At 40.0% G+C, this 72089-nt stretch overlaps 1 long non-coding RNA gene across 5 annotated transcripts; it reads left to right on the top strand.

Annotated features, from left to right (window-relative positions):
• The first annotated feature begins 1967 nt into the window (after nucleotides 1–1967).
• On the top strand, nucleotides 1968–22053 carry LOC102151138. Of its 5 annotated transcripts, none has more exons than XR_005384139.1 (9): nucleotides 1968–2439; nucleotides 6304–6428; nucleotides 7394–7493; nucleotides 7992–8136; nucleotides 9850–9945; nucleotides 10295–10475; nucleotides 12609–12741; nucleotides 17483–17656; nucleotides 20757–22053. It is a non-coding gene; the product is annotated as an uncharacterized LOC102151138 (long non-coding RNA). The 5 variants fall into 5 exon arrangements; XR_005384140.1 differs by lacking the exon at nucleotides 12609–12741 and adding an exon at nucleotides 10850–10995 and having other exon boundaries at nucleotides 10328–10475; XR_005384138.1 differs by having other exon boundaries at nucleotides 10328–10475.
• The last annotated feature ends 50036 nt before the right edge of the window (nucleotides 22054–72089 follow it).

Here is a 72089-nt window from a genome sequence, read left to right on the forward strand (position 1 = left end):
ATAATTCTATGAGGAAAGAACTATATAGGCCCCATCTGAAGAAGAGGGACCCGAGGCATTAAAAGACTAGGTATTTTCATAAGGTTACATAGCTAATAAATAGCAAAACTGGGATTTGAATCCAGATGATCCATTCTAAAGCCATGCTTTTCCCACTCTGAGAAGTCTGAAAAAATAATAATAATTACATAAGGTAATGAGGAACTGGCCCCTGTTCCTGCATAAAAATTATGATTCTATTTCCTCTTAACAGAGGTAGTGAAGTGTAGTGATTAAAAGTGCAAATTCTGGCAGTAGATTGCCCATGTCATAAATTCCAACCTGCTGCTTTCCATTCCGTGACCTGGTTATGATACACTCTGTGACGTGTAAGGTCTCAAATTGTTCTGTGCCTCAGTTTCCTCATTTGTGAAGTCAGGATAATGATGGTAATGGTTCCTACCTTATAGGGTCTATGTGAGACTCAAATAAGTAAATACACAAAAGCACGTAGAAGCGTGCCAGGCACAAAGTGAGTGCTGTATAAGCATATACTGTTGTCACTAAGAATCATAAAGAAGAAAGCATTCATCCAAAATGCTTCCAAAAACAATCACTGAATACATGGTGTATTCCCACATTTCTGAAAGTCACCACTAATACAGGTGCTACTCCAGATTGCTGTATCCCTCCTTCCAAAAAACCCATGTTCTTTCCAGGGTGATGGTAGAGGTCACAGGCATGGCTGGTGAGGAAGGGGTGAGTGAGGAGAGGGAGGACAGGCCCGGGGAGCAAGAGGCTGACCACCGCCATGGCAGAGGTGGTGTTGGGAATTGATTTCAAATCAGGTTCTTAAGAATAATGTTGAGGATAATTATAATCATTATTGTTATTGTCATTATACCTTGCAATTACCTTGGCTTAATTAATTCAAGCTTGTGAAGTGCTTTGAGATCCTCAGATGAAAGGTGCCAAGTAGAAGGGTCATTATTTTTCTACCGCTCCTTTCATCCAAGGTGATTATAGCTCTTCATAAGCATTAATTAATCCTCATAAGAGCCCCAGAAAGTAGATAAGTGGAGGAGTCATCCACACTGGGTCCGAGAGAGACATTTATCCAAGGGGTTTAGTGTTCGTCTGGCTGGTGGGAGGCCCCCAAATCACAGGGCTTTGTGACTTGAGCACCTGAAATTCATACCACTCTGTTTTCTGAAGGCTTGGACAAAACTTGAAGGCTTTGTTCAAATTTGTCACATCGAATTTGTAACAATTCAATGAGGAGCAATACGGACATGGCCCCATTTTTTAAAATTATTATGCAGGTTATTCCCACAAAGGTATCCTCACCGTCTTCAGTATGAGGTGAGGAATAGAGAGAAATTAAACCCTCCTCTATTATGTTTCAGTGACCTGGCAACTTGATAATCAGCAAAACATTGTCTGGCCCTCTGTAGTAAAGGATTTGCAAGGTCACAAAACGATGGAGCCTAAGCCTAAACTGGCAACTGGCCTTAGTTCAAAACCAAAGACTGAGTTTGATTTTTGTGAAGATCTATTAATTGTGGTCTTTTTTCCTACTGGGAATGTGCCCACCTCAGGATGGAGGGTACTTGTGAACAAAATCCTGCAAGACAGGAATTGTACAGACACAAGTTAACACCCTTTTAATAGAACTTTTGGGGAGATATCCCTGACATCAAATCCCATTTTGGCACAGATGGTCAATGAGCAAAGATTTGTTACAAGCAGGTAGTGTATCCTACTGACTCCCAAGGAAAAGAGAGCACTTGAGAAAGGATTTTGAGGGATGTTGAATACACTTGTTTTCTTCTATTATGGAAGCACTGGAGATTTTGTACCTTTTGTTTAGAAATATGCACAAATATATGAGATCCTAGATTATGTCAGGCTGGGTCTTAAGACTAAAGCAGGAAACGAGGTGGTCTGTGATGTCATAGAGGGTCTTCTACATAGTGCCTCTGTCTTCTTTTCAGGACGTGATGGCATCCTGGAAAAAGTACTGGTAGGGAAGGAGTAGATGAGCTGCCTGACTCATTTGGTGCTAGACCCCACTTACCTGGCACCACAAACACTATTATTGCACAGGCACAGATACTGAAGACTATTGTTTTCTTATTACTGCTATTACCATTGCTGTTATCATCAAATACAATAACCTTATAATTACTATTGGACATTCATCAAGAATTACAAAGCACTGCCTCTAAACAGGCTCCACCAAGGGTTGATGACTTCAAGAGGACAGAAAATAAAACTCCATCTAAGCCCCATGGTTTGAATGGCCAGAAGCTGTTTTGTCACCACAGACTGCTCTTCTAAGAATATACAGACTTCAACTCACTGAATGTGTCTGCAAGCCAAGGGTTTGCTTTCTCTGTTGTAGAAAGAAATCCTCTGAGACACTGTTATACTGTCTTTCCTGGAACTTTTTGGCATAGAGTAAGTGCTCGGTAAAAGTGTGTTGCTCAAACAGAACCCTATGAACATATGTGTTCTAGGTAGCATATTTTATTTAGGGTTAAATGTCACTAAGACATACACTCATTTATAAAATGTACTCCAACCGGGTGACTGGGTGACTGAGGGGGACACTTGATGGGATGAGCACTGGGTGTTATTCTATACATTGGCAAATTGAACACCAATAAAAAATAAATGTATTAAAAATAATAATAACAAATAAAAAAAAATGTACTCCAACCATTAAGTCCATGATCTCTGCTTCAGATTGAACTGGGCTCTTTCCAAGGGTGCTTCACAGATTGCCAGTTGTCCTAGAACTAAGTATCATGAATTGCCATAATCCCAGACTCACACATCATCTCACCAAAGAGCTGATATCCCATCAACCACTATGCTAATCACAACATGCGCAGACAATCTAAAAAGAGGGGACAGATGACCAGCCTCCTGTGGCAACTCAGCCCAGGACAAAGCTTCTTTTCCAATCTCATCAGTTCATTAAAGACAAACTATTCCTTCCATGGCAAAAATGAAATGCTCTCAAGAGACATGTTTAAGGCAAATCTTTGAGTATAAATCACTAAGGGTGACAGTTGGGGAGGACCCAGGTAACATTAAATAATGCTAAACTTACCAAGTAACAAGAAAAATTACTGCTGCTCACTTAATTTTCATCTCTAAAGGATTCTACCTCTTTACTTCATAATTTAAGAAATAGTCCGTCAAAGTTGCTTAGATCTAATTAGAATGAAATAACCAGGCCTGTCTATCTACTTTCTGATACTCTAAGCATAGTTTTCCCATTAAGAGTAACTTTAATTTGTTCGGTCAATTAGCCTAGGAATGTACTAGAGAGATTTACCTGCATCCAGCTCACTTTTCCCTAAGTAAGACCAAGTAAAAATATTATGGCCGTAATTCTCCATGTGCCCCACCATACTCATACTTCACCCCTCTTTGCCCTGTTCTATGCCCAAGGTGGCTCACCTCTGTAGATGATATCTATGACTTTCCTTGGCCTCTGGCTTCTGGGTGGGTTTGGTCAATGGGAGGGACCAGAGGAATCTTAGAAAGAGGAAGGAAAGAGAGATGGGTAGATGCAGGGTGTGGCCCCACTCCTTCCCTTAGGGTCACAACTTTGACAGTAGTGCCTCCACAGGCAGCCCCTTCCATGCCTCCTGTTCTCCTCATGTTCTGGTAATGCTGCCCTCTCTCCTCACCCCTTTAGTGCAGGTGTGGTAATGACTTTCTCTGGTGCTAGACTCTGGATGCTTAATCATTTCTTATAGGTTCTCTTAACTGCCCCACACTTCTCTAAACAGTCCCTTTATTATTTTTTTATTTATTTAAGATTTCATTTATTTATTTATTCATGAGAGACACAGAGAGAGAGGCAGAGACATAGAGGGAGAAGTAGGCTCCTTGCAAGGGAGCCTGATGAGGGACTTGATCCCAGGACCCTGGAATCACGCCCTGAACCAAAGGCAGATGCTCAACCACCCAGTTGCCCCTAAATAGTCCCTTTATTAAGTTCACTTCAGTTATTCCTTTGAGTGTTCCATCCATGTTTCCCACCAGTATTCCAACACAAACAAGTCTTCTTGAGTTCTTCACAGGACGGCCCCTTTTCCACACTACAGTTCTTGGATCTGGCATGATAGAATCCATTAGCTGCAATAATGAGTGAAGATGTATATACATAACAGGAACGTGCCATATGTTAATATAAATATCCACAGGGTTGTAACCAATCATGCACAGTCTGCCATTCTAACCCCAGGTAGCTATTCGCTGCATCATTAAACCATGGCCTAGGTTAATATTAATAGATGTCTTCTATCCTGGATATCAACTTGACTAGCCACTATTATCGCTGACTGAACAGGAAGGTTCTATACTCACACACACACACACACATACACACACACATACATACTTCCTAAATCAGAGGGTTTGATACAGTGGTTTTCTTCTCATCAAGCTTACTTGAAATATGCTCCTCCAGACCATATGTGAACTCTACTGTCACCCCCACACATTGCCCAGTCATGCTACAGTCCAGTAATGGGGTTCCCTTAGGAAGCTTCCCTAAGCCCATATCCTTCCTGTCTCCTGGACACCTATTCTAATGGACTTTGGCTCTTGCTTTTGGTTTCTATCCAAATTCATGATCCTGGGGTCCTGGGATCAAGTCCCACATCGGTCTTCTTGCTCAGTGGGGAGTCTGCTTCTCTTTCTGCCTGCCACTCCCACTGCTTGTACTCTCTCTCTCTCTCTCTCTCTCTGAGAGAGTGCTCCCTTCTAGGTGCTCCTTTGCCGTAGTCTACCCAGCCCTTCAGCTACCACATTACCACCTTTTGGCTGCCTGGTGTCATTTTCCTGACCCATGACTAGATGTGATACTTGGAGATAGAGCCGTAAGTGCTACCAACTTAATTTGTGTGTCATCCAGACCCTCCACATCCACAGGCTTCCTCCCATCCCCCTAAACAATGTTTGACCTATCTGAGTAGATGGGTTCCATGCCACTTTCCTAAACTGGACTTCTGTTGGACTTCTGTTCTCAAAGAGACTGTAGAACAAAGAGCAAATTTCCGGAAAGGTGTACTCGTTCAAAGCATCCTGCAAAGGCAGCCAGTTGCTGCTTTGATGTGACACAAAAGCTGGTTTGACACTACCCTGTGGAAACTCTTCACAAAACATTTTATCTCACTGGATCTAATTTTTTATGCAAAGGTGAAGGTTAAAAGCCAGACTCTGCCTAAACTAGTTCATTACAAATATGAGTGGACTATTATTTGGTGACTAGAAGTATATAAAGTGAAATGAATTACACAGAAGCTTATATAAAGAATGGATGATACATCTTGAAGGCAAGTCCCATTACCCCTTAAAGTTGCTACCAGATGAATCATTTGCCTGAATGTACTTGAGTGGCATAAGAAAGTTCACAAAATAAAGACTCTTAATCAAGAGTAATAAATACCCAATGTTGACTGTGTAATAATTCAATTGACCAAAGCAATATATAGAATATGTAACAATCTGTAGAATATGTCAAAATATGTAGAATTTGCAACAATTGCATAGCCCAGCACCCAATAAAGAAGAATATATTTCATACATGAGTAAATGTTGAATACAATTTTCATTTACACTTGGTGGAATGATCGTCAGGATGTCTGCCAACTGATCCCAAAGGATACCTCTGGCCTGTGGCCACCACTGGTCTACTTTTGGTCCTATGTAGCCCTACCCACCTTTGGCCAATGTTAAGTAGATGAAGAATAAGCACCTGACCCAGAGGGACCCAACCAGAGGCTGTACAAAACCCATTGTCCTGGGGCCTCATAATGAACTGGTATGATCCAATTCCCTCTTGAGGATTGAAAATAAGGGCATTGGGATATAGAGGTTGTCTGGGCCTACCAAGAGCCAAAATTATGAGAGAGCAGAAACTCTGGATGAGCAGACATGTGAAGCATAGCTGAGTCATTTTAATAACAGAGCACTTGAGTGATGAATCATAATGCCGTGCGACTCAGATCGAGAATCACTGTCTCACTTAAGTCCATGTAAGACTCAGCCATATTATAGCTCTGAATCTTAGAGTCCATGGCAACCATTTCCTTACACTGGCTCCTTCCTTACAAAGCTTCATGATCTGGCTTGAACGGGTCTCTGCTCTTCTTAAATAAAAGGTGATTTCAAGCCCTGATAAAAAAAAAAAAAAAAATATATATATATATATATATATATATATATATATATGTTTATGTGCTACTCTAAAGTTTTAAAAATCAAAGCAAATATTTTACTTCCTGCTGGTTTTTTCCTCAGAACAAAATGGAAAGGCCAGAACAGTCAATATAACTGTCATGTGCTCAGTACCACAAAAAATCTGCATAACACCAAATTTCAAGAGTGATGGAGTATGAACTGGTCCTTACATGTGGATTATACAGGTAACTGCCCAACCTGTGTGATGTTTGGGGGAAAATGAGGGTCTTCAGCCATGCACAAAAGATCTCTACCCTAAAGTTTAATACTTCAAAAGCCATAGTTTCATCTCTTGTATTTGATCATTTGATTCTTTGAATAAAAATAGTCCAAGGATGAGGTCCTGGGTGGCTCAGTTGGTTAAGTGTCTGCCTTCGGCTCAGGTCATGATCTCAGGGTCCTGGGAGAGAGCCCATCATTGGGATCCCTGCTCAGTGGCGAGTCTGCTTCTCCCTCTCCCTTTGTCCCTCCCTGCCCACCATTTGTGCTTGCTCTCTCTCTCTCTTAATAAATAATATAGAAATAAATAATAATAATTAATAATAAATTATTTATTAAATGAAATCTTTGAAAATATACATATTTACTTTTTTTTAAAAGGGTGAGAGAGATTTAATTCTTTAACTACTAGAAGTCATTTATACTTTAGTAAGATTAAAGAAGCATTTCTGCCTAGGGCAAAGGAAAGACAGCATGAGGGCTTCCCAAGAAAGGTAAAATGAAGATGGTACAAACTAAGAAAAAAAAGAAGACTAGCAAGCAGACCTCACACCTTGCTGTGTTTCCTAAAAGCACACCTTGCAGTTTCGGGGTAAAGACTATCCCCAGAAACCTTGACTTTGCTGCTACTTGTTAAGAGTAAACCCGTGGCTTGAATGGTCTTATAAATCAAGCTCACATTTAGTAGAAGTGCTTCCCCTTTCTCTCACCTTATTCTTCACCCCACAGGAGCTCATCTGTCACATTTGTTTCTGACGGTCTAGGGAGCCCCTTTTTTTCCTGAGTGTGAAAGACAGCAAGCCCCACAGGATGGTTATGACTCATACTTGGAAGCCAGGATGAGTGCCGTGTCTATTTTTAAAAGATAATTACGATACATACAGCACTAAAGTCAGTCATCCAGTATTTTATTTATTGTCTTTGTAACCAGATGGTCCTCAAAGTGTTTAAGCACATTTGAACATGCAAGATCCATTATTTATTGCAAGAGATGGCGATCAGAGGCGGAACTTCGCATGGGCCATTAGCAGGTACTGAAGGACGAGAACACCATAAGGCAGCTGGCTTCCACGAAGCCAGAGAGAAAGACGTCCTCTGGACACATTAGTTTCCTAGTCACAGCGCTGTTGGCCGAAAGCACACCTCCATCTCCACCAGAAGCACTTTATAGATTTCTCTGTGTGTGTGCAAGTGAATCTGTCTCTTTTTGTTTGGCTAGAATTCACTGGCAAATATGCAAGGTTTAAAAGGAAAAGAAATAAAGAAACAAAACAAACAAACAAAAAAAAAAAAACAGACAGACCTGGGGTCTGTTACCAAAAAACTCACTCTGATATAGAATGCAAAGAGATCCAGAGAGTGGAAAGCTATTAATTCGGAAGAGAAAAGAGAAAGAAAGGGAAGTTTCTTAAAAAACAAGCGAAGGCCCCCCCACTCCCACCCCTTCCCCCTCCCGGTCTCCTCTCCTTCTTTATTATTGATACCTCTCTGCTTTTTGATCTCTGCACTCCTTTGTTTTGGCTTCCCAGGTGCCAAGGGAACATGGCTAGCAGTGAGTTCTTTAGCATCCCGGCCTGCCTCCCTCGGCAGCCAGCCCCTCTGGCTGAGCCAGCTGGATCACACTGAATTAGTCAAGTACTTCATTATCAACCCTCTCTGCACATTTTGCTCCAGGTAATAAATGCCCAAACGAGAGAGCCAGTGCCTTCTGCTGCACTGTCTGTGAAGTTCCAGGGACTGGGCCAATTCTGCACCGCAGCTCCGGCCCGGGAGGGAGGGCACCACTTTTCATCCCCGCCTGCAGTGTCCCCAGCAGGTTCGCTACCGGCCTGAGCTGCTGCTAACCTGCGCAGCCTGGGAGCACCCAGGAACCCCCCCCATCCCCGCCCCCAGGTCTGGGATCTCAGCTGTGCTCAGCCCGGGAGCACCCAGAAACCCTCACGCCTGCCCCTAGGTCTGGGATCTCTGCAGGGCCCAGCCCTGGAGCACCTCCCTCTGCACCCCAACCTCCGCCCCCAGGTTTGGGATCTCTGCTGCGCCCAGCCTGGGAGCACCCAGGACCCCCCCAATCCCACCCCCAGGTCTGGGATCTCTGCTGTGCCCAACCGGGAGCACCCAGGAACCCCCACCCCTGCCCCTAGGTCTGGGATCTCTCCTGTGCCCAACCGGGAGCACCCCTGTCTGCACCCCCACCCTCGCCCCCCACGTCTGGGATCTCTGCTGCGCCCAGCCTGGGAGCACCCAGGACCCCCCCAACCCCACCCCCAGGTCTGGGATCTCTGCTGTGCCCAACCGGGAGCACCCCTGTCTGCACCCCCACCCTCGCCCCCAGGTCTGGGATATCTACTGCGCCCAGCCTGGGAGCACACAGTACCCCTTCTACCCCTGCCCCCAGGTCTGGGATCTCTACTGTGCCCAGCCCAAGAGCACCCCCCTCTGCACCCCCACCCCCACCCCCAGGTCTGGGATCTCTGCTGCGCCCAGCCCAGGAGCACCCCCCTCTGCACCCCCACTCCCGCCCCCAGGTCTGGGATCCCTGCTGCGCCAATGCACCCTGGCCGAGGGGCCGGGGGTGCAGAGCCCCCCAAGTTACCAGCGTTGGGATAGATGTCGCTCTGGCTCTGCGGAAGCTGCTCTTGTTAACAGGCAGTGGGGCCTGGGGACCCGAGGCAAGGCCGTTGTGACAATGGGATGACAAAAAGCAGATCCGAGGTTGGGTGCGTAAAGCCACAGGGTAAATTTTAAAAATAATAATAATAATAAAGTGGCCACCCTTCAAGACTGCTGTCAGAATTAATCAGGATGCTAATCTTATGGCCCCTTCCCCCTTTGTTAGCGCAGCTCCCGAAGTAAGAGGCGGTGTGACCTTCTGTGGGGTGTCACATCCGGGGGGGGGTTGGATCCAGGTTGACATCTCCAAATCCAAGCACATTTTCTCCGCAGAATTTTCCTGTGGCTGCATTTTGGTTTGGGTTTTTCTGGTTTTTTTTTTTCTTTTGTTTTTGTGTTTTCCAGGAAGACTTGCAGTTGAGTTTACTGCTGCAGGGAGGTGAAGCTTCCAGATCTTCTTTCTGGTTGGCAGTTGGCAGGAGCCTAAACCCTGGCCAGCAAGAGAATTGAGCTCTGTTCTGTGCCCACCCCCCCCCCACCCCATTCCTACCAACTCAGTCAAGAGCTTTTTAGGGTGACGAAGACGGCAGTGTCCTCGAATTTTGAAGGCATTTAAGAAAGTCATCTAAAGAGACTAACATCTCAAAGATAACACTGCCTTAATGTAAATTAGGTTTTGGGGTCAGGGGGAACCCCTGGGCAAGGGGAGGATTCAGGGTAGATTTGCAACTCCTTCTTAAAACAAGATTTTTTATTTTTATTTTTTTTACATTCCAGGTATAAGTACTACAGAAAGACCCACAGAGAGAGAGAGACAGAGGCCCAGACCAAATCCCAGTATTTACTATCAAAGAAGGGAGAAGGAGCTCTGAGGTAAAAAAGGGGGCCCCCTCCCCTCCTACCCGTGTACCCCCAAGTGGATAAGGACCAAACTGACAGAAGCGAGGTGCTGTGGCCACCAAGATCTACACGGCAGCATTTAGATAAAAACGTCACCAGCAAAATACTGCTAAATTAATCCAACTTCTTTTGATTATTGATGTCCTACTGTTTTGTGCCCGAAACAACATACAAGATGCATCAGTCATTTATAAATTATTCATTCAGTTATTTTGGCAGCAGTGTCTTTCCATTTATCAACTGATAAATGTACGGAAGATAAGAAGGGTAATTTCATAGCCCCTTGACATTTACCTTTGACATGATTTTCATATTTAATAAGGGAAAAACACTAATGAAATACGCTTGACAACAGCGAAGGCATCACAGATTAGCACCAGCAAAAATGCGCCACGGGCACCTGATCTCCCAGCCTCGGCCAGAACCTCCTACAGATCCACCAGGCCTCCTGCTTGACACTCTCCCCGTTGGTCATACCCACGTGATGGAAGTAGACAAAACTGGTATTTTTGCTTTTGTGTTGTGTTTTGTTTGTTGTTTGTTTGGGCTGAAGAGTTTTACTCTGTGGTCTACACAGCGGGGAGGCATGGTTTACATTTTTGGGTTTGGGCAGGGCGGGGGTCTAAACAGTTTTATTTCCTAAAATATTTCCGCCAGGCAAACTGAACAGGTCCATAGGGGAGGAGTTTGCCTTCTCGTCTGTGTACCAAGCCCTTGAGAATTGTATCTCCCTCTGATTCCTCATGAAGTTGCAGTGAATAATCCCTCCACTCTTTGCCTCCCCACTGTAACCACATCTAATTTTGGCTGGCTTCTTACCATCTCCTCACTTGCCTTTCCATTCTACTGCCCTCCTCTGACCAACACTCATATGTAGGGAGATCCAGAGAGAAGCAAACACTGGTTATCAGATGACCCTCAGGGAACCAATCTGGGATCTAGTTTTGGAGCAGGTCTTGCAGCCAAATGGAATGGGTTCCCGAGGTTGAACAACCGGCTCTGGCCAATCAGAGGCCAGAAGAGGTAACAACAGCAGCAATTTTCTTCATTCTTCCTAGCTAACTGGTTCATCTAAATGGTTCTCCTGGTTCCAGAAGCTTCATCCCCACAACTTTGTAAAATATATGCATATATTAAGAGAATAGTGTAAATGGTTTTCAGAAGGGAAGATGGGTAGACAGACCATTTTATTTGGCTATCCTTTTGATATAAAGCATCATCGAATCCTAGAGTAACTGGGATACCAGGCAGGAAACCAAAGCAGGAATTTAAGAATAATATCTCATAGGTGAGTTTATTAGGATCAGATTAGTAAAGTACATGACAGTGTTTATAAACAATAATATTATCCAACTATTAATTACCATTTCACTCACAAGACTGATTTCTTTGAGAAAAAGGAACCACATTACACTCATATTGGTATCCTCATAACCTAGCACAACCTCAGCCAATCAGTAAGTATTCAATAAATATATGTTTTACAAAGTTAGCATTTATTGAGGGCTTATCACCTGGTAGGTACTGTATTAAACACTTGGCATAATTATTTTATTTTGTCAGCCTCACATTGCTATCAAGGCTAGTTCTCAATACTATAAGGCATTTAGAGATTAGGGAAATGAGACGTAGAGAGGCTAATTTTCCTATAGTCATGTCATCGTAAGTGGCAGAACTAAGGTAAACTCACAGGCAATCTAATGCTGGAACCATGCAGACCACGTCTTGGGTTAAACATAGAAGATGAGAGAAGAGAAGGAAGATGCTAGGTCAAAGGAGAGCCAGCAAAGGGTGGCTTCTGTCCCTGGGCTGGGGTCCATTAAGTTCCTCACACATCGTACCATGGGTCTAAAGCAACAGCTTTCTGGAAGTATTTGGAAATGAAATGCACAATTCATGTACTTACATTTTTATAACGGGAAAAAAATCACCCAAAAGCAAGACATAGGATGAAAAGTATAAAGACCACAATTTTAAACTTTTTCTTTGATAAAATGTTACTGTAACGCTAAATAATTTATTTAAATAAATAATAAACAGCAACCTGCAATGTATACCAGAAGAGATGCCAAATGCCATGAAGGTCAAGCTATTAAGAGTGAATACTGACTGCAGATCTCAAGCAAAGTCGATAGGGCACACCTCTCTAAAGCAGATGGCACAGCTGAAAGGTTAAACCAACAATCCATGTGTATCAGTTAGCAATTACTGCGTAACATATTACCTCAAAACTTGGTGGCTTTAATGATCATCATTTACTGCCTCACAGTTTCTGTAGGTCAGAATTTGGGCATGGCTTCATGGATTTCTCTACTTCAAGACACCTCAGAAGCTGAAAGCAAAGTATTGGCCAGGCCTGCAGTCATCTGAAGTCTCAACTGTGGTCCACTTCCAAGTTCACTTATGTGGTTGAGGGTTTTAGGTTGAGGGCCTCAGTTATTTGCTGGATGTTAGCTGGAGGCCTCTCTCAGTTCCTTGCCATGTAGGCCTCTCCATAAGCAGCTCACAACATGGCAGCATGCTTCATCAACGCAAGCAAGCAAGAATAACTGGAGAAAGAGAAAGTGTGTGAGCAGGATGACAGACATAGTTTTTATAACCTGATCTTGGAATTGCATCCATTTATTTTTCCATAGATGCAAGCTGCTACACATCCAGCCCACACTCAGTGCACAGGTTTATACAAGAGTGTGAACACCAGGAGGTGAGAGTGAAGGGGGCCGTCTTTGAAGTCTGCCTGCCTCACTTTGTTTGAAACTACAGGAACAGGTACATGTACTGGCAGTGGGAAATTCATTGGATCAATTAACACAAAGTCATGAAAAGCAGGGAATATGGGGGATGAACAGAGAATTAAACAAATAAGCTATAATTTGCAGAAAGCATTCCTTTTTTTTTAATTTTTTTTTTTAAGTTTTATTTATTTATGATAGTCACAGAGAGAGAAAGAGAGGCAGAGACATAGGCAGAGGGAGAAGCAGGCTCCATGCACCAGGAGCCCGACGTGGGATTCGATCCCAGGTCTCCAGGATCACGCCCTGGGCCAAAGGCAGGCGCCAAACCGCTGCGCCACTCAGGGATCCCCAGAAAGCATTCTGTATTTGATAAATGTGATAAATTGTGTGAATGACTCCAGTTCTGCAGCCTTGTATCCACACTCATTTTCAAGTGACTTTTCAGTTCCTGTCACTAAGGAGACACAGTCTGTTTCCTCTGAATCTTGACTCAAGTATATTGATTTGTTTTGGCCAATAGGATAAGGTAAATCTGATGTGCCAATTCCAAGACAAGTTCTCAAGAATCCTGTGTATTTCCTCTTACACCTCTGCCACTGCTACAAGAAGGACAAATGCAGACTAGCATGCTGGTCTCAGAAGGTGGATAAAATAGAGAGAGAGCAAAGCCATCCCCAGCCTCACCTAAATTAGCCAACCAGCAACCAGTCACAGATTTATGAATGAGCGTAGGTCCAAAACACTCACGATAATAATAAATGATTATTTGAAGCTGCTAGCTTTGGAGTAGCCTATTATGCTGGAAGAAGGCTAGTCATACAGCATGAAAAATAAGGGAATATCTGTATGGGGAGTAGTCTTTTGCTAATAATCTCAGCTGGCCTGGGTGAAATAAACGAAAAAGTTCAAAGGAATAATCTACAAGAACAAGTAGAATTCCTGCAGGAGTGACACATGGTTTCTCTTCCCTATAGCTGATCCAAGAAAAATGTGCTTTATTTAAAAGAAGGAGGAGGAGGAATTGGAGGAAGGGGAGGAGGAGCTCTTTCTAAAAAATGAACTAGCACAAAATACCAAAAAAAAAAAAAAAGTGTAAGAAAAAGGAGAAGAAATGCCAACTAAAATAATATGCCCTCAAAAAATTGCCATAAAGTAAATGAAAACTATCAGAAAACACATTATCATAAATTTTGAAAATGTAATGAATGAATTGACCCTACAAGAGCTTAAATAAGATGCAAAGATCAAAGATGATACAAAGAACTAACATTAATCGACACATAAGCTTGAAGACCTAAGGGGAAAAAATAGGGCAAAAAAGCAGTAGAGAAATGAAGTTCAAATTGTAAGTAATATAAAAGGAAATAAACACTATAGAAAATATAAAAAAGAAAAGGTAAACAAATTAAGATGGAAATAGTTTCAAAATATTAGAGAGAAAATAGTTTCCAAGTAAAACATACTAGAAAACATCAGATTTGCATAAAGTTTGTCTCTGAGGAAAATAAGGAAAGTTAGTAACACAGAAAAAAAGAAAGCTAAAATTCAGGAAAAGTTTCCAAAAATATAAGACTTGAATCTGTACAATGTAAAAACATGCAATCCAAGGAAAAATTATGGCAATATTTACATATTCTCTTTGAAAATATCCCATAAAACTCCCTAAGCTTCAAAGATAGAGAAAGAATAATTTAGGGATCCAAGAAAATATCAAGTCATTTATGAAGAAGAAAAAATAAAGCCAGTCTCAGAGTACAGGAAGATCCAATACTAGAAGATAAGAGAACAGCACCCAAAACCCAAAAGATCCTTAAGGAAAGAAGGTACAACTAAAGAGTCTTGTACTCAGATAAACCAACTTTCAAGTATAAGGGCAACAAACACTTTTCCACGTACAAGAAACAGATTTTAGATCCCAAGAGCTCTCATTACAAAACCACTAAAGGGGCATCTGGGTGGCTCAGTCAGGTAAGCAAAGCATCTGACTCTCGATTTTGGCTCAGGTCATGATCTTGTGTTCATAAGATTGAGCCCCACCACAGGATTCCCCGCTGAGCAGGGGAATCTTCACTTCCTCTCCCTCTGCCCCTCCCTTGCTACTGTTCTCTCTCTCTTTTTCTCTCTTTCTCTCAATTTATCTCTCTCTCTAAAGTAAATAATCTTTTTTAAAAATAAAATAAATAAATAATAAATAAATAAATAAATAAATAAATAAATAAATAAATAAATAAATAAGATACTACTGGAGAACTAACTTCAGGTGACCAAGAGGTAAATGCAGTCATTCTACCTAAAGACTGATGAGGAACATTGAAACTACTGGTGTGTCTAGGATTTGAACAAATGTAAGAATTATGCATTAAAGAACACACTCTTATCATTTAAAATTCTAACAGTATGGAAATTACATGATTAACAAAAATTGAAATGGGAAGGGGAAAGTAAGAAATAACACAATTATGTTGATTTCTTCTTTAAAAAAAAAGTTAGTTTAGTAGCCTGGGGTCAAATGAGGCCATTTAAACCTGATCTATGAAATACAAAGAAATAAGGACATTTAGAGATATAATCATTAAAAATATCAATTAAAATTAGGTCAAGGGAGGAAGGGATACACACACATACACACACAGAACATTATTCAACCATGAGAAATAAGGAAATCCTTCCATTTGCAACATAGATGAAACTTGAGGACATTATGCTAAGTGAGATAAGCAGACACAGAAAGACAAATACTCACGTACTTATGGAATCTCAAAACAAAACAAAAGAAAAAAAAAAAAAACACCTCATAGAAGTAGAGTAGAATATTTATTACCAGGGCAGGGGAGGGGCAAATGGAGACATGTCGGTCAAAAGTACAAGCTGCAGTTATGTAAGATGAATAAGTTTACAGATCTCATGTACAGGAATGATTACTTAAGAACTCTAGAAATATGCTAAAAGGGTAGACTCACTCCTTATGCACTAAAAAAGGTAACTACGTAAGATATGTTAAATAGCTGGACTGTAGTCATCATTTCACTACGTATATGTATATCAAATCATCGTGTTATATACCTTAAATATATACCATTTTTACTTTACAGAAGTAATTTCAACTGTTCACAGTAGGGATACTCTTTTAAGGTTATTGCTATTAAATAATGATAGATACTCTTTTAAAATTATTATTATTAAAATAATTGCTAGAACACAATTTAAAACTTTTAAACTTATTATAAGAAACAAAGAGGGGTGCCCAGATGGCTCAGTTGGTAAAGCATCTGCCTTTGGCTCTGGTCATGATCCCAGGGTCCTGGGATGGAACCCCGCCTTGGCTCTTGGCTCAGTAAGGAATTGGCTTCTCCCTCTTCCCCTGCCCCTCCTCCCTGCTTGTATTCTCTCTCTCTTTCTCTCTCAAATAAATAAATAAAATCATAAAAAATAAACAAATATTTTAAAAAGAAACAAAGTACAAAAAAAAAAAAAAGAAAGAAAGAAACAAAGTACGAGCGCCTGGGTCAGTTAAGCATCCAACTCTGGGGTTTGGCTCAGGTGGTGATCTCAGGGTTGTGAGATTGAGTCCCACATCAGGCTCTGCACTTAGCATGGCATCTGCTTAAAAGACTCTCTCAAATAAAGATAAATATATCTTTAAAAAAAGAAACGAATAAAATAGCAAACAAAATGAAATAAATAAAATCTTTAAAAAAAAAGAAAGAAATACAAAGAGCAAGACATAATATAAGAGAACTGAGAAATAAAATTCACTATAAAACAAAACAAAGCAAAACCCCCAATCATCTGAACACTTGTAACTCTCTATTAAACAAATTGAGTCAAGACAAGAATCTAGACTGAAATTATAGAATATCTGAGAAATGATGGAAATGAAAAAAATTAAATATCACCATGAGAGCTATTGTCAAAGAAAGGTGTCAATCACGCTTCATGTGGAAACACTAAACACTAATTGTTTTAACTAAAACAATTACATTAAAGTCAGGAACAAAACAAGAATATCCTCACCATCATCATTGTTGACCATTGTATTGGAAGGACCAACCCCTGAATTTATTATTTATAGATGATATTTACCTAAAAAACATAAGAGAAACTATTGGAAAACTATAATGACAAATATCACTAACTTTCCTGTATAAAAACAAACAACTGGAGACACCTGGGTGGCTCAGTGGTTGAGCATCTGCCTTTGGCTCAGGTCTTGATCCTGGGGTCCTGGGATCAGGTTCTGCATCAGGCTCCCCATGGGGATCCTCTTTCTCCCTCTGCTTATATCTCTGCCTCTCTCTCTCTCTGTCTCATGAATGAATGAATGAATGAATGAATAATAAAATCTTAAAAAAAAACAAACACAAATGTATGTTCTAGGTCTTGCTTACCTATAAAACTCATCATATAGCAAAATCAAGAAATAACCATTACAGACACATGGGTATGACTACTCTCCAGTATCAAGAATTGTGCGATTCATTTTCTCAAATCACAATGTGATAGTATCTTGCTTTTCTTCCTTTTAATTGATATCACCAGCTATTTTCTGCTTCCGAATGTTACATGCCTTCGAATGTCATAGAATAACTTTTCCAAAAAGCAAATCTTTATTCTTCAGAAATGTGACGTCTTTACAATTCATGTTAAGACCTCTGCAGACTAGTCTTAGGATAAAGCTTATGTTCCTACAATGAAAACACGATTGAAGGTTACATTTTTTTATGAAACTGTCTGAAACAAAGATATAAGATAATTTTTCTCTTTCCAACTTCCAGACTGTTAATTCCATGTTCCTGAGAAAACTCCTTAGCCCTCAACCTTGGTATTTCCCTATCTGTAACATATTGATGAGAGAGTAGATGGCATCATGTGTGGTCATTTATACAGCCAAATTCAAGACTGAATGAATACAGATCAAATTTGCCCCAAAAAATATGGAAAACAATAAGGTAACCATTTTGTGAATCTTCTTAGGTGATGTTTTCAGCCTATGCTTGCAACAAGAACATGAAACAGATAGAAAGGAATTTATGCTATTGTGGTTAAAATGGAGGGGGAGCTTATTATTGTTATCAGTCTATATTTGAGCAATGAAGTAACCCTAAATAATTTAGGGTTATTTATCTAGCCCCTTCTTAATGTTGGCAGTCCAGCTATCTCCACAACAAGAATATTTGTGTAGTTTCATTTATAATGGTTTCAAATGGAAACAACTGAAAAGTCCATTCAATAGTGGAATAGATAACTGATGTATTTCTTTCTTTTTTTTAAAGATTTTATGTATTTACTCATGAGAGACAGAGAGAGAGAGAGGTAGATACATAGGCAAGAGATGCAATCTCCCAGCAGGGAGCCTGATATGAGACTCAATCCCAGGACCCCATGATCATACCCTGAGCCCAAAGCAGACGCTCAACCACTGAGTCACTCAGGCATCCCATTTGCTATGTTTCTTGATTCTACTATATGAATGTATTGTATAGATCAGCTAGACAGTTGAAAGAAGTGATATGTCAGGGACATGTGTCTCTGTGTCTTTCATGAATAAATACAATCTTTTAAAAAAAAAAAAAGTGACATGTCATACTGTGGAGGAAAGGGGCATACTGAGAAGATAAATAGCCCAAGTGTCTAGAAACTGTTCCTGAGACAAGAAAAAAGCCACTGCAGTCATCTGAGCTAAGGGGAAATCAGAAGGCATTTGGATGGATGAAGCTCCAACATGATGTAGAAAAAGCCTTTAAATCCAAGATAAAGACTCCAGATGACTCAAAAATACTTTCTAATCAAGCTCAAGTATCAGACCAGGATTGGCTTATGTTCTACCTAATGACAGTTAAGGTTTTCTGAAAAAAGGCACTACGTTGTGTGTATCTCTGAACTTTTCTTCCAACGATGTCACTTCAAACCATGTTTGGTGACACAAATTGTTTAGCTACTTTGTAAAAAGCTCATGGTGTCATAGCAAGAATGAGACAGAACGGTCAACCTTACCTAACTAAAATTCAGCTTTCCGGTTGGAGGCAGGTTATTTCGTTCCTGAGTCTTAGTCTACTAATCTGTAAAATGAGAATAAGAATAAATGGAGCTGTATGTCAGAGTAAAGAATGAAGCATATAAAGGACGCTTAACAGGTGACTGCTTCCTTCTTTCATTTAATAAACTTATCTTATTGACCTCTAAAATGTGGAATGAGAAAGAAGGCACTCCAAGGTCTCTCTGTTCCTCTGTCTTTCCCTTTTCACGCCTTCCCTCTTATCTTGTGAGCCCAAGCATCTAGATGTATTTAATGACAGCTACTTTATTTTTTTTAAGTAATCTCTTACACGCAACATGGAGCTTGAACTTACAACCCCAAGCGTCGTGGACTCTACTGACTGAGCCAGCCTAGAGCCAGGTGCCCCTAAATGACAGCCACTTTAATTATGAGTTTGTATTCCTTGAACAGAAAACAAACGTGAAAGTTGACTCTGTGAAGCAAAACCTAAAACGTCATAGTGGGAACAAAAATTAATGTAGTGCTTCCTGGTGAATACATGCTCTGAAAGGAGGATGATCTTGAATGGACAATAGTGTGTGGATTGAATCCGGGCTACACTAAATGCTCAGCAGAGAAATCCTTTCCTCTTACCCTTCCCCAGTCAAGTTCAAGTACGTAGAAACACATAACTCTCCCTCAATAAGAAAAGCTTATGTATGCCTATCTCATGGAGTCACTGAGTTTAAAAATAAAGACCTACACCTTCAATCATAAGCCTTCAGCTTTTAAAAATTACCTCCTGCCTACTTGAATAAGCTATAATATGTAGGCAAAATTTTCCATCTTAGAGGTATGGAAATTGTCCAGTTTTTAACCAATCCTAATTTGAATTTATTATTCTTTTCCTTAAGCATGATGGCGGCCAAATGAAAGAAATTCTCCTAATTATTACCACCTATGCTTAATAAGATGACTCTGAATTTGTGCTTCACTGCTTTAAACTTTTCTTTGCATATAGTTTTCATTGCACCAGTGAAGTATCTCTAAGTGCATCAAGAGATCACATTGCTCTTCAAATAGGTCCATTTTCAAAGGGTTTCTTTTTTATCCCAAATCAAAAGTATCATCTTCTCCTCGTTATCTATACCTTCTTATATCTTCTGTATTTCTCCTCTTGGTGCCACTAGCCTTGCAGGTACTTGGGTTACTTCTTGGCTCATCCCTTTTTGTTGCATTACAGGAGCAATGAGCTACCAAGTCCAGCTGATTCTACAAGTGAAAAAAGTGTACATCCAACTGTACCTTTTCCTTCCCACTGCCAAAGAGCCACCTTAGACTCTCATCACCTTCTGGCCTGTACCAATCACAATAGTATTTTCTTTAGGAATTCTGTTTCAAATCTTTTTGCACCTTGAAGTCATTCCACTACCTTGAGATTGCAATTCCTACAGCACGATATTGAATAAATTATTCCTTTCACACTTATTCACTCAGGACACTTTGATGGCACCTAAATAGATACTTAAAGCCCATCGTTAGCCAACCTCATTTTACACTTCCAGGCTTTTCACCATACCACTGCCCTTCTCTCACACTCAGTTAAGCCAAATGAAATTGTCCAACATAAAAAAACTACAGAGGGCTTCTCTCTTCTGTGCCTTTGCTCTTCCTGCTGCTTCTATATATTCTTTTCTTTCCATTTTCCCTCACTAGCTGAAATCTTAGAACTGCTTTAAAATCCAACATAAATTTGGGATGCCTGGGTAGCTCAGTGGTTGAGCATCTGCCTTCGGCTAGGGCATGATCCTGGGGTTCTGCATTGGGCTCCCTGCAAGGAGCCTGCTTCTCCCTCTGCCTATGTCTCTGATATGTCTCTCTGGCTCTAGTGAATAAGTTAATAAAATCTTTTTTAAAAATGCAACATAAATTATGTAATGGATTGTCTAATCCCTAGAGTTAGAAATACCTTTGCCTCCCTCTGAGCTCCCTACCACATTGAATGTCCCTTTTCACACTTAACTATTCATTAGAGTTATTGATATATGTTTATATTTTTCTATTGTACCTAGATATGCTTCTCAGAGTCAAGATCTGCCCATTGAAAGATAATTCTCCATCTCCAGATGCTTCTGCACATCTTCCAAGCAGACATTGCATTTGTTTTAGACTATCTTTTCAAGGATGTTTGCAGAGTGAACAGTCTTGGAGGACAGAGGTAGTATCTCCCTTCAGGGCACAGGTCATCAGGCATGCTTATTTCCTTTAAAAAAAAAAAGATTCAGGCTTCTGAGCTCCAGGGTTCCTCTCCTGTAACCCACTCCACTATATGTACAGATATTATCTGGCCCTCTTTACATTGTCCTTTGGGAATTGAGACTCAGAGGACCAGCACAAATGCTGATACTTGGGCTACCATTCTTACTGTGAAAAGTCCTGTCTCTGACCCAAGGGTCTCATGTCTTCCACCAGCATCCTTGAAACTATGGGAGACTCTGACAGATAGACTCCAACATGGTCCTCAAGGTCCCCATCTCCTCATATCAATGCCCTGTCATGTCCTCTTCCCTTGAGGATGGGTATTGCTTTTAACTAATAAAATATAGAAAAAGTGACATGGATATATGTGATTATGTGTACGTAATCATATTACATATATCTATAATGTCTGTCTTACAAGAAAACTCTCCCCCTTGCTGGCTTTGAGGAAGAAAATGGCCATATTGAGAAGATCCATGTAGCAAGAAACTGAAGGTAGCCTCCAGCTGAGAACTAGCAAGAATTGGGGCCCTACAGCTTGTAGGAAACTGAATGCTGTGAAAAATCATTAGAACTTGGAAACAGATGTTTTTCTAGCCAAGCTTCAGATAAGAATACAGTACTGGTAATATCTTGATTGTAGCCTTGCAAGAGATTCAGTTAAGCTATGCCTAAGCTGTGACCCACAGAATCTATGAAAAATAAATGTGTCTTGTTTTAGGCCACTAATTCTGTGGTACTGAGCAAATGATAATAAACAGACTACTTTCGTAGTTTGAAAATAGGGTGAAATCTCAGACCCCTCACAGTATTTGACTGTTTTATCAGCAAAGATTGGATGCTGCCAGGCATATGACTTTCTGTAAGAGAAAGGAAAAGGGCCTTATGCAAAATTGATGAGAATTGAGGGAAGTTCATGGAAATCAGTAAACAATGTACAATGTTGCCTCCCTCACTGTATGGCAACTGGGTCGACTTTTGGCAAAGTCAGAAGTCTGGTGTGCAGTGGCAACTCTGCCTCAAAGAACATGAGGTTCTTTATTGTTTGCCCAGTATAAGATGGCCAATGTATTGACAAACTGTATGGTTAACCAGGCAATAAGTAGTCCTCTACTTTATTGCCTATTAATAAGGAGGAAATGTTTCTAACCTTCCAACCCAACAGTTGTAGGCCAGATCTCAAGAAGCAAATTCAAAGACAATCAGCTGAATAGTGCCCTAGTTATTGCTAACCCTTCTCTAGAAAGGGGAACTTCCTCACCAATCTGGCTGTCAGCCTCAGGTCTACAACAACACTAAGATTCATTCTGGTGGGGACAAAAGGTATTGACTTCTCTCAAGCAATAGTTATAGAGATACCCACTTATATATTTTATACAAGGAAGAAAATTTGCAACTATCATAGGCAGAAATTCATAGCCTCATGGTCATATCTAAAAAGAAAAAATGGTAGTTATCTTATTGACAGAAATTTTATGCCTCACTCCATTGCCCGAAGCAAAGTTGATGGTCAATGGAACCCTTGGGCATGGGCCTGGTTCACAAATAGATGAGCTAAGTTGATGCCCATTTGTCCCCACTGAGCTGCTACAGCTGTCCAGCCTCAATGACAGCTATGCAAAACCAAAAACGCACATACTTGCTCTGGTCAGTGGGCATAATAACCAAAGGACATTCTCACAATTCTGGCCACTATTCTCCTTGATAAACTATGTTTTATTGTTACTGGCTCTTACACTGGAGCCAATGGCCTAATTATTTGGTCTGTCACTTGGAAACTGCAGACTGGCAGATTAAAAATACTCTTATTTAGGGCCGTGAAATGTGAAAACAAATCATGCTGCTAATGGAACCATCTGGGTCACTCATGTAGATGCTATGCAAGGGCCTATCCTCAGATGAAACCAACAGAAATCAAGTTACTGATTAAGTCTGTACTACCCAGATTATCAATACGGCTGCCTGGATTCATCATCAAACTAGACATGGCAACATATCCACCATCTTATAGAGTAGAAAAAAAAAAGAGCCTCATGTTTTTTGAAATAGAGTCATCACTGCACAAAAGACTTTTGTCTCATCCCAAAAGTTGACCTAATTGTTTTATGGTGAGGGGAGCAACATTACACAGGATATGGCACATACTCATTTCTGGAAGATCAACTACATTAGACCCTTAACTGACTCTCAGGGATCCAGGTGGAACCTCATTGCCATTGACACTTTTTGGTTTATGATGTTACTTTTCCAGTGTGATCAGCAGAATCCAGCCACACCATTCTGGTAGTTAAAATTAAACTGAGTCATGTTTTTAGTTCTCTGGATCATTTGCATTTTGATATTGTTGTGCTTTTATCACCAAAGCCACTGTATAATGGGCTAATAGTCAAGGTATACAAAACTTGTTAAAAATAATAGAGCACTCATCCAGCAACTAGTAGAGCTTAACAGCTGAGTGTGGTCAAGGGAGGAGACTCTCAAAGACAACTCTGCCAAAACCACTACCAACTCAGAGTGACTGTGGGTATACGTGAGGTTGAACTCGATAAGGAACAATATCAGAGGGATAATACCTCAGGAGAAGTAAAGTCCACAAAAATAATTTGGGCAATCACTAAAAAATGACAAGGTCAGGAGGGGGCTACCAATATCAAGAGTTGTACAAAGTATTATTTAAAATTCCCAGTTTCCAACACAAAGTTACAAGACTTCCAAAAAAACATTATAGTATGACCTGTACACTGGGGAAAAGGCAGGCAACATAAACTGTGACAGTAATCAGATAATCAAATTTAATATATAGAGTGATTATAAATATGTTCAATAGTCTAAAAGAAAACGATATTAAAGAAATGAAGGTATAATGATAATGGACAATGTCTCATCAGATAAAGACTATCAATAAGGAGATATAAAAAAAAGAGTCAAATGGAAATTCTGAAAGTGAAAAGCACAATAACAGAAATTGAAAATTCGTAAAAGGACTCAAAAGAATATTTGAATGGCAAAAGAATTAGCAAACTTGAAGATAGAGTAATAGAGAATATGCATTCTAAAAAATAGATTTAAATAAGAATAAAGAAAAAGGAAGAGAGAAATGCAAGACATTATAAAGTGCACTTATATATACATAATGGAAATATTAGAAGGAAAAGAAGGAGAAAAAAGTGGCAGAAAAATATTTGAAGAAATAATAGCCTAAAACATAAATGTAATGAAAAACATTAATTTACTCATCCAAGAAGTTCAACAAACTCCAAGTAGGATAAACATGATGAGATCCATAAGCAGACTCATCATAGTAAAAAGGCTGAAAGTCAAAAATCAAGATAAACTCTTGAAAGTAGTAAGAGAAAAACAACTCATATTTAAGAGGGAATCCAAATAACATTCACAATGGACTTATCAGCAAAAATAATGGAAATAGAAAGGTAGTAGGATAACACATTCCAAGTGTTCATGCACCCAAAAAAAAAAAAAAAAAAAAGAAAACTGTCAACCAAGAATCTTATATCCAGCAAAGCTATCCTTAAAAAGTTAAAGCAAAATGAAGACATTCCCAGAAGAACAATAACAGAGTCTGTTGCTAGCAGATCTGCCTTACATGGAATACTAAAGGAAGTTATTCAGGCTAAAGTGACCTCAGACAGTAATTAGACTATCACACCCAAAAAATCAACAAGCATTGGTTAAGGTAACTATGAAATAATATAAGGCTATATAAATACATATCCTCCTTTCTTCTCTTATTTAAAAATCAATTGTATAAAAAATATGTATATAATACACTGTTGGGACTATAACATATAGACATGTAATATAATTGCAATAACACAAAGGAGATGAATATGAACTAACCTGTACTGGGCTAAGGAAATGATTCCAAGTGGTAAGTCAAATCCAGAAGGACAAATAAAGAGAACCAGAAATAATAAATAAAAGATTAATATAATGAAAACTATAAATATAAACTCACTCTCTTTTCTTCTCTTGGCTTCTTTGAAATACAAAATTATTTAAAGTAATAATTATAACACTGTGACTTTTTGTGCCTGTAACACTTACAGATTTAATATGTATAAAAATAATACTACAAAAAAAGGAAGAAAAAAGAAAATAGATTTTATGTATAGCAATAATATGACAAAAAGAGGAAAGGAATAATATTTCTATGTCTCACTTGAAATGTTAGTGTAAATCTGAAGCTGAGTCTGATAACTGAGATATATATGGTAAGCTCTAGAGCACCCACTAAGAAAATAGCTCAAAAATATAGAGTGAAGAAAATAATTAAAGAAATTAAAATGCTATATTAGAAATAGTCACTTAATGCAAAAAAAAAAAGCATTAATACAGAAAAGAGGAACAAAAAAGACAAGAAAGACATAAAAAGTAATTTTTTTTTTTTATTATTTATGATAGTCACACAGAGAGAGAGAGAGAGAGGCAGAGACATAGGCAGAGGGGGAAGCGGGCTCCATGCACCAGGAGACCAACGTGGGATTCGATCCCGGGTATCCAGGGTCACGCCCCAGGCCAAAGGTGAGGCTAAACCGCTGCGCCACCCAGGGATCCCCATAAAAAGTAAAATTGCAGACATTAATTCAACTGTCATTGAAAATAACATTAAATGTGAATGGATTAAGTAATCCAGTCGAAAGACAGAGACTGTCAGATTGAATTAAAACATGTGATCCAAATATATGCTGTCTTCAAGAGACATACTTTAGTTTCAAAGACACTGAGAGATTGAAAGTGAAAGGATAGAAAACAAAGTCCCATGCAAACAGCAACCGCAAAAAAGATGATATGGCTATACTACTATAAGACAAAATAGATTTTAAAACAAAAACCAAAAAAAAAAGCTATTAGAGATAAAGGACATTTTACAATAAAAAAAAGGCCAGTCCATCAGGAAGATATAATAATTATAAACATACATGCTTCTAACAACACAGCACCAAAAAAAATAACACAAAACTGACGGAAATAAGAAATATAGGCCACCAGGATGGCTCAGTAGATTAAGCATCTGACTCTTGGTTTCAGCTCAGTTCATGATCTCAGGGTCGTGAAATTGAGTCCTACACTGGTCTCCATTCTCAGCGTGGATTTGGCTTGAGATTCTCTCCCTTCCCTCCACATCTGCCCCTTCCTCCCACTCTCTCTCTGTCTAAAATTAATTAATTAATTAATTAATTAATTAATTAATTAAAACCTTTTTAAAAAAAGAAATAAAAGGAGACATAGACAATTCAACTGGATAACAACATGCAAAAGAATAAAGACATGTCTTTAAGGAAGATACACAAATGGCCAATAGCACATGAAAAGATGCTCCATGTAATGTGTCATTGCGTTAAAAGAATGCAAATCAAAACTACAATGGGACGCCACTTCATTCCCGTAAGGGTGGCTAGAATCAAAAAGTCAGTAACAAGTGTTGGGGAGAATGTGGAGAAATTATAACCCTCATATACTGCTAATGGGAATATAGAATGATGCCACCACTCTAGAAAACATTCTAGCAGTTTCACAAAGATTAAACAGAGCTTCCATATGATCAGCAATTACTCTCATATATATACCCCCAAATGAAAACCTATGTCCACACAAAAACTTTTACATGAGTGTTTATAGCAGCATTATTCAGAGTAGTCAAAGATGGAAACAGCCCTAGTATCCATCAACTAATGAAGGGCTAAACAAAATGTGGTATATCCATATAATGGATTGTTTGGCCATAAAAAGGAATAAAATACTAATACATGCTATGACACGGTTGAACCTTAAAAACATGATACTAAATGAAAGAAGCTATTTGCAAAAGACTACATCTTATATGATTATACATACTTAAAATATTCAGAATATATAAACCTATAAAGACAGAAAGCATACCAATAGTTGTTTACAGCTGGTAATTGAGATGGATGGGGCTGGCTTGAGAATTGGTGCTACCTAGAGAATATAGGATTTATTTTTTAAGGTGATGAAATTGTTCTAAAATTGATTATGGTGATGGTTGTACATATTTGTGAATATACTAAGAACCAGTGAATTGTACATCTTAAATGGGTGAATCGTGTGATATGTGAATTATATCTCAACACAACTTTATAGATTTCTAAATAAATAATTTATCTGACTCAACATCCACATACCTTAGTGAGACAGTTTGGTGCCTAAGTATGGGTTCTTTCCCTTAATGGCAACCTCAGCTAGCCTGCTTGGTTTGATCCTAGAGAGCATCCCAGCCAAAATGAAGGATAAGGAATTCAGACTTAATTCTGGTCCAGCCATCCAGATTCTCTCATTGGATTTATACAGCTTTAGACTGTAAATGAAAGTATCATGACTACTTGCTTGCAAGTCCCTCTGCAGGGATCCCACACAGCTCAAAGAGGAATCCCTGATAGTTCCCCTTACATTTTATAAAAATGTCCTTGCCTGTTTTCCCTCTTTCTTTTCCAGAGAAACTGTAGGGGAATACATGAAATAAAGGTAAAGTTATATTTCATGAGATGGAATGCACCAATTTTGTGGAGGTGTAAATTGACCAGCCACCTGAAAACCTGATGGGGAACAACTTATATATCCTGGGAGGTACAGGGGAAGAGGGATGTTAATGATCAGTGTCCTTCAGAAATGCCCTGGAACCTTTGTTTCTAAAGACCACCTGGTGTAGGTCTCCCCAGCTGTTGCAAGCTCCCTAAATGGAAGTGACTGCTGTGACCTCCATCTCCACAATTTGATCATCGTTTCTCTTGACTCTACTTAGAATTCTATCAGAAACAGCCAGGCACAGCAGTACTTTTCTGTACTTCCCACACAAAACACCTGGCACCATTTCCTGATGTATTTCCAACCCCCATTCCCACAGCCATTGACCCATCATTCTAAGAGATAGACAAATGACATATGGCTGGTGACAGGGACACACAGAACAAGTTGGATTCACAGCCATCAGACAGTTTCTCCTGAAAACAATACTAAACTCAATTATTTGAACCAAAGGGGGAACCTAAGGCCAACCAGTCAGCCAACAGACTGTCCACCCATACCTCCAAATTGATAGAAAACCAACTGAGAGTCCCCAAAACTGTAAAAAATACTTTATTTCCAGGGATATCATATATGGAAGCCATCATTAACTTGCCTCCGTACTGAGAACATGGTGGCATGCATCATAGCTGTGGGAGTTTAAGGGGAGGTCATAAGAGACCCTCAGATGCTTAAGAAAATGCCACCAGTAAATTATGGAGCTTTCATTTCAGATGAATGTGGACATCTCTTCCAACGAGTCTACCAAAAGATTATTGAGGAGAGCCCTCCTGAAGGGAAACTGACCTGTTATTTATGCTCAGCCTTCAGGCAGTTTCCTCTATGATGAGAGTCATCCAATTAAAAAAGGTAACACAAATTTTGACCCTGACTTCACCTGAAGTGTTCACCATTACCACACTGACCCTAGAAGTCATTCAGGTCAACACAACTCACTGGCTGATGTTGTCATGGATGACAGAGTTGCCATAGGCTTCCACCTTGCAGGCAAGGTGAGGTCTGTGCAATCACTGCACATCTGCTCTACCTGGATTAATGCCTTGGGCTGAGGAGAAAAGCCAATGTGGTAAGTAAAGGGGAAAGCTATCTGGGTTTCCAAGGTTGATCTTGATGATTTCATGGGGTTTGTTCAGCTTGTTGAATCTGGGACCCTTGAAGTCATGATTGATCAATATTGCAGGTTGGCCTCATCCTGCTGCCATGAAGTCCTATTGACAGAGTGGAGTCCTGTTGAAAACAGTTACTTTCTTTTTTTTTTTTAAGATTTTTATTTATTCATGAGAGACACAGAGAGAGAGAGGCAGAGACATAGGCAGAGGGAGAAGCAGGCTCCCTACAGGGAACCTGATGTGGAACTCGACCCCAGGACCCCGGGATCATGACCTGAGCCAAAGGTCACTGCTCAACCACTGAGCAACCCAGGCATCCCAAAAACATTTTTCATTAAATACTATATAAGACAAATTAAGTGAATTTGATTCCATCCTTTGTTGGTCAGATTAATCAGAGTGGCAGATGGAGTGGATAAATTTACCAGAAGCCAGGATGATGTAGAAACAAGGAGTGGATATTGTTTAAAAAAAATTTTTTTTTTCTAATGGGTCTCTCTGATTTCTGCACGTAGCTGTTTCTGTTGCAGGATGTTTGTGTGGTGAACAGCTTTGGAAGATAGGGATGGTGCGTCCTTTGAAACAAGGGGCAGGTTTGCTTACAGTTCAGTGGAAGAAGGATAACATCTTCTAGGACAAAGGGCAGGAATGCTTACTGCTCATTAAAAAAGATTCTAGTTCCCTAGGCTCAGGGTTCTATACTAGAACCTACTGGATATGTGGGGTCACCTAACGCTGTTCATGGGGCCCTGTGAGAATTAGGGTTCAAGGAATAAATGCAAACCCTGGCTATGGCTCTTGCTATGACTAACAAAATCATTTGTTTCTGACCCAAGAATCTCATGTTTTCTGCCAAAAACTATGAAATCCTGGCAGGCTAACCTTGACAGTTAACTGAGTTTGTTTACAGGCTCTTTACAGTTGTTGACTGTGCCTGTGACCCACTTACCTTTGTGTGCTCCATTCCATCTATACCAAGTGAGTAGGAAAAGGAATCTGTATTTGAACACATACGAACAGCCAAAATTAGACATCCTGTCCACAGGTCAAATCCACACCTCTTATGAGATATACACTATCGCTACAATATAGGATATTAAATAAATGATTCGATATGGTTTATGGGAGAACAAAATATATCCAAAATACAATTACCCAAACAAAATCCTCCACCTAGCATGTCTATCCATCTCAGCTATCATAAAGCCCCCAAAGCTGAATTGTTCATAGCTTAATCCTTAGCAGTCTGCTAAAATTAATGCCTTAATGTCCAGGACAGTTCATCTTCTGCACATCAAATATTCTCATTCCCATTCTCTCTTCTCTTTCTCTCTCCTCTACTTTCTTTATATTCTTATGATTCCTTGTATACTGAGAAAAAAAATGATGATATTTGAATACTGAATTAAGGATTTATCAGAGTAGCTCGAACCATAGCTTCATTGAACCCAAATACAGAACCAGTCACATTAAGGGTGAAAACAGATTTCTCTATCCCACACAAATATTTGCATCCTATGATTAAATGCTTGTTGACTTCCACAACCTTCCAGAAGAATTAGAAAGACAAGATGTTGTCTATTTCTAAGTAGTCTTTTTTAAGCTTTCATTTAAATACAATGAGCAGCGGATCACAATAGATTTAGAAAGATGATTCATTTCAGTTCAGCATGGATCAGATGAGCAACTTCCCACCGTGGTCCTAGGATCTACGCTCCAGCAGGGAATAGCTTGAGATAAACACTGTTCAACTGGGCCATAGTCAACATGGAGATTGAAAGAGAGTGTGGACAGCACAGGGGAAGCTATCTCATGTGGGCAACTCAGCCAGGGTTTCCTTCCTTCCTCTGCTTTCTTCTCCACTGAGGCTCAGCTTCATTCTGGGTATCAGGCTACTAGTTGCTGTGCTAGTTTCCATATGTTCAGAATAAAATAAAATAGGACCAATCTCCTTCCCCTTGCTCATCAGGAACCTTCTTGGCCTTGGGGGTGAGAGGAGAGATGTCGCTACAGTCAGATCACATCACTCCCAGGGAAGCGGCCAGCCTTTCTTCTAAGATTCACGAGAGGTAGCCTTTCCTCCATCTCTTTCTCTCCCTGGTCTGCTGCATGTCTGTGTTCTGAGCAGAGAGAGAGGAGAGAGGGAAAAGCTCATGCTTTCCATCCCAGAAATGCTAAAATGACCTCCTTGTCTGTTCCACGGGGGCATTGTGAGGGCTTCCTTAATCAGCGTTTATCAAACACTGAAATATCAAATGAAAGTTGCCTGGTTAAAAAAAAAAAAAAAAGAAAGTTGCCTGGTAAATACCAGGTGCTGATTACTGTAGTTTATTTCACTTCCCTTGGCTTGCAAATCAGCTTCAACTTTTCCCAGGATCAAAGTTTCTCAAGAAATTTGGAGTGTCATGCACAACTCTCCTTAAAAATGTACAGTCCTGTGAGGCTCCTGGGTGGCTCAGTCAGTTAAGCACCTGACTCTTGATTTCAGCTCAGGTTGTGACCTGGGGGTCCTGGGATTGAGCCTGGTGTCAGGCTCCCTGCTCAGTGGAATCTCCTTCTCTCCCTCTCCTTCTGCCCATCCCCTTGCACTTTCTGTCCTTCAATTAATAAATAAATAAATAAATAAATAAATCTTTAAAAAAAAAAGGTCTGTGCTCATCTTCAGTTATTTCCAAATCTAGGGTCTACTGGAAGCATGAGGCATGAAAACTGTGAAGAGAGAGTGTACTGGTATTCCAACTCTGTTAGTGACATCATCTGCATTACACAAAATCAAATTTTCAAACCAGGCCCTGCAAATCCTCCCCACCCTTCCCACTGTTATTTTGTATTTGAACTATTTCCATTTCCATGAGCATTAATGGCTTGGAAATAAAAACACATTCTATGACTCTACTTTTTAATTACACCTTTAAGACGGGTGTGTAACTATCTCATTCTTGCTGTTAATCTTACCAGCGAGGGTACTTCTCTTGCACTTGTGGATTCTACTGATTGTGTTAGGGCACATGTGAAATCCTCATTTTGCCCTGATTTGGTGTCAGAAAGCTAATAATCAAATCACTAAGTGAATCATGGAGCCCCAGAGCCCGCTCCATTCTGCTGCAGTAAGGATCACATCTCACTTCTTTTTGAAACTCGCTTACAACAAGCCAAGGGGTCAGGTCCTGAAGGTCACCCTTAAGAACTCTGAAAGCCAAGCCCGCCTGCCAACGTGTTGCCGCTACCTCTGAGAGTGAGAGGCAAGATGGAAGCTTGGGGTTCTCCAGACCTGCAGGTGTCTATGCCAACCAAGCTAAAGGAGTTGAGAAGACAAAAAGCTCTGTGAGTCTTCTGACTTCTGCCTCGAAGTTTTCAGACACAGTAGTTAAGACCAAAGAACAGTCTTGGCTCATCGAACCCTGATCAAAATTGATTTTCCGTCCAATGCTGCTAGAGCCATAGGTTAACTCACACCATCTCAGTGCCTTTGTTAAATATGGTATCACAACTCATGAGGGACCTTTTAAAAAATCTCCCCAGGAGTGACTTTTTCTTCCAGAGTTTTCTTTTGTTTGGAAGTGCAACCTCATTTTCAAAGATTCCTTGAATGAAAAACCATGAACATCAATTTTAGAAAACATTCAGGTTATGGAAGTGGCCACATTTGTTGATTTCTTAAATAAAGCTGAAGTTCTCTCCCCATTACTGTATGTATGGTAAGCCCTAGGGCTCCATTCAGATAAGTGTGCTGTGTTTCACTGCCAAAAAAAACATCCGTTTTTTTTTTCTACAGTCACCATAAACCAACCACCCTAGAAAAACCTGCTTTGTTGTCCTGAAGGAGCTATTATCGTTCAGAATATTTTACATGTAAGTGAAACCTGAGAGTTGTTCTTCCTTTGTCTTATCGTTTGTCACTGGGAACTTCCATTTTTATTCATTCTTCCACTTTTAGCACCTGAGTACTTACGGGATCTGCAAAAGTACATATTGAAATATGCAAATAGTATATAGCATGCGAGTGTCAGATGCATGGAAATTAAATCAAATACAGGGGGGAGACAAGAAACCGAGTGCATTAAAGCTAACTTTATGGCCCCAAGCTGTAGATAAATTGTGGTCTGTGGTAGTTAAACAACAGCTGTTCGGATTTAAAATAAAATTATGATAAGGATCCCCAGAAGATAACACTTCTTGAGGTAACAGCGTTTACCTCAATGCATCTGTTAGCAAACAGCACTGACAAGAGTGTTTATGTGAAGGTCTATTCCCATTTGTCTGTCTGTGTTCTAGCATTCCCATTTCCAGTGGAGAGCAATTCTCGCTCGGTGGGAATTTATATTTGGGTCCTCGAACAAGCTTTTCTTTCAGGTCTAGGCAGGTACATTTCTGCTTCAGCTGTTTGTGGTCCATCATAGCAAGGGAATGTCATCCAGAGGACGACCTAGGGCTGCAGTGCAGGCAGGAAGCCAGCAGGAGAACAGTCCTTTGGCAGGGGTCCCTTCATTCAAACCCAGTCATCCCTAGACTCGTGGGGAGCAGGAGTTCTTTAAGAGCTTTACACCCAATAAAATTTAAACTTTTATATATTTTCTTCATTTATTGTGCAAGAGGTTTATTGCAGACACTTAGGAAACCACCCAGATGGAATTTCTAGGAGTGGCAACTGCCATTTCCCTCAATGCTTCAGACCTGCTGATGTTCAACTTCAGGCCAATCTGCTTACTCTCGCTCTCTCTTTCTTTCTCTCCTGACTTGCTTCATCTTTTGCCCTCTCAAGATCTGAATCTCTGTCCTCACTCCTCCCCATCAATACCTTCATACCTACCAAAGTGTGTGTCCCTAGCAGAGAAATGTTTGTCGAAAAATAAACCTCTCCTCCAAACTGTCCCTCAGTAAATAAAATTTGCCCAAGCCCAAAGAATACATAAATTCTTTAAACAATTTCTACTTTCTTTACAACATATTAACTCATATACTTTAAGGATACCCAAGAAATTAATTTTGAACTGAAGACTTTCCCACAAAGCTATATGTACGTAGAGAGATCAAATCTAAGTGCAAAAGCAGCCTCTCTGAGTGCCCTGGTGCCAAGAAAAATCCTAATGGAGGGTATTCAAATATAAATACCTTTGAAACTCTGCATTTCTTTTTTTTTTTTTAATTTTGTGAGAGAGTGCGTGTGTGTGTGTATGTGTGTGCGCATGTGTGCATGCGCGCACGCACAAGTGGGGGGAGAAGCAGAGGGAGAGGGAGAACCTTAAGCAAGCTTTACATCCAGGGCAGAGCCGGACCCAACGCTCACAATCCTGAGATCATGACCTAAACAGAAATCAAGAGTTGGACTTAGCCAACTGAGCCATCGAGGCACCCCGAAAATTGATTTCATTTTTAAAGGTTCACTAATATTTTAATACCAAAAATTCTTCCTTATTTTAAAATATTATAATGTTCATTTAAGAATACAGAGTTTTGGGACACTGGGTGGCTCAGGTGGTTAAGTGTCTGACTCTTGATTTTGGTTCAGGTTGTGATCTCAGGGTCCTGGGATCAAGCCCCACATCGGGCTCCATGCTCAGTAGGGAATGTGCTTGAGATCTTCCCTCTCCCTCTGCCCCTCCTCGTGTTCATGCTCTGTCTCCCTAATAAATAAATACATCTTTTGAAAAATAGAATTAACTTTGTGAAATCTGTCAGTGAATTGAAATGTTACAGTGTGGATTATTTAATGATTTTAACTTCTTTAATAATAAAAATTTGTTAATCCTCTAATTCCTTGTTCTTTAAGATAAGAATAAAGTTTCTTCGGAGCCAAGGCAAAGTCCATGTGACAATTGCAGATTTGGGAACTTAATTAAAAATATATTAAATGTATTAAAACATCACGGTGAAGTGTAGTGTATTGTAGATTCAAATAAATCCTCAGCATTACTGACGTATAAGCTAAACAAATGAGTAAGCAAATATTGACATCATGTAGAAAAATCAAGTGAATTCAGTTCCTGCTAGAAAATGTAAAGCATGCAATTCCCAAAAGAAATGCAATTGTCCTTTGAGGTAGTAAGACTATTAATAAAAATTCTTGGGACTCCAGAGTGGTTCGGCAGTTGGCTGGCTGCCTTCAGCTCAGGTCATGACCCTGGGATCCAGGACGGAGTCCCTCATCAGGCTTCAGTGAGGAGCCTCCTTCTCCTTCTGCCTGTGTCTCTACCTCTCTCTCTGTGTCTCTCATAAATAAATAAATAAATAAATAAATAAATAAATAAATAAATCTTAAAAAAAAAAACTCTTACACTTTATATTGAACAGATAAATGTAAGTAGTGCAAACTAAATTCTGCTTTCCATAGTTGTTAGCCAGAGTTTATGATTATCTAAATATGAAGACAACCAAGACAAAAACTAGTCTTGTTTTACAAGTACCTGCCAATGTATTAGGGAAAAAAGCTGTCCAGGTGAAGAAAATGGCTTTGCTCAGGGTTCAAAGCACCCTGCTGGACAGCCTGCTAAATACCATTAGGAAAACAAAAGTTCTCTGTATCAAAATTCAAGTAAGAAGTGAAACCACAAACCAGCATGAGGGGATGTATAACCCAATGGTTTCATACCCAGAATGTATAAAGGATGCCCATGCTATAGACTGAATGCTTATACCCTCCCAAACTTCATATGTTATGATCCTAATCCCCAAGCGATGATATTAGGAAGTGCAGCCTTTGGGAGGTAAGTAGATTCACGAAGATGGTATCTTTATGAATGGGATTGGTATCTTCATAAAAGAGACCCTACAGAGCTCCCCTAGCCCTTCTGCTGTGGTAAGGGATATTAAGAAGATGACTGTCCATAAACTGGGAAGAGAGCTCTGGCCAGATATCAAATGGGCCTCCAGCCTGGACTTCCTAACCTCTTGAACTACGAGAAATAAATGTCTCTGGTTTACAAGCCACCTAGTCTATGGTACTCTGTTACAGCTTCCCAAATGGGCTAAGACATTCTACAAGTAATTAAAAAAGGACAAACAGATAAGTAGGTAAATGGACAAAGTGTAAACAACTTATACCACTTTGATTTCCTTTTAATGCAATACTTGTCATGGTACAAAGATGAAAAAAATAATGTAAACAGAATTCTTGGAAAAGAAAATTCAAACAGTCAAAAACGTTTTAAAAAGCTTCAATTTCCAGGTGCCTGGGTGGCTCAGTCAGTTAAGCATTTGCCTTCAGCTCAGGTTACCATCTCGGTCCTGGGATCAAGCATCACATTGGGCTCTGGGCTCAGTGGGGAGTCTGCTTCTTCCTTTCCTTCTGCCAGCTGCTCCCCCTACTTGTGCTCTTTCTTTCTCTCTCTCTCTCTCTCTCTCAAGTAAATATAATTCCTTAAAAACAATTTTTAACAAAAATAAAAGCTTCAATTTCAAGAATAATTACAGATATGAAAATTAAAACCGTGAGATTTCAGGGGCACCTGCATGGCTCAGTCAGTTTAACATCTGCCTTTGGCTCAGGTCATGATCTCAGGGTCCTGGAATCAAGCCCCAAATCAGACTCCCAGATCAGTGGGGAGTCTGCTTCTCCCTCTGCCTCTGCCTCTCTCCCAGCTTGTGCCCTCCTTCTCAAGTGAATAAATAAAATATTTAATAATCAATCAATCAAACGATGAGATTTAATACTCACTAGACAGATGACAATTTTCCAATTGTGACAGCACATTGTGTCAGCAAGTATGTGAAGTGACAGGGGCTCTCATACACAGCTGATGGAAATATAAATGGATACATGCAATTTGGGAAAATTCTGGGCTATATGTAGCAAATTTAAAACTACTCACAACCCATGACTTGGCAACTCCAAACCTTTAGAAAGAAACTCTTGTCCATGTGCCTCAGGAGACATCTCCAAGAATTTCCATAGCAATATTGCTAAATAACAAAAAATTAATATATGCTAAAGCTCCATCAAGGTTTTAATGTAGGACAAATTGTGATATAGTCATGAAAATTTTCAAATAGCAGATACAACACAATATATATGTACATATAGAGAGACAGACAGACAGACATATCGCCATGAGTAAATCCCACGAACATGAAGTTGAGAGAAAAAGAGAAGTTAGAAGGACAAGTACAATTCAATAATATTTATATGAAGTTTGAAAATTCATGCAAAAGAGCACTATGGGGACGCCTGGGTGGCTTGGTCAGTTAAACCTCTGTCTTCAGCTCAGGTCATGATCTTAGGGTGCTGGGATCAAGCTGCACATCAGGCTCTACACTCAACAGGGAGTCTGATTGTCCCTCTGCCCCTCCCCCTTGCTTATGATCTCTTTCTCAAATAAATAAATAAAATCATTTTTAAATTAAAAATAAAATAAAGATTTAAAAAATCTTTTTAAAAAAAGCACTATGAATTGCTTATTAATACAAACGTATATTAAAAAATACAACTAAATGTATGGAGATGATACCAAATTCAGGAACAAAATGATATCAGTTGAAGAGAGAAGAGAACAGAGCAAGGGGATGGGGGCTTTCATTGGGCCTTTAATGGTTTACTTTTTTAAGCTTGGTGATGAGTACTTTCATCGTGATTTTTGTTTAGTTAAAACAATTCATGATTTAAAAATAAAAATGCCATCTCTCAACCCTTAACATGGCCTTTCTGGCTTCCCTCTAAAATATATAAAGGAAGGCAAATAAAAAGACAATATTCAAAGTAACATTTGTAGCCTACTAGAGCTGCTATAACAAAATATCATAGATTGAATGGCTTACACAACAGAAGTATATTTTTATTCAATTCTGGAGACTGAAAGTCCAAGATCAAAGTGTTGAGAAGTTTGATTAATTTTGAGGCCTCTCTCCTCATAGATGGCCACCGTGTCCTCACATTCTCACATGGTTTCTCCTATGTAGGCTCACATCCCTGGTGGCTCTATGTGTGTCCAAATGTCCTCCTCCAATAAGGACACACCACATTGGGTTAGAGACCCACCCTAAAGACCTCATTTAACCTTAATTACCTCTCTAAAGGGCCTATCTCCAAATATGGCCACATTATGAGCTATCAGGAGTTAGGATTTAAACACATGAATTGTGTGGGAACATTTTTTAGCCCATCACAATGTTGACATCTAAGATCAACAGACAATTGATTTTTAGAATCCAGAAAGAAATAACATGTATTATAAGGATAATGGAAGATCCTGAGAATAAATAATCAAAATCAGGAGTCAGAGCAATACTGCCTCATCTTCAACCCCCAAACGTAGTAGGAAGATGGTTCTCCTCCCATTGCGTGTTCTTAACTGAGAAACAAGGTCCAGCCACAGTGCTCTGTATTGAGAATGCAAGCCATTTCCTAAAATGTACTTTTGTTACCTGAAATAGGTAATATCTTCTATTTCTCTGAGACTTCAAGGGGGTGATCTTTTCCCCTCATTCTGCAATATTTTTCCATGAGTTTCCTGCTGGTAATTTTCTGTTTACTCATTTTCATAAAAAGAGAAATCTTGTTAGAGATAGGATCTTATTCTACCTCCAGTCCACCTCCGTCCCAAAACTTAGTCCTTCTGGAGCCAGGGAAGCACATGAAAAACTCCATCTCCCAGAATCCACTCTACCTGGTAAGGACTACACCTCCCAGTATGCAGTGTACCACTGCAGGTCTTCCCAAATGTCTGCACCATTTTTTGTGTTGTTTTATTTTTTAGTTACATTCTCTGAATGGATGTACAAAGTGTAAAAGCAGAAATAGCATCTGCAGGGGAATAAAAATCAGACTGTCTTCAGAAATTTTTTCCCTTCAGACATAAATGCTAGAATACAGTGGAACATTGTTTACAGTATCTTGAGACAGAAGGGGGAAAAGCCCTATGACCCTTGAATTTATACCCAGTCAAGTTTTATTTGATGGGCAGAAGGCAACAGAAAGAACCTCTATCATAGGGGTTCTTTATTGGTCTTTATTAATTAAACAAAACCATAACTTAGCTTTTTCAATATACATTTTTTAAATGCAGGAAAAATCGTTACACAAGAATGTTGTTTTCAAATTGTTCTGCAGCCAAGGAACAGAGTTTTCCCCTTCAATGCTTTACCCAACTATTTCTTTGCTGCTTCTGATGCTGTTAAATTCCCAGCATCACCCACTGTTCTAAATTCTTGGCTTCTTTGATGACTACTTAAAACAAGAAATAATGCTGTTCTGTGCCAGCATTTACTAACAATGACCAAACTTTTCACATGGCTAATACAAAAAGTGCTCTTTCTGCCCTGCACGAAAGCAGAACTGCCAAGGCCAGCATAAAGGCCATTTTTCATTGCCAAGTTTCTTGGATATTAATATCCTTTTCTGCATCTTTCAAATGTATATTGAGGAGCCTAAGTGTGGCTTTTTATATCATTAGTAAAGACCAATAAACTGGCCTATGATATCTTTCATCTGACACAAATGTCTCACTGTTACAACTTTCTTATAAGACTTGAGAATATTTCTACTTAATTATGATTTTAAAACAGTATATTCAATGGTATTTTCAGGTTTCAATTGCAATGAATAAAATCCACTCTAGCTAGTTTTGCACAAGCAGGTTTATTATAAGATTTAAATGGGTTACTAGATTGTTGAAAAGGATGAGGAAAGAGCCTCCAGGTTAGGTTTCAGGAATGACTCTCAAAGTTACAAAACTCATCTCCAAAGAAGCCTTTTCTTTGATGAGAAAGCCTCTTGCCACACAAGGACGCTGCCGCCTCCTGAACTTCACCACCACCACCCCAACCAAGAAGTCTGCTATGATCTCTACCAGCAAAATGGGTTCCCTCTCCACCCATGCTCAACTCTCTAGTCCGACAAATATTAAGACTCCTACTGATGCTATATCAGAAAAACCAACTTCCCACAAATCCAACCAAGCAACAGAAACACAGCCCTTGTCTCATTCCACCTTCCAGACTTTAGATGTACATCTATTTCACCTACTTCTGAAACTCAAATTATACTCAGAACCTTAGATACAAAGGATTCTGAGTAATGTGCAAGCATGCACACTAGAAAAAGGTTGGAAAGGATACTGAGCATTAATCTGTCATATTCACAATAATATAATCTTAATCTTAAATGCATAAGGAAAAAGACTAAGGACACACCATGATTCTAATGGTCTATTAAAATCATCTGGGGAACTTGTAATTGCAGAGAAGGGTTACAATAATATTAGTAATACTAATAATATTAATTGCTAACATTTGATTTTGTGTATGTGCTAACCAATATTCTACGTGATTTATGGGCATGATGCCATTTAATTTGTATATCAGCCCTAAGGTATGTACTATTTTTATCCTTAATTTACAAATGAGAGAACTGAAATAATATGCTCAAGGCTACATAATGTTAAGTGATGGGATCAAAGTTCTAACCTGGTCAGTCCTGCCCCAGAGACTGGCTCTCCATGGGATATTTATTCAGTAGTTCTGAGGTGGGACCCAGGACACTGTGCTTGTAATAAGCTCTCCAGGGTTATTCTCAAAGACATCAAGGTTTTAATAATCTCCAGTATCTTCCAGTTTTTGCTAATCATCATGTATTAGTTTTATAACCGGGCAAATACTCTTAAAATTATAATATATGTAATTCTGTGTATGCCCTATGATCATTACCATGTAAAAAATCTATTTATTGGAAACAAATACAACAAAGAACTGGGATGCATAGGTGCATCAGTTAAGCGACTGACTCTTGATTTTTGGCTCAGGTCATGATCTCAGGGTTGGATCCTCATATCTGGGTCCCTGCTCAATGGGAGTCTGCCTGAGGATTCTCTCCCTCTCCCTCTGCTCCTCCCCCTGTTGGTGCACTCTCTCTCTCTCTCTCTCTCTCTCTCAAATAAATAAATGAATTTTAAAAAAAATAACAAAGTGTTGCCAAGGGTATCTTTTTTAAAAAATATTTATTTATTTGTCTAAGAGAAATAGAGAGAGAGAGAGAGAGCATGAGCAGAGGGCTGGCAGAGGAAGAGAACCCTCAAGCAGACTTCCTGCTGAGCTTAGAGCTCAAAACAGGGCTTGATCCTAGGACTCTGAGATCATGACCTGAGCCAAAATCAAGAGTCAGACACACAATCAGCTGAGCCACCAGGCACCCCAGGGGTTATCTTTGTATAGTGGGACAGTGTACAATATTTTGCTATCTTGTACTTTTTAAATTTTTCCAAGTGTTTTACCAAAAGCATGATTTTTATTTTATATCTGCGTTGGTCAAGCTCCAACTATCAGTTCTCAGGTGGCTTACAAGGGCATCCAGGTGCTAAAGATGTAATCTCCTTTTTTGCAAGGTTTTTAACTTCCTTTTTCTTTCTGTTCTCAATACAAGTTCATATTATAAGATTCAAAACTGAAATAGTAACTAAAAACGTCCCAGGCTTTTGATCAGACTAAGATGAGAAAAACAAAATATTTACCTTATGATTCAAGTATTTCATTTTATCTTTTTAAGATTTTACTTATTTATTTGAGAGAGAGTGAGAGCCAGAGAGATCACAGAGGGAGAGGGTGAGGGAGAAGCAGACTCGCTGCTGAGCAGAGAGGCTGATGTGGAGCTGGATCCTAGGACTCTGGGATCACGACCTGAGCCAAAGGCAGACGTTTAACTGACTGAGCCCCTCAAGTATTTTATTTTTATTTTATACATTAGAGACTGTAAAAAGAAATGATTTGCAATGCCAGTTTTGACCATGTATGTCAACACCTGTTGATCATACTTTGTCTTTCTGTTTCCTCTTTCTCCTGTCTACTTCCAATCCCTCTTGTCTGTAAGTCTGAAGGAACCTCACCTTGTTGTGAGCCCTGCAGTCTTCTTGGGAGCACAGCTCACCCGAGAGGGAGCCAGCACCATCCGTTTGGGCCAGTCCAGCCCCTGCACAAGCGCGAGCCCCGCTCACACTTGGCATCCATTGCTTCAATGAGCCTGGCTCCACAACCCTAATACATCATCCAAGCAAACATTAATATTTTACCTCAGTTATCAAGTGTGCCCGTTCAAACTTTTATCTAAAACATTCTTTATCATCTTTTCATTAAGTTCTCAAGGAGCTAATGGTTTCTGAGTTCCCCGGGTAAGGATGATGTTCTGAATAATGAAAGCTCATTATTTCTCCACAGAATGCTTGTTAATTCAAATGATGATATTAAAACTATAGTAGCCTTTAGCGCTGGGGTGATTTCTAGCATACTTTATCATGTATCAATATATACTCTGTTTGTCAAAACTGCCCAGGGCTGGGGCTGACATTCTCTCTGGAGGAGTCTAGTGCTTCAAAAGGCACTGAATACACCAAGGTGACAACTTGCAGAGTCTGAGCCTCTAGGAAATAGAAAGATGAAACTTAAAATGCCACTGTCTCCCTTGATTTACTTATTAGTATTCATAAAGAGACGGTGCCCTCCTCTTTCTACTCCACACGGGTCTCCCTTTTGAATGGAATAAAAGGAAATCAATATTTTGAAAAGGAAGCACACATAGGAGGCTCTACACATGAGAAGTTATTTATTTCCATTTAACTGATCCCACAATAATGTGCACACGAGAAAAGACTGGTTTGGTTATTGCTGAGACACAGACACGCATGCACATAGACTGCATTCAACTCAGTGCTGAAGGGGGATGATGACATTCTTGGGCAAAAAAGTGTTGGTTATCTGGGTAATTCTTTACAGAGCATTGTTTTGTTGAGTTTTGGGTCTCTTTCTTTAAGTACTTCCTACTTTATCTAGTGTTTATGATCAAGTGGATTCCTGCAACTGCCATATTGCTGTAAGTTTCTCGAATAGGTCTCCTCTTGTCCACTTTTGACAGCAGGATATATCTGATGCTGCCAAAGCCACACTCCTCTTCTTCTTAATCTTTTGATTAAAAGGCTGTATATGACAGAGAAGCATCCCACCAGGAGGGCTACAAGGAAAGAGTCAGCCAAAGCCTATTATTAACTATGTGAGCTCCACTGCCCCCAGTCAGTGGACTTCCTGTCTCATTTCTCTCACTTGCTCTTTACCATCCTTTTACTACTGTAAAGGTTTGCACAAAATAGAAAATTGCTTCCTTCTGGCAGTTTTTTAGATTCTTCTGTATGTCCTGCATTTTTGAAGCCCCTGATATTCTAGTATCCTCTCAGGTCTCCAAGGTAAGGGCAGCTTTCCCAAAACTGGATATTTTACCACCCCACAATGGCATCAAAATCTGAAGACTCTTCTCTCTGCCTGCCTCTAGAACCTGAGAGGAATTGTAATTTTGAAAACCAAGCCTTTCTCTAAGTTGCTTGGAGCTGCAAGGTCAACACACAGGAGCACCCGCGTGTGCTACAACATGCATTTCTGTACCATTGTCTCTTAATTATCTCTCCTGTGGAAGACTAGCTGGGCGTCTGCCCACAGGCACTATCATACCAACATGGTGAACTTCTGCAATATAGTTGCACTTTTCGAACAGTAACTATCCCAAAGAAAAGGATCTAGGTGCATTACTATAATTACATTAATAATACCACTCAATATTTTTTGCATTTTACATTAATCACGTTAGGCAACAGAATGATGCTTATTTAAGAGAAATAAAAATCACTCTGTTAATCCAATATATTAATGGTAAGGAGCATCCGAGCTAATTTATTATAGAAGAACAAATGTATCCCTGGAATATTCTGGTCATTGGGTCAATTTAAGAAAAATGTGGTTTGAGAAAAATATGTAGGTCATTTCCCATTGCATTCCTAATTTTAAATATTCTGACCCAATATCAGACTATGTGCCAAAACATCTTCAGGGCACACATAGATTCCAACTGAGGGGTGTAGAAAATATGGTCATTATATATGCTGGGAATTGCTTGTGTCTTCTTCCAAACTATAATTAATTGATCTTTTCATTTGGTCTAGAAGCCCGGTGAGCATCCTCTTCCATATAAGACCCCAAAGTCAAATGCTGTATCAATTTTCTCACTATTTAAAAATTCATTTTCACCCATGTAGTCTTTTAAAAGCTTCGTTTTCTTGAGAATGTGTAGTTTTAGAACAAATAAACATGAAACATTTGGGAAATTGATTTCTTGACATGTAAGAATAGCAAGTTAATTTTCAAAAGGAAATGACGCTACAAAAAAAATGGAAATGATGCTGAGATTGACAAAAAAAAGGGAGAGGAGGTGAAAATAGGTCAATATTCTAGGCAGATTCCACTTTCATTTTCAATTTCACTGAGAGTTTTATTCAACAGGTATTTGTAAAGACAAAGTCAATTATAAAAGTTTGCAGAGGGGCAGCACGGGTGGCTCAGCAGTTTAGCGCCGCCTTCAGCCCAGGGCCTGATCCTGGAGACCTTGGATCGAGTCCCACGTCGGGCTCCCTGCATGGAGCCTGCTTCTCCCTCTGCCTGTGTCTCTGCCTCTCTCTCTCTCTCTGTCTCTCATGAATAAATAAATAAAATCTTTAAAAAATAAAATAAAATAAAGTTTACATGATTACTGAGTATAAGGCTTTATTTTAAAAATGTATGAGCATTAGCAATGAAACCATAGAGTTTTGTAAAATTAGTTTCACCAGCCTACCCTAAAAAAGGATTCATAATTGAATGCCATATATGTGCGACTATATGTTTTCAGGGATTGGGTTTGTTTGTTTTTAATGCATGCATACACAATTTTTTTTTCAGTGAATCACAAGTGGGACCCTACATTCATCTTCAACTATCCGGAATATGTTGTATTAACTATCACAAATGAATCTTGGTTGTAAGCATGACCGGTTGAAGTCCTATTAGGCTTTCCTGCTCAGCTGAAGGTCTTTGCTGACCTCTATCTAATAAAACATATCTTTCCTCATAATCTGCAGATTATTTCTAAAGAAGGTAATTTATTCCACTTCTAGAACTTTTTTAGCTACACATATTGTTATTTCTAGCATAGAGCAGGGTTGGCAAACTTTTTCTATACAGGGACAGAGAGTAAATATTTTTGAATTTTGGAACCATCTGGTCACTGTTGCAACTACTGAACTCTGCCACTAAAGTACAGAAGTAGCCATAGATAATACATAAATGAATGAACATAGCTGTATTCCAACTAAACTTTATGAACAAAAACAGGCAACTGTCCAATGAGGTCTATGGAGCATGGTTTACTAAGTTCTATGAAGGAAAATAGGTCTGAGATATGTCCAACTCCTAAACCTGTGAATGTGACTTTCTTTAGGAATAGTCTTTGAAGGTATAACTAACTTAAGAATCTCAATATGACATCATCTTGGAGTCGGGATGAGCCCTAAATCCAACAGCTGATGTCCTTATCTGAAAAAGGAGAAGAGATCTGAGACTCTGAGAAGATATTGTAAAGACAGAGGCAGAGATTGGAATCATGTGGCCATAAGCTAAGGAACACCTGGAGCCACCAGAAGCTAGAAGAGGGAAGAAAGTCTTCTCTCCTAGAGCCTTGAGAGGGAGCATGCTACTACCCTATGAATTTCAGACTTCTGGCCTCCAGAATTGTGAAAGAATACATTTCTGTGGTTTTAAATCATGTAATTGTGGTCATTTGTAATGACATCCCTCAGAGACTAATATACCCCTCAAAAACTTAAAACCCAAGGTCACTCCAGAGGCATATCAAGTGTGACAATGGTATCCTAAGGTAACCCAGCAGCTCAAAGATAGCACCATGGCCTAGAAATCAGGTCTCTTGACTCCAAGTCAAGTGTTTGTCCTTCTGCTGTTCCATTATATCATGTGCTCACTTCTGTGCTAGACTTTGTGTGGAAAAACAAAACAGCACAGTTCTTGGCCCTGCCCTCAGAGAGCTTGCAATCTATACATGGATAAAATATGTAAATTTGTTCATTCTTCCACAATAAATGTAGCAGTTACAAGCACTGGCTCAGAATTCAGACTGCCTGGGTTCAAACACCAGCACTGCCCCTTACATGCAATTAAAACTTAACCTTTCTGTGTTTCGGTTGTCTCATATGCAAATTTGGGTTAACGATGATACCTATCTCATAAGGTTGCTGAGAACAAGAAAGCATCTAATATATGGAAAGAGCTGATGACAGTAACTAGCCCAGAGTATTGTTAGTAACTTCAAGGCTTTATGCTCCATGCTGATACAACAGTGAAAAAGATACAACCCTCGACTTCAAGGAGCTTACAATGTTTTATGTTCAAGAAAAATGCCATTATTCTAGCAAGTAACTGATGTGCTGGAATGATCAGACAATTTCAATGTAAAATATGAGAAGTAATATAATAGGTCTAACCTTGGGAGCATTTACTCATAAGGTCAGTGAGGGTTTCCTAGACAAATAGTACTCCAGAAGTTGGGGGAGTAGTTAGCAAAAAACTATCAGTAAAGATTACAAAATAGTGTACAATCTGATCTAAATTGTAAATAATTGTCTATAAGTATCTGTGGGACTTCAGAGATAAACAGGTTGGAACAAGCCTGGAATCATAAAATCAGAGGTTCAGAAGGGATTCAGAAAGTTTTCTGACCAAACTTCCATCCTGCGCTTGATGGAAGTTTGGTCAGAAAACAATCATATAGCTTAGCTTAAATATTTCTGTTAACAGAGAACTCACTACTTTACAAAACAGGCCATTCCACCTTTAAGTAACTCTGATTAGGGGTGCCTGGGTGGCTCAGTGGGTTAAGTGTCTGCCTTTAGTTCAGTTCATGATCCCAGAGTCCTGGAATTGAGCCCCACATGGGTCTCTCTGCTCAGTGGGGAGTCTGCTCCTCCCTCTCCCTCCACCTATCGCCCACAGCCCTGCTAGTGCTCACTTGCACTCTCTCTCTCTGTCATATAAATAAATAAAATCTTAAAATAAAAAATAGTAACTGATTATTAGAAAGTTCTTCTTTATATTGAATTGAAACATCCCTACCTATGTTTTTTACCTATTGGTTATTCATTTACCCATTAGTTGACTCAGTTTTAGTTGACATCATGGGGCAAACAGAACACCTATATTTCTTCTCTTACATGACAGCTTTCAACTGTCATATAAGGGATTAGCAAACCTGTTTGGTGAAGGACCAGAGTAAACGGTAAATATATCAGGGTTTTCAAGCCATGTTTCCTCTGTCTCAACTACTCAGCTCTACCATTGTAATACCAAGGAGGCATAAACAATATGTGAATAAACAGGGTACCTGTGTTCCAATAAAACTTTGTTTATGACACTGAATCTGTATTTCATGTGATCTTCTTCTGATTTTTTTCAATAATTTAAAAGTGGGAAGAACATTTTTAACACACAGGCCATACAAAAACAGGTAGTGAACCAGATTCAGCCTTTAGGCTGTCCCTTTCGAACACCTAAACTATTTGATAGATTCCATGATGCTCCCACCTTGGTTTTTCCATTCTCCAAACTAAATATTCCTGGTATCTACATCTACTTCCTATAAGACACCATAATATCTTTTCCTTATCCCAACCTAAAGCTGCAGTGTTTGATTTTTTCTCATCTTTTTCTATGCCTGTGGCCATTACTCACATGCATTGTATTATTTGCCTGATGGTATTCTAATCCATATAAGATTCATTATCTCTTTTAACAACCCCAAACCAATCCTTAAAGGGAGCTATTAGTAGTTCATCTCTCACCTTGTTCCAGAAGCTAATATTCTCCCTGTTTTATATATGATGTAACTAAGGCTCACAGAACACAAGTGATTTGTCCCAAATCACATGGCTAGAAAGTAGCAAGTAGAAGGATGTGAAGATGGATCTCCTAACTCCTACTCCAGGCAACTTCTACCACACCATGTTCTCTGTATCTAGAGGACTTATAACCCTGTAGAAGGGCATGAGGTTGATCCAATGTGATTCATGCTTGGTGAACCCATGAGGTTTCTAAAGAGCATTGCTTCTCTTTCTCTTTCTCTGAATCATCCTTTCAGTAAACAGATCCAGCATCTTACCTAGAATTAGAACAGAGTCAACACTTTGAAAATTGAAGAATTATCCTCTTGCCTCTTTTGAGAGTTCTCAAAATCTTGAAGAAAGAGAAATCTCCACTCAGGATTGATTGATTGATTTTAGATTTCTTATTTATTTATTTATTTATTTATTTATTTATTTATTTATTTATTTATGAGAGATACAGGGAGAAAGGCAGAGACACAGGCAGAGGGAGAAGCAAGCTCCCTGTGAGGAGCCCAGTGCAGGACTCAATCCCAGGACCCCAGGCTCACAACCTGAGCTAAAGACAGCTGGTCAACCACTGAGCCACCCAGGTGCCCCCTGAACTCAGGATTTAAAGAGGAAAAAAGGGAGGACACTGGGAGAAGGCAGGATGGGATTAACAAAGCAACTTGTCTGCGATATGCTAAACCCTATATGTGAAAACTAGCAATTCATTCATTTCAGGCAGTGAATTAGGTACCATCATTTTCATGGAAAAAAATAAAAAAGAGAGATGACTCCATTCAGTCAACATACTCAATCTTGTTCCCCCAGCTCAAATCCAGACACAGAATCTGATTTCACCCTGATTCCAAAAGTAAGACAAGACAAGTAAAAAGGAAAGGTAAGCACCAACTTCCAGTGGTTCTGAAGACAGCCACTGGCTCTCACTTATTGGCATCAGCTTGGTACAACTAAGGTATAATTCTAAACTCTAGAAAGTGGATCATTTTTCTTATATGACTGGGAAACTCTCTTCAGAAGCAAATTACAAAGGGGTGTTTCAGAAATGTTTTGTACCACCGTCTTAGAAGGAGTAAAAATACACCCTCTTCCTCACAAAGTGATCACTGTGTAGGAAACAACACTAGGATGTGTAAGTTCTGAGAGGCTTGTATAAAAATCAGTCTTGCTACTTTATAGTCTTTTCAATAACTTCCTAAGAGTTCTTTTCTTCCCCTTTTGAACCAGATTTCAATTTTAATCAAAAATGTTAAGGTGAGCTAGTGTCTTGATGACCTCACATGAGTTTTAAAACATTATCTTGGCCCTTTTCTGTTTTAATATTGTTTTAACATCACTGACATTTCCTTTCTGGGAGTTAAAATACCACCTTTCAATGTAAGGTTCAAGTACTAATCAAAAATACTCTTGGGTTTAATAGAGCCTACCAATAACTCTGTTTTTCCTAGACTGTTTAGGCAATGGGCAAAAGATAGCTCATGAGTTAAGGATATCTGCCTTCACTGATGTAAAGCATGTTCCAGCAAGGCTCTCTGTAAGGAGACCTGCTAGAGAAGCATTAGTTTATATCTAATGCTGGCCCGGTTTGTGTAATTGCCAATCCATTGTTTGTAGAGCATATACCAGAGCCTGGTGTCAGACTGGCTCTAGCTCTGCTTCTTAAACACCCAAGTCTGACCACCCAACCCCTGGCAAATCATGTTTTGGCTCTTAGTTATCATTACTTGATTTATAAGAGCAGAGCCCAGTAAACACAATTGTAAAAAAGTTAAAAAAGAAGAGAAAATGGGCCCCTGGATGGCTCAGTGATTGAGTATCTGCCTTTGACTCAGGTCATGATCCCAGGGTCCTGGGATTGAGTCCCACATGGGGCTCCCCACAGGGAGCCTGCTTCTCTGTCTGTCTCTGCATGTCTCTCATGAATAAATGAATAAAATCTTTAAAAAAGAAAAGAAAAGAAAAAACTTTGTCTTAATTTACTTATTCGTTATAGAAAGAATCAATATGTTCTACTTAAAAGGCTTTATCAAATTTAAAGTGTTACAAATTTTAAATGTCACAATAAGAACCTAATATTTTTAACATCCTGAGTTGGCCTTAATTATAATTCCCCTTTTGTTACATGTTACATTGTACCATAATCAAGTTTTTACATACTTGTGTTATTTATTCCTAGTTTCCCTCTGCTAAAGTAAAAGCTGTATTAAGGCAGGAATTCTTGTCTTTTTGTTCACTGATGTATCCTTGGCATCTGGAATAATGTCTAGCACAGACTTGGCACTTAATATGTATTTATTTAATAGATGGATGGTAAATAAATGGATAGGAGGAAGGATGGATGGATGAAGTGATGCCTGCTTCGAAATTGTGAATATCTAGTAGTGTAACTGTGAAAAGTCAAAACCTGCCCACTGTTAAATAACCCACAAAAAACCTGTAAAAACAACCTGTGGGGGGAAAAAAAATATGACACTAATTAGGGATGTTTGAGCAGTGGCTATTTTATATTAATAAATTATCGTTTATTTGTTTAGGTATGAAAGGTATTATGGTTTGCAACCTGAAATGCTTAAAAATATTGTGATGGTTGGGATTTGTTTCAAAATAACTTTGGAGCAAAGCAGGAGACAGCGAAGAAACATATTGAGGAAACAAGACTGACCATGAATTGATCATTATTTGGGGGTGATAGGTACATGAAAGTTTACTATATTATTTTCTTTGCATTTGCATATATTTCATTTATTTCACAGTAAAAAGTCAAATATTAAAGCCATGCAAAATGGCTAACAGCTAAAAGTAAGATTCCCTCCCATCTCTGAATTCCAAGCTCATTCACTTAAAAGAAAAAACAAAAGCTATTAAGCATTTAAAATACAGGACAGGCATTATTCTAGTCACTGGAGCTACAGCCAGCCGTAAGGGAGCATTTGCATGTAGTCAGAGAAAGGAACAACAAATAAGCTAACCAATAAATACATAAGACAATTTCTGAGAGTGACAGGTGCCTTATAAAAAAAAAAAAAAGAAAGAAAACAGTTCTTCTCCCCAAAAGCAACCACTGTTACCAGATATCCTAGATATTTACTGGCACCTGTGCATATCAGCACCCCGTATGTGTGTGCATGTGTGTGCATCATACACTCTTTTATTATCATGCCTTTTTTTTTTATTCAGGGGCACCCATGCAGCTCTGTACATTCCTTCTTTTTCTGAACATACATCCTCAGGGCCACTCTTTGTCCAGACTGGGACCTCCCAAGAGTGAGGACCCCACGGAATTTACTTTGCTCTGCGGAACTTCACAGTGGGGAGCACTTATCAGACCCTCAACAAATGTTTGATGAATTGAATACCTAATCGAGAGTGCTTGAAGACTGGGCCAACCAGCTTCTCATCCTTTCTGCACCTTTGCCTCTTTCTGAAAAGTTGGCATCTAAAGGAGGTTTACGGAGCTGCATGGTGCCTGGCACATGGAGGGCCTCCATGGAATGTCCTCTAGAGGAATCTGAATGGCATGAGGATCATGACAAAGCAAAATCTGTCAGATAAACTTCTCATTAATAACAACTGGCCAACTGGTATACTGCGCCAGGAAGTAAATAAACGCCATGTCCCAGGTGTTGGCAGGTGTTCCCTCAAACTGGGGAACAAAGCTAAAGCCTCTGTTTACTGTGCATGCCCCAATGCCTGGGTTGGTTTTGGTTTTTTGAGTTTTGTTTGTTTTGTTGTGTTTCTTTAACCTCCCCAAGCTGCTTCAAGTGCTACAGTCTCTTAATAATATGTTTGCCCCAAGAGTAGAGTAGCCTTTAATTCTCAACAGACCTCATAGAGCTGCTCACAAAATCACTGGGAGATCATTGACATCACTGCGTCTTTCCTGAAGGGCTCAGACCCTGTAGAATCCAATATGTTGTGTTAATTCTTAGGACTGTATTGTTAGCAATCCTACTGATTCTGTTGTTATTTTGCTGGCCGGCATCAACAACAGGAAAACTACTACGGAAGTGGCTACCAGGTAATCTGGGCCTCAGACTTTGCTTAATTTTGAATGGCTTGAGAGAGGTGAGAGCTATTTAAATATTCCTTTTTAGAAAGAAAAATAAATAACTGAGTTACTTAATGAATAAAAAAAGATTGGAGCACAAGGGAATAGCAAGCTACTATAAATTGAAATTTATTTACATACTCCTTTGCATTACTCATATTTGAGATAAAGTCCAATTTGTGTACACAGAACTGAGGAATGTGAAAATATTCTTACCACTAATGCATCAAGGTCAAAACATTGTGCTTCCTCTGCAGCTTACATTATTTGAAAGATGGAAAGATCGTTGCTTGACAGGTGAACCTGGACACTCCTTCTGCAACAGCCCAGAATCTCTTTGAACTTTCTCTCTCTCTCTCTCCTTTTTTAATTGAAGTATTGTTGACACCCTGCATCACTTTAGTTTCTGAACTCGCTCTTCCAAATGTCACTGAAAGGACTCGTTTCAAGTAGCATTAGGGTTTAGATTGTCTGGGAGCTCAGATCTTCCCCCCAATGCTGCGTGTGTGGAGTGAGTTGTGTGTATTTGCATGAAGGCAAAAGAGTGAATGTAGGCACATAAGAACGTATCAGCAAAAGTAGGTAGAGAATGTTTGCAAGTTTGAGATCCTAAGAGGAGATACCACATAGATGTTCTCTTAAGCCACCACAATGGTCATATTAGAAACAAGGACGGGACAAAATGCTTGAAGCCCATTCAAGTCGCAGACCTTTGTCTATAGCAAAACACAGACTGGTTGCTTAAACAACAAACATTTATTTCTCACGGCTCCGGAGGCTGGAAGGGCAAGATCACGGTGTCACTATGTACTCTGGCAAGAGCCCTTCTCCTGGCTTGCAAATAGCCACCTTCTCACCGTGTTCTCCTACGGCCTTTGCTCTGTGTGTGTGTGTGTATGTGTGTGTGTGTGTGTGTGTGTTGGAATGAGGGGGAGGGGGGGAGAGAGTGAGGGAGACAGAGAGAGATCACTCTTCCTCTTCTTTAAAGGACACTAATCCCGTCATGGGGGCCCCACCCTCACAACCTGATCTAACCCTAATCACTTCCCCAAAGGCCTCACCTCCAAATGCCATCACTTAGGGAAGGTAGAGCTTCAACATGTGAATCTGGGGGAGGTGCAAACATGCCATCCACAAACACACCTCAAGTAACCGTATTTCATATGGTTGTTATGAGAATCTAAGTATTTCAAGACATCCTTCCACATGCTTGTTTTGGACTGATCCTTCACTTGCCATGCAAGAAAAAATATTAATTACCATTTACTCTGTGGCAAGTGTAGGCATGAGCCTTGGGAAACGCAGACGGAATAAAAATAGACGTGATCCTTCGTCCTCGAGGGGTACACATTTTAATGAGAGAAGGGGAAAGATAATGAACAAGTAAACAAATACACAAGCAAATAAAAATAAATGAATCCTCCCTTGAGATTCTGCTTCAAAGGACAAAAACAGAGTTCAGTTCTCAAGGAAAGGGTGGGTATACAGGAAATATACTTTAGGTGGAATACTTATGGAAAGAGAACATAATGTCTAAGCTGACACTTGAAAGATAAGGAAGAAAGTTCCAGCAGATGTGAGACCTCTGGGCAGAAAACAGTTCTGCTTGTTCCCAGAACAAACAAGGTCCATGTGTCCAGGACACAGTGAGAAGAAGAATGGCACAGCATGAGGTTGGGGAGGTTGGCGGGACAAGACTGGGCCTTACAGGTCAAAGAAAGGCATTAATTTATTCTACAGACAAGGGAAATCTTTGTAGTTTTAAGCCAAAAAAGACGTAGTTTGCTTTGTGTAGCTCTCACTGTCTCAGTTCATGTGACGCACTCAGTAGACAAAAATAAAGAATGCAGGAAGGGGCATCTGGGCTTAGTGGTTGAACGTCTGCCTTCAGCTCAGGTCGTGATCTCGGGGTCCTGGGATTGAGTCCCACATTGGGCTCCCCACAGAGAGCCTGCTTCTCCCTCTGCCTATGTCTCTGCCTTTCTCTCTGTGTCTCTCACAAATAGATAAATAAAATCTTTTTAAAAAGAAAGAAAGAGGACTCCTGGGTGGCTCAGCAGTTTGGCACCTGCCTTTGGCCCAGGGCGTGATCCTGGAGACACGGGATCAAGTCCCACGTCAGGCTCCCTGCATGGAGCCTGCCTCTCCCTCTGCCTGTGTCTCTGCCTCTCTCTGTGTCTCTCTCATGAATAAATAAATAAAACCTTAAAAAAAAAAAAAAAAGAAAGAAAGAAAGAAAGCAGGAAGAGACAGAGATGAGAGTCTTGGCTGATGGAGACAAAAGCAATGTAGATGCTTTGAGTCCATGAAAATTCTTCTAGCCTTAATAACCTCAGATACTTGCACACAATTTTTCAGGTGACAAAGGGACAGACTGTGCATTCAGCAAACATTTGTGGGATGTCTACCCAGGCAGGCCATGTGGTAGCAGTACAAAGATGGAGAAGACAAAAATCCTGCCCACCAAGAGCCCTCAGCTAGTCAAGGATACTGAAGTGTACATGAAAGATGTTCAGGGAGCCTATTAAAAGCACCGAGAAGGGTCATCACAGAAGAGGAGGAGGACACAGGAGGTGGAGCCCAGCTGGGGAGGGCAGGTATCAGGCAAAGTCTTGTTCTCAAGAGTTGAGACTTTGGGAGGGATGAGTGAGGAGGAGGACCTTCTCCAGGTGGCTGGACAGGTGTGGAGGGGCAGGGCAAGCAGGGAAGGCATGTGGGCAGGGCATACTCAGGCCACCATGCTGGTGAGTAGCTGGAGCACTGAGTGCCCAAAGGGAGTGGCAGTGAAGGATCTATGGCCAATAAGAAGAGGGGAAGAGGACTAAGCCGGATGTCTTTAGAAAGAAGCGTGAAGAACGGTTGGCAAAGGGAATAAAGACAGAGGTAAAATCTGGTGCAATAGCCCAGACAACAACAGGTAAGCCAAATCTGAAGCAAGATGATGATGTCCAATGAAGCCAAGATTCCCTTAGAGTCCTTTCCTGTATCCCCTAGGGTGCCAGGTTCAACACTGAACCCACAGGATTAAAAAACTATTGTTCAGTTGGATGGAGTGCGTGTAATCAAATACTCTAATATACAAAATGTCCAGTTCTAGATCCAACACGAGATATTACTCTACCACAGAGAGGCAAAGAGCTAGGTGCTATTTTTACATATTTATAAGGCCCAAACAGGTTAATGTATATTCTTGACATCACAGATTTATTTCTATGTTAATTTACTTTCAGAAAGCATGTATAACCATAATATACAGGGTGAGAAAGTAATTTTATTCATATGTTTGGACATAAAAAAATATCATTATGCAGTCCAATAATCCCAGTTGACAGTCAGAATCATTTTTTTTAAAAAAACAGATATATGAAGAAAGAATTCAAGAAAAGCAACAACCAACCTCTGATGTGGTTCCTCTGTTTTGTTGGGTGGCACTGATTTATGCCAGCGTACACAGTCATTTGCAAATCCATTCCGTGATCAATGCCTCGCCGAGCTAGGCTTTGCTACGGCATTATGAAAAGTTGCCTCAACATTTGCATCTGTGCAAGCAGGCCTACTAAAGAACTCGGACTGCCTAGACCTTGCAAGCAACTAGATAGAAAGCTGTTTATTGCTTTCCCCCCAATTATGTGTATATATTTTTAATATTTTTTTAGATTTTTTTTACACTATGATGACAGCGTAGGTATCGGTCCCTGAAGAGATACCCCAGCACTCCTGGACACCATTTAAAAATCCAAATGGGAAAAAATAAAATAAAATAATAAAATAAATAAAATAAAATAAAATAAAATAAATAAAAATAAAAATAAAAATGGGGACACCTGGGTGGCTCAGTGGTTGAGCACCTGCCTTCAGCTCCAGTTGTGATCCCAGGGTCCTGAGATCCAGTCTCATATCAGGCTCCCCATGGGAAGCCTGATTCTCCCTCTCTCTGTGTGTCTCTGCCTCTCTGTGTGTCTCCCATGAATAAATAAAATCTTTAAAAATAAATCCAAACGGGGCTGTTTGAGTTGTCAGTTCAGATCTTTTCCAAAATAGAAAAGGGTGTTCCTATTCTATTCAGAGATGTTTGAGATTTTTCTGAAGATATTGAACCTCTAAGACGTGAAAGCCAGTTGAGGAAAGTGGAGCTCCATTATCTCCGCCAAGGGCTTGCAGAGTCCCAAAGCCAGGCCAGCCTCAGTCTACCAAGCGAGCTGGGAGTGAATCCTGCTGCCACTTGGCATCACTGAGGCCCTGTGTTTCCCTCCACCCCCCTTGAATCAAGAGAAAGAAAAAGTTTCCACTGTTTGGAACCACAGATAATTGAGAGAATTTTGTAAAAAAAGAATTTTTTTTTTCTTTTCTCATCCTCACTTCTCTTCCTACCTGAAGTTTCAACAAGTGCTAGATCTCGGGCTTTCCCCCACGGGCCCCCTCACCAGCCTCTCCTTTTGGATAAGCCTCAGCTTCAAGGCCTGGCAGGCCGGAGAAACTGGTTCTGCACACCCAAGGGAAATATGACAGCTTTTCACTGCAAGCTGCTGGGCCGCAGCTCATAAATAGCAAGGGGAAGCGTCCACACACGTCGCAACCTGCCTCTTTCAAGATGCCAGCACAGGAGGGAGATCTTCAGGGAACATTAGCAACTCTTTACATAACTCTCTGGAAAGTAGCTTAACAATATTTACACCCTAAACAGATCCTGGGTGACAGCCCTGCCTTTCCAATGCCTACAAGTGAATGACCAGCCCACCCTTTCACTGCAGGCTGGGCACTTTCTTCCTTGGGAGTGTTTTTTTTTTTGAGAGAGAGACGGAAGGACAGGGCTGAAGGGGAGGGAAGTTAGCTTAGTAAAGAATGAGGTGTCCAAAAACCTGGCAAAAGACCCACTGTTTATGCCTTGAGGTAAGAAAGCCAACTGCTTTTCCTGGAACTTGCTCTGATTTTCACACCCCTTTTTGCAAATATCTGCTATATGGTGAGTTGTGTGAGCTCCCGCATAAAAGAGACAAAGGGAGTACTAAGTAGATTTAATGTATTTATAAGCGCATGAGTGCTGAAGGAAGTAAAATTCACTCGGGGTTTATTTAGCTCTTGTGTTGTTCATGGACAGTGCACGGCACACCCGCAAAACAGCCCCCAGTGCTCATGTATTTATTTCTTTTTTTAAGACTTGATTTATTTATTCATGAGAGAGAGAGGCAGAGACACAGGCAGAGGGAGAAGCTCCCTGCGGGGAGCCTGATGCAGGACTCGATCCCAGGACCCGGGGATCAGGACCTGAGCAGAAGGCAGATGCTCAACCACTGAGCCCCCCAGACGTCCCCCTTACTGCTCATTTAAATTCTCTTCAGGCCATATTTAAACCTGGAAGACACAGTGAGTTTCCAACTTAATCACATCATACTTTGGGCTTTAAAAACAAATATAGTATTATTTCCACATCAGACTACAAGAGGAATATTCAGAATGAAAAGTAAAGAGTTGATGCTATCCTTTTAGACTAAAGGACGTGGGGGGAAAGGACATTCCAGGGTAGGTTAGGAGAAGGAAAGAAAAAGGCGGGGGGAAAAAGATTGTGGTTTTCAGATCATCATTCCATTGCACTTTAATAAGCTTTTAAGTTTGGTGGGTTTTGCAAGTTCAATCGTATAGTAATAGGGACTCAAGATCTCTGGGCTGGCCGTTGCACAAGAGGACTGATTAAAGGTTAGACCTGTTTTATGTATCATTTTTTAATACACATTTCACCGTATTCACAGCAGAAGTCTCTTTGGGAAAATTAGCAATGAAACCATTTCTATATCTAAGCACCACCAGCCCCCATATATGTTGCGTTAGCCTATTGCATAATACTAGGTATGAGAAAGAAAATTTCATTAAAACATACTTTTTGTGTCTTTTTATTTTTCCCTACTCCACTCTGTAGACAGTCTTGGAAAATCTGCCACGGCCTTAACTTTATCTTTAAGACAGAAAGTGATTACATGCTTTTGATAGATTATGTGGGTTTTTGTTGTTGTTGTTGTTAATAAATAACTTCCCTCTAAGGAACAATCAATGACAGTCAGAAATTAGATAATTACAAGCAAATTATATTTTACTATCTTTATATAAAAATACAAACATGAACATGAAGATGTCTTTAAAATGCAGAAATATTAAGTTGTATCTTCCACGTACCAAGATTAAAAACATAGCTAGAAGGAATTTTTTTTTCAAAATCAATAAGCATTTTCATGTCTATTGGGCTGCAATCCTACCTAAATCCTCCGGCAAGTGGATTATTCCACATTTCGAACAATGTTCATATTATGTTGTCACACAAAACATGTAAATAGCTAGTCATATTATTGTGTCTATTTGCACAATACTTGCACAATATTGTGTACAATGGGAGTCAGGTGGAGAGGAAAATATTCTTGCTTATATAGCAATGAAAATACAAATAAAGCTGGAACTAAGGTTGGCCTTTGAAACTGTTAAAATGCAAAGTCAAAGCCACATAATGTCTAACTCTTGTACAGGCTGAGCTTTTTGCATAGTGTAATATTTGAATGCTACTTTCTGGGTACTCTTACCTCAGAGTTGGCCTTAAAATCATTTTCCCCCATGGCTAAATATTCTTGAGACCTGTGGAAAAGAAGACCCCACCTCCTCCAGAAAATAAATAAAGCTAAATCAGAAATATAAAAGAAATAAATATGACAATCCAACAGGGAAAGTAGAGAAACCGTCATAGTTAAATACTTCACTTTCAAATGAAAAGATAAGTAAATTGAAACCTCCTAGAAAAATCCATGCCACTTCTTGCACCAAACCCAAACTACTACCAGGACTTTGAGTTAGCTCAGTGTAGACATTCCGCCAGACATAATGTATTTGATAAAGCTTCTGGCTTTTTATCTTCAGACTGGTTTGCTATATTAATTCAAGAATCTTAGGAATATGAGAAACAATGGCAATAATTCAAAATTTTTCATTATCTGTTCTTGGATGTGTCTTCATTTGTCATAGCTGTTGGGCTATAATAAAGGAGCTGCTTCTGTCTTTTCATGTAAATTTGGGTTTATTCTTTCTCAGTCCTGGTTTCGGTTCTGGACTATCCTGGACCCAGTGGGGGGCAGGGGCGGAGGATCTGGCCTCCTTCTTCCCCAGGAAAGCTCAGGTTGGTGTAATTATTAGCACCTACACCGAAACTGCCTTTGTCTCAGATCTGTCCAGCCTTAGAATTCGCTCTTCGCCTCAACTAGAATCGTGCCATTAGTGAAAGGATGAGGGAGAGCCAGACTTTTCCGAATTAAACTGCTCACAAGCTCATGAATATCTAAGGGCCAGGATTATTTAAACAAAATTTTAGGAATGAAAGCCTTTCCTCTAGAAGGAACAAATAGCCTGTAGTTAGTCAACAATAGAATTTCCTGTAAATGTTTATTTTCACATGATGAGATGAGCACTGGTGTTATTCTATATATTGGCAAATTGAATTCAAATAGAATTTTTAAAACTTTTTTTTTAAAATATTAAAAAAATAAATGTTTATTTTCGGAATTGTGCATCTGGATGGGATGTTCTCTCCTACCCTCTTCATCGGCAGCGGTTATCCATCTTTTTCCTAAAGGCAGGAGGGATATACCAATAAGGTTAAAAAAAAAAAAAAAAGTCACAACCCTAGGATGGTGCTAAGGCTCTGTTAGCATAATAATATCCCAGAGTTTGAACAGAAGAGCTGGCCAATATTTGCAAGAGAAAGGACTGCTTGTCTTGTAGATGTTTCACTCAAAGGGACAGAAAGAGGCCCCACTCCCCCACTCCCCTATCCATGAAGGGAAAACCACAATGGAATTATCAATGGTGAGTGTGAGCCCTGAAATAAAGGCCCCACAGTAAGAAGACTAAACGGGTTTGGGGAGTACCAGAGACAAATCAGGGAGGAGACCCCCGCAACATGCATGGCAGGTAGTATGTGAGTGCACTGCTAACTTGCTGGACAAAATCCCCTCAGGCTTTTGCATTGGTTGGTTCCTTTTCCTGGTACCATGGTCTCCCTGACACTCAAATATCCATCTCACCTCCATATACTCATATGGAGAACCCTCACCTCCTTCAAGTCTTTGCTAAAATGTCACCAATTCAGCGAGGCCTACCACACTCATGCTACTTAAAATTACGGACTACCCTCTACTCATCCACTCTAGATCCCTCTTTCTTTCTTCTATCTACTTATCACCTCCAAACTATATACTGTATTACACGAGATCATTTACTTTTTTATTAAGTTACCATTTATGGCCTGTCTTCCCTCACCCACGGGAGGGTAATAGGTTTGGATCTGTTTTGTTCACTCACGCTCCTTGATTCTCTTAAGATCTAGAACACAGCCTGTATATAGTCACTTCCTTTCTGCCCTTGCCTGGACACCACAGGCCACTCCCTATATTACCCTTCACAGTGAATTACATTTGTGTCACGTCACCATGACAATAGCGTGGACAGCTCAGACCACTATCTCCAAATTCTTTAGCCCAGAATTTTTCATCAGAGTTTGCCACCAATCCCACATTGCCACCGGTAACTGAGGTTTGCTTGTCCAATCTGGAGCAGTTATTGCTAATAAGTAATCACTGATAAACTACACTCGGGCAAGAGGCAAATTTGATGGAGACAGCCCTGGAAAAACTAAAAAGTGAAAGAAAAATAAAAGTTCATCTCGCAATAACTATGACCACCACACCATCAAAAAAGTAACAGTGAGGAACAAAAGGGGGCAGAGAAAACAAGCAGAAGATGGAGAGAAGAGATTCATATATTAATTCATTACACTGGGGAAAGGACTTCTTCATGGTCACCACCAGTTTGCATACCATCGTTGTAAGCTGTCAAACCTTGAAGTTTTGAATTCCAAAGAAAAATGTAATAGAAAAAAGTAAATAAACGAAACACATTGTAAGATAGGGTAAAATTTGAGGCCCCAAATCAGAATCAGAATGGTCATTTCAGGCCTTAACCATTTTAGAATTTTTTTAAAATTTTTGCCTGGAGAGACCAGAGAAAGTTTTTTAATTAGGTCTCTAGAAGAAGACTTAATTATAGGAATTCCTCTATCATTAATTCTCTCTCCTAAATTGCTTGCTCTTGAGACCCTGTGTTTTTGACATTTGAATTTCAATACAACTTCTGGTATTTTGTTTGGCACAGATGCATTTTGTTGGGTTTATCATCAGGAATCAGAAAGTTCAGGCAGATTTTGGCAACTCTTGGGTTCTCACAAGAGACCTTGAAATTCATAAAGAAACAGCACTTCCAATTTTCTGTTGCACATCATGAAAGTTTTGAAGAGCAGAGACCCAAAAGCTCCTACTTATGAACAGAGCCCCTGACTCTGGATAAACCATTTGAACCATTCTGGTTTCCATAATTCCATTTTTTGTATATATAACTGCGGAATTGTCTCCCTCTTCACCAGGCACAGGTGAAGGAGAGGGATGAGGATGCTTCTTCCTTGGGGAACCAGAACAAAAGATGATGAGCCAGAGCCAACATAAACTAAGGCAAAGGGCACAATGTCACTTGTTCAGTCAGCACCTGTTTTATGATTAGCAGATATCACTTTGGTAATTGTTAAGATTGTAGACACAAGGCTAGAGAGAGGTTACAAAAAATATCAGAATGATTTGAAAAATATTCAAGGGACGAATGAATGGGTCTGTAAGAGATACACATGCATGTATAGAAAGTCAAATAACAAAATAAGGAACTCTTTGGGTGAATGTCAAACCTGATGCACTTTACATTTTGGATTTTTTTAAATCTTCCTTCTGAACTAAAGGGACAGGGAAAGTGACTTGGAGAGAATGAGACTTATTTATCAGGAGCAATATACATTTACTATAGTAATTTTTTTAGTAACAAAATATAATGGAAACCACAAAAGGAGACCGGTTAATCAAATTGTGGTACTTCATGTAATAGGATACTATACATCTCTAAAAGAATTTTTAACAGAATGAAAATGGCTTTTCTTTAAAAAAAAAAAAAAGATTTTATTTATTTATTCATGAGAGATACAGAGAGAGAGGCAGAGACATAGGCAGAGGGAGAAGCAGGCTCCCTTCAGGGGAGCCCAATATGGGACTTGATCCCAGGATCTTGGGATCATGACCAGAGCTGAACGCAGATGCTCAACCACTGAACCACCCAGGTGCTCCTTAAAGGACATTTTTTAAAGGGTTGAAAACAGTCCCTTGTGGAGATCGGTGGTCTAGGGAAGAAAAAGAGAAAACGGAGAAGGGGACCAGCCAGTCATAAAGCCTGAGCTGAAGGGATGTGTGCTGGGCTGGGCCGTAGCTCTGATTGGCCTGGGAGCCAATGGCTGGAGCAATCGTCATCAATTCATGGACACCAGCAAAAAAAAAACACAGGAAAGGCTGCATGGAGCATGATCCCAGGGGCAAAACAATAAGCTTGTGCTAAAAGCTCACCCATCCTTAGCCCTCTTATGGTTCAAGGTTGAGATCAAGAGACAAGGGATGGCTACAAGGGTTTTGTCATTCTTTCAGGATGAGAGGCTGTGTTCTCCAGATTTGCTCAGACACACACACAGGCAGCATTTGTAGACCAGCAGCTCATTGGCCTTCCATCTCACGAAATCTAGAGGAAGTGAATGACCTTATTGAATTCTATTTTTTCCCTTGTTTGTTGCTTTATTACATGGAGTTTGGATCAAAGCCTACATTTAATATAAATAGAAGTTGATCTGCTAACATATTATGAAAAAGATCATTAAATCCCAGAAAAGTAGCCATTCCTAAAACTCGAAATTTTCCAGTTTTTTGATAGACTGCCAGGAACACTTTGTTTGGATTAGAATTAAGTGTCTGCCAAACTGCAAGCTGTAAAACTCGATCTCCAAAGATTTTTTTTTTTTTTTTAGACATTTAACGTGAGATTTTAAGCAGTTCATCTCAAATACTCACTCTAGCAAAAACGTGTATTTTCTACATTAAAAAAAATATACAGTGAATTTATAAGCCATTTACTTCCCACAAAGTTGAAGAGGAGGAGGAAAGAGATACAGGCCTGATGTAAGTTTTTTTATTTTTTTTAAAGATTTTATTTAAGAGAATGAGCATGAGCAGGGTTGGAGGGGCAGAGAGAGAGGAAAGAAGCAGACCCCCACTGAGCAAGGAGCCTGATGTGGGGCTGGATCCCAGGACCCCGGGATCATGCCTTGAGTCGAAGGCGGTCACTCAACCTACTAAGCCACCCACGTGCCCCCTAACCTTATTTTCTTGACACACTCCACACATTCACAGTGTTCTAGAATAAAGCCCCTAATATGGAAGAATAAAATTAGAGGAACCAGAGTTTTTAACCAGGCTCTAGCCTAGAGGAGGACAAGGAGCCCAACACACCTCAACCACCTTTTAAGTCAGCATGAAGCAGGGCAGATCATGGCAGCCCTCCCCAGGAAGTGATCTAGGAGACAAGCAGGGACCACCGTGGTCCTTAACATCTTGACTTTCATTTATCAAGAGCTGGCCATGTGCCAGGCCTCAGCTAAGCGCTTTCTCAGACATTAGCTAACTCTCAAGAGCCACGCAGGACACCATCCCCTGTTGACAGGATAGGAAACCAGAACAGAGGGAGTAAGAACTTATCTTTCCTCAATCAACCAGTGTAAAAGATAGATCCCCCCCACACCCCAGTCACTCTTGGGTCCATTACCCTGTTTTCTTATTTCCTTTGTGACATAGATCTCTATCTGGAAATAATTTAGTTAATTTTTTTGCTTCTGGGTTCACAGATGATGCTTCAGAAATATATCAAGTGGAATGAACTTGTCCGGGGCCTCGTAGCTGCTGGTGCCAGGGCTAGAATGCGAACTCTGTTCTATCCACTGCTTGGCTAACTTACTCAGGAGATGGTTATGATGAGGTCTGGGATAGGATTCAAAATAACGTAAGGCATGGGACTTGCATGGAAGTGAAACAAAATTGACCATGTGTTGGTAATTCTGGAAGCTGGGTGATGGATTGGCACAGGTTTCCTGCAGCGTTCTCTCTGCTTTTGCATATGCTGGAAGTTTTCCGTGGCAAAAAGTTTAATTCAAAAACCAAAGGGAACTTCAACACTCACATTTTACTTCTGTTCTTTCTTCTCCTGTTGCGATCTCGGCTACTGCCAGTTTAAATCTCCTTCTCCTTCTCATGCCTTACTACCTCAATAATTTCTATTTCCCTTACTGCCTTTCTTCCCCATTTCTTTGACTTACATACTATGGACAAAAATTCTTATTTTTCCCAGAACACTGCTCTATATAAAATATTGCCATATTCTCCATATTCTCATTAACAAAAAAGCAGGAATTACACTCCGCAACTGTACATGTGCACGTTAGGGAGTTTATAGACGACCTTAATACATTTAATGGTTATAAGTAAAATTTAAAATCCACTTATGCAAAAAAAAATTGCAACACAAGACACATCTAACTCATTGTTATTTAAACTATTAAACATAACTTACATCATTATTCACCAAGTGTTCTCCTGAGGTAAGCAAGCCGTAACACCTACTCAAGGCAAATTATAGGAAATAAGACTGGCTTTCACACCAAATAAAAGAGAAATTTATTGGTTTTGCTCATGCTTCTGATTCCCATCTTTTTCTATCATGAGGACAGTGGTAAACACTATTGGTTTCTCAACCATTTTCTGATGCCTCCTTGTCACCTGACCGCAGGTGTTGGAGCAACAACATGCCAGCCCCAGGTAGGAAGTTCACTCTGTCACCTTGCTCTGGCACCTTAGGACAGCTTCATAAAACCATCTGGCCAGTTAGATACACTTAAAAGTCCACTTGAGGCATGCCTGGCTGGCTTTTTGGTTGAGCATCTTGACACGGGTTTTGATCTCACCATCAAGAGTTGGAGCCCCGTGTTGGGTTCTGTGCTGGGCACAGACCCTACTTTAAAAAAAAGTCCACTTGTGCTCCAGGAAAATTATAGTATTCGTTTATGAAAGGGAAAAGAATAAATTGTCTAGTCCTCTGCTCTCCCCTACCAGACACACACACACACACACACACACACACACTTCTTTGAATCTTAAATGTTAATGCGATGACTGGAGCTACAGCAACCACCTTGCAACCATGAGGGTGGAATCCAACAAATGTAGAGTGATAGAAAGGAAAAAGGTAAGAAATCTGAGCATCTAATGGCATCACAGAGCACCTGAGTCAATGCCAAGAACCATCTACCTTTGGACATGTATTTGTATTTTTCAAGTTGGATCTTTCAGTAGCTATAGCCAAATAGATTTCATTTCTTTGCTGAAAATCTTCAAATGCAAATTAATATTGATAAATTTTATGGAGAAAATAGGATTTGAATATGAGGATGATGCTAAAGTAGGTGGGCCTTACAGACATACAAGATCATGGGGTTTATTCAGTGACTTCAGATAACACCTCAGCCTTGAGGTTCTCTGAGTGTTTGAAACTACACAAGCCCCCATTACCTCCAAAGATTGTTTCATGCAGCATCCAGTTTGGGAAACTAACTGAAACGGTGGATGCCTTGAGGAAGTATATACTTGACCATAAATAAAATTACATATTGTGAAAAACAATGCACAATGCTTCCATCTCTCCTCCATATCTCATCATATCCCTTTTCAGTTTCATGACTATCAAAAATATTCTAGGTTGATGACCTTGTCCTCTGTCCTGGTCCATCTTTTCACCTTCATTCCCACTTACTAGCATTCTATCTCCAATTTCTAATTCTTTTCCTCAAAACATAATTGCTGAACTTGATGCCCACCCTCTATCAGTTATGAGACTCTTTCATTGCTCAGCCAACACTGATTGAGCACCTACTGTGTGCCATGTGCAGTGTGAGGTGCAAGGGGTGGACTGGTAAAGTGAACCCAGCTTGTGAATCCAGTGCTCTAGAAAGCCTCAGATTCTCTCTTAAATGTCATCTCAAAGTAACTGTTCATGCATTGCCTCTTATTTTTATGTGATCAGAACTCATGTATATGGGGGAATCCCTGGGTGGCTCAGTGGTTTGGTGCCTGCCTTTGGCCCAGGGCGTGATCCTGGAGTCCTAGGATCAAGTCCCACGTTGGGCTCCCTGCATAGAGCCTGCTTCTCCTTCTGCCTGTGTCTCTGCCTCTCTCTTGCTGTGTGTCTTTCATGAATAAATAAATAAATAAAATCTTAAAAAAAAAAAAAAGAACTCATGTATATGAAGAAAGCACAGTTTTTAAAATGTTTCAAAGTTTGATATTCCAGGCTGGCTATTGCAAGTGAATAATTTGCCAGTGACCTTTAGATGCTTTAATAGGGTGACAAACCTACTTGGACAAGAATAAAAATAATTCTGTATGTTTTAATATGAAAAAATAATTCTGTATGTTTTAATATGTCCAAAAAAGAAAAAAAGTGTGTTTGAGCATTGGGGTTTCCTTCCAGTGGTATCAGTAACATAGAAAAACTATCAATACACACACACACACACAAATATGTGTTTAAAAATATACAAAATGTTAAACTCAAAGCCGCCTTGTAGATTATAGCCCAAACCCATCTTTTGATACATTGAAAAAATGGATTCCAAAGAGGTTCAGTGACTTGGTTAAAATTACAAAGCTAAAAAAAAAAAAAAAAAAAAACACATTACAAAGCTAGTAGATGCTTAAGATCCAATTATTTCCTTCAGAGCAGAGGTTCACTACAACAGAAGTTAATTAAATTAGATAGTAGAATGAGAGTCATCAAACCGTGGCTGACTCTGGTCCTCTCTTAAAAAGAGACAATTATAGAGCAAGGAAATAGAAGCCACTGTGCTGTTAAGGGTAGAGGGGCAGGTACAGTAGTTGGTTCGAACCATGAGCAGAGTGGGGATGAGCAGGGCTGCCACAAGTTACTGGCTCCAGGGTTACAGCATTTAAGGAAGTAGCTGGAATATGGAAAGTGCCTGGTTTTAAAAGCCTGCTTAGGAGGAGGAAGATGGAATTCTGCTGCAAATATGGCTGAATGGTCTTCAAATCGAGGAAGCAAGTCCAGCTGATTTGTAACTTTATCCTAAAAAGTTTCATGGGAAAAGTGAATTACAAGAGTGGAGACTAAAGAGAAGTTCTCAGTGTGTCCCCAGGTCCCATTTCTTGAATCGTTCTCCACATGACTGGCACTTCTTTGAGACGTAGGCATGGTGTCCATGAGGAGCCACCCATGGAAGTTCTCAAGACAGCATTCGTGCATCGTTAGGGAATCTGTAGGTGTACTGTATTCCGATGTGTATTTTGAGGAGACAGAGCTCAACAATTCATCAGATTCTCCAAGAAGTCTTAGACTTAAGACAGGCTAAGGACTCTATGAATAAATTGTGCCTCTAAGTTTAGAAACATGGTCGATGCATAAACAAGGTTAGTGCATATGTGCACTTCTCCCAGCCTCACGCCTTCAAGAGGACCAATGCTTTATGCCAAACAAGTAGAAAAAATATGCAAATTTTACTGATTTTATTATCTTTTCCTAAGGGTAGGGCAAAATGATGAAAAAAATTAAGTTGTCAACAGGTTGCAATTTTGTACTTACTTGTAAGAAAGCAAAAGTGTAGACAAAATATAGTGTAGACACTCTAGATAAAACCACTATTTTATCTAGTACCAGCAACCTCCTCGAAGTACTATTTCTCGGCCTGGCCACAGTTGCCTAGGGTAATGTGAGAAAGCATGTGAAACCATGATTAATGGTTCTTACTTATCTTCTATTAAAATGCCTAGCGGCCTTTGAGTATAGGTGCCTGAACATTTTAAATTTATTAATTTATTTTTATTAGAATCAGTGTATCCTGACACTAAATTGCTTTAGCACTTTGCAAAAATTCTATAAAACTAATTTAGGAAGTAAGTTTTCTGGCTCTGCATGGCCTGGACATCTCTCTCTAAAAGATTCAACTTTTTTTGTTTGTTTGTTTAATTCACAGCTTTTAGTTTTGTTTTTTGCCTTTCACAAACTGCCAATTTTCTTCTACCTCCTTCATTTAAATATTGTGCTTTTTAACCGTGCCAGGGGGTTGCTTAGCATTATGCTGTCAGCGGCTCACAGGAAAAGAGTATATTTGATTTTAAACAGCATGAAAATGACATATTTCATACTTCTACTTAGTTTGTGAGAAGGCGAATACATAAATACAAAGAATGCCAAATAAAATGGATTAACAACATTTATCGTGTACCTACAAAGTGCCGGGAACCATGGATAATAATAATAATAATAATAATAATAATAATAAGTGAGAAAATCGAGCTTTTATGAGTGGGTGCTCTGTTCCAGCCTTTGCAAAGGCCACTCTCTATCAGCTCTGTGTTGATCCCCACCACAACCCTAAGAGGGAGACAGCATTTTTTTAAAGATTTTATTTATTTATTCATGATAAATACAGAGAGAAAGGCAGAGACACAGGCAGAGGGAAAAGCAAGCTCCCTGTGGAGAGCCTGATGCAGCAGGACTCGATCCCAGGACCCTGGGATCACTAACTGAGCCAAAGACAAACACTCAACCACTGAGCCACCCAACCCAGGTGCCCCTGGAGATAGTATTTTAAAGTCTCATTTTACGGGGGGGCAGTGAGGGATGGAGGCAGAAAAGGTTAAATTCATTGCTCTGTGTCTTTCAGCTAATAACTGGTGGAGCTGAGTCTCGAGTTCAGGCCACTGGAGCAAGATCCTGAATGTCTGAACACCTGCCCTTCACTCTGTTATTCTAAGGATAGTACAGAAAACAGACCAATGAGGCTAACAACAACAACAACAACAACAACAACAACAGATTCTTCATTTTTTTGTTTTCTAGAGAGTAGCCCAGTATTCTGAAGAGAATTTTCAGGCACATTACCACTTCATGTCTCATCTTTTAAAAAATAATGTGACATGAAGAAAAGGAAATGATGAGTTTCAAAACTTTATTTCTATTACATTAAATAAGGCTTTGGAATAATAGCTGGAATCTTATCCGGATAATCACTCACAGAAATCCAGGCCTGAGGTGTCCGCACTCTGACTCGCTCTTTCTTAACTAGTGTGAGGCAAGAACTCTAGGTCATGCACCTTCTGCTAAATCACTATCCAGGCCAGAAAGGCATTATGACTCTGACAGTCCATGTGGGAGATCTTTATGAAGCACAAGCCTGAGAGGGAAAACCTGTTTTCCCTTCTCATGCCCAGTCACCTTGTTTCTCACACGAGATGTGGATGGTGGTGGCCAGGAAGGCCGTGGTGGCAGACACTGGCATCCCTCCCCAGCCTGTGCACAACGGCGACAGTGGCACTGATGCATCTCCCCACTTCTCTCCAGCTGCCCTGTGGAAGAGCCTTGCCCAGGGAACGGGCTTTCCAGGTTTCCAGACCAAAAGGAGGAGAGTAAACACCATCCATTTCAAAAGGAAGCTTGTTCTGACAAGGTTTGGGGATTATGTTCACCAAACAATGATGTTTCAAGAACCCAAAAAATTTTTTTTGCAATTGATATTGTCATTTCTCTTGGATTTCCCAAATGTGTCCTCTGAGGTTCATCCACCACACATGCTGGCAGAAACCATCCACAAGTCCAACAGGAAGAGGTGAAAACTGAGGCAGAAAGGGAGGCCTTGGTTTCACAGATACCTGCCTTTCTGCCAGAATCTCACATTCTGGAGAACTCTTTCCAAAGCCTTAAAGCTGTGTCTTCCACTTAACATCAAATATCCCCAAAGCATAATGAGCCCTAGAATACAGTCATAATGATGGTTTATCCAAGAGTCTGAATACTAGAAGCACCCTCAAAATTGTATGTAAAGGGTATTTGTTAATGATGATTGGATTTCTTAATCACAACATCGTAATAATCTTTAAAACATTTGCTATAAATGTGAGGCAATGCATGAAGTCACCTGCCTGGCTGCAAATGATGGCTGATGGTGCCATTACAGACTGACCCAGCCCAACAGATGCAGCAGAGAGGATCATAACAGATATGTCACGAGTGAACCCATTGTGGGTTTATCTAGTAAAACCCTCATACATTTCATGAAACAGAGACTATTATTTCTGAGAAGATTATATTCGAGAAGAACTGGCTAAAGAGACATCAGAAAACTGTAGAGTAGCAAGAGTGAAAAGGTAACACTGATGGACATTTTCTCAAAAGCTTCTGTGTCAGAATACCTGGGTGGCTCAGCAGTTGAGCATCTGCCTTTGGTTCAGGGCATGATCCCAGTTTGGGGATAGAGTCCCACATCAGGCTCCCTGTGAGGAGCCTGCTTCTCCCTCTGCCTATATTTCTGCCTCTCTCTGTGTATCTCTCATGAATAAATAAATAAAATCTTTTTAATAAATAAATAATCTTTAAAATGTGTCATTTTTATGTAACACCTGGGATCCTTTGAAAACTCAAACCCTGTTATGGTAAAGAAGAGGCAAAATAGAAAGGAAAAGGAAAAGGGAAGGGAAGGGAAAAGAAGAGAAGGGGAAGGAAAGGGAGGGGCAGGGAAGGAAGAGGAGGGGTGGGGAGGGGAGAAGAAGAGGGGAGGAAGAGAAAGAAGAGAAAGAAGAGAAGAGAAGAGAAAGAAGAGAAAGAAGAGAAGAGAAGAGAAGAAGAAGAGTGTGGGGAGGCGGGAAGGCATTGGCATACATAATTGAAAAGTCCACTTAATTCGAATGATACTGTCAGGAACATGACTCCACTACTCTTAGCTTCTTTATTTTTTGGCTCTTTCCTCAGGCAGGCTTCCTCCCTAAAGTGAGGTAAAGACAGCTTCTGGCTAGCCTCCTACCAGCTTAACAAAAACGTAGGAAAGAACGCCTCTGTCCCAGTGATGCAAGAAAATAGGAGCTGGAGCCCATTGGGCTATTTGGGGCCATGCGCCCAACTCAAAGCCTATCACTGGGGCCACAGTGAACTTTGTTTTCCTTGACTGTGTCTGGGTACCTGAAAAGACAATTGGTGGGGACAAACTCGCTTCCACCTTGTATCAGTCTGCAGGGACAGCCATAACAAAGTACCGCAGACTGAGTGGCTTATACAACAGAAATGTATTTCTCACAGTTCTGGAGGCTGAAAAGTCAAGGTGGAGGTACTGGCAGGGTTGGTTTCTTTTGAACCTCACTCCTAGGCTTGGAGATTGCCATCTTCTTCCAGTGTCTTTATATGGTCTTCCCTCTGTGTATGTTTATATCTTAATGTCCTCCCCTTATAAGGATACCAGTCATATAAGGGCCCACTCATATGACTTCATTGTATCTTAATCATCACTTCAAAGGCCCTATCTTCCAAATATAGTCACATTCTGGAGTACTAAGAATTAGAATTTCAACATATGGATTTGGGAAGGGCAGATGACAAACTTCAATCTTATTAAAAAAAAAAAATTAGGAGGTCGTTAGAAGGGGAAATCATGCTGAGCAGACAAAACAAGTCCTGCTAAATCCCAACTTCTACAGTGTCCCAGCAAATCCTGCCATGAGCTTGCTAGGACCTCCTTTGAGACAGCAGCATTTCCAGTCCTCTGAGAACACCCCCACTTGAAACATTCTCACCTTTAGTCAATAGTACTAAGAAGGAATTTTAATACTTTCGAGCCTTATTCCCTTGGTGTGTTCCATTAAACATTAGTTCCTTTGGGATTTAAATAGATGTTATTGAAAAGAAAGATTATGTGGTAAAAGAAATATTTTTGTTTTGTTTTCTTTGGAAACACTCAACACAAATCAGACAAGTTTCTAAACCACAGGACGTTCCAGGACATTTTAATATGTTAATAATGACTCTGTAGTCTGAAACATTTACCATTCCTCCAAATACACATTACTGAATGCTTCCTTATAAAACTGTCATCCACATGATAGGATGTGAAACTAAATCTAAATTTTGATTGGGGGTGGGGGGCAAAGCAGGGCAAGAGAGTGTCTGGACCTTGGTACTGTTCAGAACTGGCTTTTGCCAATTCTGGAAAGATTTGGCCTAGTCCAGTATACCAGCCCGCTCATCTTCATTTGGCAGGCAGTGGGAAGTTCAAAGCTGAAAGAAGGCCAGCGTAGGCCAGCTACAGTGAAGACGAGCAAACATAATCAGGAGAGAAGGAAAAAGGAAGAGAAGCTGTAGTCCAAATCAAGAGATGTAGTGAAATCTAGCACGAGCTGGGACGGCTTGGCCTATGAGGGCTCTTTCTATCTGGTCACATGCTGAGGCAGTGGGTCAGGGAACTACTGGGAGATTTCCTTTTTTGTTTTTTGGGTTTTTTTTAAAGATTTTTATTTATTTATGTAACAGAGAGAGAGCACAAGCAGAGGGAGCAGCAGAGGGAGAGTCAGACTCCCCACTGATCACTGATCAGGGAGCCTGATGCAGGGCTCAACCCAGGACCCTGAGATCATGACCTGAGTTGAAGGCAGACACTCAACCGACTGACCCACCCAGGTGACCCTTCAGTGGGATTTCCTTAACATGAGTTGAGTGTCAAGATCGTGAACCACAGAGACCCATCTGGGCTGATAAGATGGATATTAGTCCAGAGAGAAATAACCTACTGGTCTCGACAAGAGATCCAAACTCCAATTCCAGTACTGGAGTTGGAGCTGGAAGCCAAGGATGTAGGTAGAAAGCCATAAAACTATCCGACTAAACTCAGTCGAAGTCTCACTTGGGGTGACAAGGGACTGATATTCACATCGCTTTCAAGATTCCATACACAAGTCCAGATCCGCCAGGTGGAGGGCTGCA

The sequence above is a fragment of the Canis lupus genome, chromosome 35 (genome assembly GCF_011100685.1).
Source record: "Canis lupus familiaris isolate Mischka breed German Shepherd chromosome 35, alternate assembly UU_Cfam_GSD_1.0, whole genome shotgun sequence".
In the NCBI taxonomy this organism is placed as follows: Eukaryota; Metazoa; Chordata; class Mammalia; order Carnivora; family Canidae; genus Canis; species Canis lupus.